The following is a 69,608-nucleotide window of genomic DNA, read 5'->3' on the forward strand; positions in this document are numbered from 1 at the left end:
CTCTTGCGTGAAGAGCTGATGTGGAAGCAAAGGTCCAGGACATATTGGCTTCGTGCGGGTGACCAAAACACAAGTTACTTCCACGAAGAGCAACCTGGAGAGCAAAGAAAAATAAAATAGTGACTTTAAAAAATGACCTTGGGCAGGTCACCACAAACCAAACACAAATGAAGAACTTTGCCACTTCCTTCTTTCAGAACCTTTTCAATGAAGATGTGGAAGTCTGCCCAAATGCGGTCCTACAGTTCATCCAGCCGAGGGTCACTGGTGAGATGAATGAATCTGTCACGATGGAGTTTTCTGACAAAGAAATTGCCGACGCTTTATTCCAGATTGGTTCGTTAAAGGCTCCGGGCCCGGATGGTTTTCATGCAAGGTTCTTTCAAAGGAACTGGCTGGTCCTATGGTCCTAAAAGATGAAGTCATCTCTGCCACCAGGCATTTTTCAGCAATGGATCCCTACCAGTGGGTATAAATGATACAATCATTGCTCTAATTCCAAAAACAAAAATGCAGAGCAACTAAAAGATTTTAGACCTATATCCTTATGCAACGTCTTGTACAAGGTAATTTCGAAATGTTTGGTTAACAGATTGAGACCACTAATGGATCTCCTTATTGCAGAGTATCAAAGTGCTTTCATCCCAGGGCGCCTTATCACTGACAATGCCCTTATTGCTTTTGAATGCTTCCATGCTATTCAAAGATCTAAAGGAGGGCCTGATGATTTCTCTGCTGTAAAACTGGACCTATCAAAGGCCTATGACCGTGTCGACTGGCAATATCTTGAAGGTGTCCTGAGAAAGTTGGGTTTTGATGAAACTTGGATCAAATGGATCATGATTTGTGTTACTTCTGTCAGGTATCAAGTTAAGGTCAATGGTGAGCTCTCTGATGTCATTGTTCCTACGAGAGGCTTAAGACAAGGGGATCCCCTTTCCCCCTATCTTTTACTTTTTGTCGCAGAGGATCTCATGGCTGTTATACAAGATGCCATCAGTAGGGGAGTTTAAAGGAGTACAAAATCTGCAGAAGATCTCCTGGCATCTCCCATCTGCTTTTTGCGGACGATAGTCTACTCTTTGTGCAAACTAACATAGAACAAGCTCAGGAGGTAAAGAAGGCTATAAAGGTGCTTGAAAAGGGTACATGCCAACTCATCAGTCCGAATAAGTGTCCCATCTTGTTCAGCAAAGACTGTCCTTTACAACAGACTGATGTGAAGCATGTCCTTCAAATACAGCAAAGTACTTTTGAAGAAAAATATTTAGGCTTTCCAACTGTTGAAGGCAGAGAAAAAGCAAACAAGTTAAAGACTACAAATGTCAGTCTGGGAAAGAAAATGAATGACTGGAATGAAAAATTTATGTCCATGGCAGCAAAAGAAGTACTGATCAAGTCTATTGTGCTGTCTACCTCAACATTCATCATGGGTCTCTTCAAATTACCTATGAGCTTCCATGATGACTATATGAAAATCATCAGGCAATTCTGGTGGGGGGAAGACAATGAAAAACGAAGGGTTCACTGGTCTTCTTGGGAAAACCTTGCTAAATCCAAAGCTTTAGGTGGTGTTGGTTTCAGAGATACTAAACTGTTCAATCAGGCCTTGTTGGCTAGGCAGGTTTGGAGGCTTCTTATTAAACCAGATAGCGTTTGAGCTAGGTTCCTTAGAGCCATTTACTATCCCAAAGGATTTTTTTTTGGATACGGTCTTCAAAAATGATGCATCCCCTGTTTGGAGAGGTATAGAACACGGCTTGGACCTGCTAAAACAAGGCATCATATGACGCATTGGAGATGCCATGCCTGTAAGAATTTGGAGAGACAACTGGCTCCCAAGGAAAATTGGTTTGAAAATTACCTCTGAAAGGAAATCGTCTAGACTTATCAAAGTTAAAAGCCTCATTGATGCAGATCGAAAGTGGAATCAGGATCTTGTGGAAAAAAGCCTTCCTTCCTCATGATGCTGCTCACATATTAGACATTAAAATTCCAGCAAATAGTTGCAAGGACATGCCAGCCTGGAATTATGAGAAATCTGAAATTTTCTCGGTAAGGAGCGCATACAAATTAGCTTATAACTTAGCTCATGCTGGTTCTACTTCTCAAGGAAATAGTGCTACGGGAGATGCCAATAGATCCCTATGGAAAGGGGTTTGGTCGGCACCTGTTCCAAATAAAGTGAAGATTTTCAGTTGGAGGCTAGCTTCAAATAACTTGGCAACTCAGGAAAATAAATGGAGGCGCACTTTGGAGACTCAAAATATTTGTAAAATATGTGGTACTGAAAAGGAAAACAGTTTCCACGCCACAGTTTCGTGCACGAAGGCCAAAGCAATCAGACACAAAATGAGAAAGTACTGGAATCTACACAGGGAAGAAGAGTTCCGTGATACTGGGAAAGATTGGCTTCTGACAGAGGAAAAAAGAACAATGCCAAATTCTCTTACTGCTTTGGAGAGCTTGGCACTTGAGGAACGACATCATTCACGGCGATGGCAAAGAAAGCATCAAGCATTCAGTGGAGTTTCTTCTAAACTATGCTCGTGAGCTTGACCAGAATAGCTCCGGGAGTGACCAATTCACTGATGTTGTCGAAACCTGGAGACCAAAAACTGTCAAAACCTGGAAGAAACCTGAGCCGGACTCTATCAAAGTAAATGTGGATGCCTCTTTCATCTCTTATGATGGGCAAGCTAGTGTGGGTGTCGTGGCTCGAAATGAAAAGGGGGAGATCCTTTTTTCTGCTGCAAGGTGTGACGCCCCAAAACCGGTACCATGAGGATCCCAGCGAATCCGCCGAAATCCGCACGATATCGATTTTAGGAGACGCACCACCAAGCGCCTCGTACACGCCGAAGCATGCACGCGATGCGGGTGGAATCAATCACGAGAGGTAACATTACAACAGGATTACAATAGAACCCACAAGAAACATATATATTACAACAACGACTCCAACGAGTCAAGATACAAATATACAATACAAAGATCCAAATCATACAGAAGATCGAATACGTCCGAGTACGGACAAGATACAAATTGGACTAAGAGTCCTGAAGATAACCAATGGCGTCCATAACCCTGCCCAGGCCAAGCCGGAAGGGTAACCTTGCTAGTGTCGTCTTCATCGAACATATCTTCATACCTGCCCGGTTATATCCCGTAGAAGCAGCAATAAGTACGGGTTCGTACTTAACAAGACTTCAAGACGTATAAGCATTCGTCAACCAGTCGTCCTTTGTACTTGAGGCACGCAGGGGACTTAGAGGACGCAAGAGGAACGTCATAGGCAATATGGTGGGGTTAAGCGGCAGCGCGCAAGCACTAAAAACCTATAGAGACACTCTACAACAGTCGTCTATCAGAGAAGGTGAGAGAGCGTAACTAACAATTCTATACTCTGCAAACATAACACAGCCAATGCGTTCCCCCCTCGCAAGGAAGTACTTACAAGGGCACTCACACAGTTGACAAGTTTTACCCAGGTTTTATTGAAGTTGTGCTAACTTACTACGCAAGTTATTAGTATTGAAACAACGGGTGTAAGTTGTCTATGGTCGAGTCATACAGCTCCAAGTCGTCCATAACCGCGGACACGGCTTATCGATAAGATTTAACCCTGCAGGGGTGCCCAAATGTGCCCACACGCACGATCAAACCACTTGCGACAGGTGGAAATCACGACTCGCACTCTCCTTCAGGACAACAATGTCCAGGAAGCCACCTAACCAAGTTGAACCCGTATCGAAGTCCGGCCGTATCTCCGAAGCGGACTTAGCTATGTGTGTCAACGTGCTAGGTGGTTTAAACACACACTGGGGCGATAAACCACTTCGCAGAGGCTCCACGACCTATACGTGCATACCAGAAACAAGGGATACAAGGCACCCAGGGGCTTCCCAAATTAAATAAGTAACAAGCTAGCATGCACGCAAACAACAAATGGTAAAACATTGCAAACTAGTTGTGGCCACTGGACAAAGCTGTAGATTCCGGCAGTGGTCGAGGGGAGATCCAGAAGCATACCCACGTGTGGTTAGAGCGCTCAGTCTCGGAACAGATAACAAGAACTCGGGGTCCTAGGTTTTAAAGAAACACAAGTGAGCCGTCACAAAACGATCAGCTGACCCACCGATGCCTCCGCTAACAACTATTAAGAAGTAACCATGATACCCTCAACAGATATATCCATAAACCATGTGTCATGATTCCCCAACAGATAACCCGATAAGATAGCAGTAACGGTAACACGATATAAAAGCACTAGCATGCACTACGACTCGCAAGGCAGACCCGATAACCAAACAATAGCTGTAGGTGGTTGGTGGAGGCAATATAGGCGGCTTGAGGTAACAAGTGGAAGGGACACGTGACAAGAACGCAACTCAAGGATAGCATGAGGGAGAAGGCAAAATAAAATAGGTGAGCGACTTCTGCAGGGGCAGAAGTATAGGGGAAAATGCTTGCCTGTTAAAGCTTGCCGAGGGACATCCGGAGGACTTGCCGTATCTCACAACACCACTTCGCGATCCTATCCGAGAAGAAGCAAATGCTGGAACACATAACGGATGCAAATCTTACTACTACGGCTAAAGAATCGGCATGATCATGATATGATATGCATGCATGACATGGCAAACATGATGCGACGATGCAACTTATTCATATTAAGAGGGATCGGAATCCCGACATAGAATTATTAGGTTCATGTTGTTTTTCTACCGACAAGTTTAAATTGTTATTAGCATGGCAAGCATGGCATAAGGTGAGCTACACAGATTAAACGGAGCGGAAACCGTATCCGGCAATTCCCAAAATACTCCGCATATTAGTTATTAGGTGCGATGCAAAACTACCTTGGCCTCACATGATGCGAGATTCAAACATGCATATGGATGACATATTTAGATTCTTTATATTTTCCTGATCAATTTTATATAAAATACTTTGCATTTTGACAAACAGCTTGAATGATATGAATTTTGCAAGATATAGACTTGTCCTGCCATTTTACAGAAAAACAAGGGAAGGTTTTCTCACCGCATGAGAAGCTATCCCAGGGCATTGACTGGCCGAGCCAGGGATTGCTGACTGAATGCTGGATGTTGATCCTTTTCTCACGGGACGGAAGTTAGCACAGGAAAACAGCGTTTGGGACACAGCTGTCAGCTGACAGAGAAATAGAATAAGCAAACATAGGCTTTTGCATGCAACTGGATTGGAAGCAAAGGTTCGCATGATTGCATACACAGGAAGAGAACTGGATGGTTACTGCAGGGATTTGATCAGCAGCAGTCGCGACACTTCTTGAGCCGGACCAAGATGAAGATCTATGCCAGGTGTCCGTCCGGCCGCGACGATCAAACGACGCAGACCCAACTGCCATTTACACATCGATCAAACAACAAAACATCAGGTTTCTGTGTGGAGTAGAAATCGAATACGAGCGGCCAGAATGGAGGAGCAAGCAAGATACCAAATACACTGTGTACGTGGTCTTGTCAAAGGAGTAGACGGTGCCTCTTTTCATCAGGAAAAGCCACGCCTTGACCTGGGCAACGTAAAGGAAAGACACAGATGACGAACTTGAGGCGACGACGGAGACGCGCCGGCGAGGGCGAGCGCAGCGATGCCCGGGACGAGCGTCTGCCGGACGGTCGCGAGGCCTGGCGGCGCACACGCGGACGAACAGCCGGAGGAGCTGGTCAGGAGCACGTTGGAGTTCGTGATGGTGCCGGGAGCCGCGCTAGTCTGTGAGGTGGAGGCGGACATGGACAAGCTGCTGCGCGCGCAGAGGAAGCAGCGACACGGCGAGGTAGATGGAGGCGATGCGGCTAAGCACGGGAACGAGGCGGAGGCGGCAGGCGCTGATGCTGCATGGTCGCGAACACCGGAAAGACGCCGTCGAGCACCAGGGTGGAGGCAGAGGAGATCGAGGAGGAGCTCGAACAGCTTGGCGGCGATTATGAGGACGGGAAGGAAAAAAGAGAGTGGCGGCGGAGAGGAAAAAGTAGGTGGGCTAGGGTTGCCGCACTAGACACCTGGGGATTTTATACGGGGGGAGAAAGAACGACGACCGTCCCATCGACCAACATGCGACGTGGACATGCTGAGATTGTTGCCGTACGAAAGGAAGAAGGAAGAGGGCGTCTCCTTGCCAGCCAAAAGCTAAAAAGGCCACGGTGCTGTTGTTGGCCTCAAAGGAAAACGGGAGTGGGCTGCTCAGAAATGCTGGCCAAGTGGCCGGAAGGAGGGTCTGGGCTTGCTTCTGAAAGAAAGAAATGCCAGATCGGCTCGATGCTAGGCTACTGCCTCTTTTGCTATTTTCTGGAATTATGCAAAATGCAAGGAAAAACAAAGAGAAGAAAAAGAATTGGAGCGTGAAGGACCAAGAGATGAAGGAAAGATCCAAGATCACATTTGAAAGCATTATTTTGAAGCAAAAACAATTTTGCAAGATTTCCGAACATAATTTTTATTTGGTTTTATATAAATAAGAATAAGGGTCGGAGGGTTTTATTAAACCTTGGAATAATTTTGCAAACAAACATAGGGTTTTAATTAAAAATAATTTTCTCAGGGATTTTATCAAAACATGCAAGGTGATTGCTGCCATGATTATGCACAAAAGAAAAAGAACAAATCAAATCTAATAGGGATATTTTTCCGGGTCGCTACACAAGGTCTTTGCCCAGTTGCAACTCGGCGGAAGAAGCTGAACTTCATGCCATCTCAGATGGTCTTTCTCTTGCAACTAGTTGGCTCGAGGGTGTGATCATCTGTGAGACTGATTGCTCCGAAGCCGCTACCGCTATCAACAATCCTAGGAGGGATCTGTCGCAGCTCTGTTACTTAATAAATGAGATAAAAGATCGCCTTACTAATGCCGACCACTTGTCTGTTGTTAGTATCAATAGAAGTTGTAACCGTTTGGCTCATAATCTAGCTACGAATGCGAGAATTTGTAATACTGTAAGTTTTTGGTTGGGTTCTATTCCCGATACTTCTGAACCTCTATTTCTGGAGGAGTGTAAACTGATATCTACGTAATACAGCTCCCCCTTTACTAAAAAAAAATTCTACTGTATATATGGTTTGCAAGAAAAAGTCGGAAGGCCGAAAACCGCATACATGTCATGTCAATTGGACATGATGGCACAGATCCACATGTCAAAACGCCCTAATTTTTAAAGGGAGTAAAATTTGGCAATTTTTTTTCCTAAATAGGGTAATTAGGATTAAAAATTGTTAAATGGGTAATCAGTGTCAAAATTGAGAAAGTACGGGGTAAAAAACAGAATTCATTCGATTGAAGTCAATGTTTTTAATGGTAAAAAATACACTTTGTACGACATCTCTGTGAAATACCTCGTCGTTGAAAGAGTGAATTCCGTTAAAACTTGACTTCAAGTAGAGCAAAATTGGTTGGAGCAAAATGTATGAGCAACGATATCTCAACATAGTTGTATAACACGATCTGGATTTACAACCCCATTTAGACAGGTGCAACAAGAACAGGCGGTAGAACCATCTGTGTCGCGAACAGAGAAAACATTAGACACGACATCTTCACACACACACCGAGTCGCCAAACCACACTACATCAGCCATCTACCACAGACTCACATTACACAATCTGCAGAGAAGCCATATATCCACGACTGGGTTTCTGTTCTACTCCTGCTTCTCTGCTCTTACAGGACCTCTGGGTATCTTGCTCAGAACCTTGGCGTCGAGGACCGCGTACTGCTTGCGGAGCTCCACGTGCGCCTTCCCGGCGAAATGATCCACCTTGTCCTGGTACTTGTGGTACAAGATCGGCACCGTGTGGAGCATCAAGGCCGCTGTTCGACAAACCCATGACAATTAGCTAACTGAACTGTCACGAGTTTACAAGAAAGAGGGTGTTAGGTGCTGAAAGAGATTACCAGTGTATATCAAGGTCAGGAAGTCACAGAGGCTCCCAATTTCAGAAAGAATCCAGAGAGCGACGATCACCTGAAACATTGGAACCGTGTGTCGGCAATCACCACTTAGTTAAACAGAACAAATCAGTGAAGTTTTGCTAAAGGGAAATAAAATTTGATTATTTAGATATTAGAAATATACGGCTAGAAATTTCATGAGGTCATGCCCCAGGGCAATCTCCCGAAGCAAGCCAAGTGCTTGGTTGATGTCAGTGCGCAGCACTTTCACGATATTGGCAGCAAGCTCTTCAGATATCTGTACTTGAGGAATATCAGGCGGGCTCCTGAAACAGAAGACTTGATGATGTTAATAAGATGGGTGAAAGTGTTAGTCACATGATAATTTTACGATGAAGTGATGAACCCCTCACTTGTTGATAAAAGCGGTGGCCTTGGACCACAAGAACACGACTGCCAGGGTACCGATCAGCACGTGAGATACCAGAGGCAGGAAATTGTATTCGACAACTTCGAACAGAAGCCATATGACAGTTGCACCCCCTATCACTGCAGCAGACATCTTCTTGTCTTTCCACAAAAGAACATCAGCGGCTGCAAAGACGAATGCATGTTACATAACACATTTACAAATACGCCACTGCAACAGGATTATGTTACAGTCCACAGGAGTACTGTGGTTTCTGATTCTTTTGTTGCTCGGGTGTTCTGAATGGTCATAGTCATATGCACCCAGAGCTAAAACCATATCACCACGTTAAAGAGGGAGAGTGCAATTTGTTCGACACTAGCCTGTACTACTTTAATGTAAAATTTCAGCATTTCTTTCAGAAGAACAATGTATGTCCAACAACCAAACAAAGTTAAACATTTGAATACAATCTTTGCAACATCAGGTATGCAGAAAAAACATTACTATATGTTTGTGGTATGTTCTTTGGTCTAGTATTTTGGGACAGGCCACAATTTTCGCCCTTCCCTTGTAAGAGCCCAGGATGGGGCAACTCTGTAGCTTTAGGGGGGGAGCTATAGGAGGTGTTAGCTGTTAAAACACATATCTTGGCATTCCCTTGTTTATTAAGGGAGACCACAGAGCTGGTTGACAGAGGGATGTAGATTAAATAGAAGTACGATCCACAGAAGCCCAGAATCCACCAGGAAAGAATGTTCATTTTCTCCGCTGCTATACTGCTGATCTTAGTGATCTGCTAAGTTTTGTTAGTACATAGCAAGACTTTTATTTTAAGTATAAACCATTCGAGGAAACCTACATGGGCACATGGTTAGACCAGTCCTCACGATAATCACTTTTTACAAGATTATTCGAAATATCCCCCACCATAGAAGACCATAATAAAAAAAAATCTAAAAATAATGCATGTCGTAATAAGTGGCTCCGTTTTCTAATTATTAGCAGCGCCAATTTCGCTCTTCTAACATGTATCTTTCCCTCTTCTATGGAGTTCATGTTCCTCTCAACTACTCTTCTCGAGAAATCAACAACCGCTCCAGTACAATACAGAATTAGTAAGGTGAATTTTCTCATATGAATCATCAGTATTCAGTACTGAAGAAAGCGAATTACGTTTCAGACACACAACTAAGTACTAGTAGGAAACTCAAAGCAAGGTTGCTAGAACAGGAGAAATCAAGAATTGGGAAGGGAAAATAATCATACTTTTACCACCACCGAGAGCCTTGTGCACGGACTTGTCCTCCCCCAGAAACCTAAACCCCCTCGCCGTCGAGGCCACCGGCGGGGACGCCGCCACCTCCGAGACGCCGTCAGCCTGTGGTGCGGCCGCGGGAGTCCTCTCCGTGGGTTCAGCCATGGTCGGAGCGGATGGCAAAGCTGTGCACCTGTATCGATCAGCAAGAGCGCGAGCCTTCCTTCCTTCCCACGTCTTCTAGCGGAAGAAAAAGACTCTTTTGGGCGTGGCTCGTGAGTCGTGACGGAGAAAGAGAGAAGCGGTTTGGGGTTAGCTGGAAAGACTCGGCGAGTCAGCAGCACACAGTTGGCAGCCAAGAAATTTTCTGAAAAGCTTGTTACGTCATCATGCACACCGAGAGGAGTAATGCTGGCACCGTCTGAAAGGCCACGGAAGATTGTCAAATAATGGATACTTTAGTAGCTGTGATACAGCCTCCTCGAGTCCTCGGTTCTAAAAATACGTGTACTTTTAGATTTGGGCCAAATCAAACTCGTCTAAATATAACAGAAATTTCATAAGCCAATTCATTAAGCATTCTATTTTTAGAAATATGCGTTCGATAAACGGGATGCCTGCGGAGGGGAGCCAAACACCTCGCGATGGAAGTGGCGAGACCCCGGTGGAGGTCACGCCATTCTGATTTTTCGATAAAGAGAATATATTAATATCAAGAAGATACCAATTACACCCAGCCTCTGCAACAACGCACCACCCTAATGGCACTACGGATGCACACAGCCAAAAACAGGAAAAGAAAACTAAGAAACAAAAGTCCCGCTACAGTATCTCGGGCCTAACAATAGCAATACATCCACCGCCAAGACAACACCTGAATTACAGACTAGTCCCCGCTCTCAAAACAAATGCCTCCACCAAGGATATTGCCAGGCACAACCAATTAAGGCCAGACCTTGGGTTTTCACCCTGAAAGGTAGGACTCTGCACTTCACCTGTGTTGTCACCCCCACTTTCATACCGCTGCTGTGAAGCCCGGAACACCAAGCAAGTCCCTCAACATCGCAAAGACTTGAACCTCCCTTAGCTAGTCCTCCCCTCCGGCCTTCATGAAATTCTCTTCTTCCGACTTTCATCATGGATCCATAGTCACTTGATGTCAATCAAAGAAAAAGAGCTTCGCGCCGCTCCCTCCAGAACCAATCGGTCGGAATAAAAACATGGGTGCGCACGATCGAATACCTCCGATCCAACAAACTCCAGGCAAAAGCACTGTTACATTCATCGGTGGAGCCTTCCGGAACTCAACACTCCGGCCAGATCACGAGTCCAGGCCTCCGGTAGGTCCTCCTCTTCACGCAAGAGAGGCCCTAGGACCGCCGCCTTTATTCAGGTCGGACCCCCACGTCGGCGACCATCCTGGGCTGGCCACTCCAACCCTCCACCGGCGACACCATCGCCGGCTTCCAAGCTCCTCCATCTCGCCGCCGGAACGAGTAGGTTAGCGATAGTTGCTTGACGATGCCTTCAACAAGAGAACGGCGCAGACGCCGCCATCGCCCGCCATGACCGGAGTCGGCTCGGTTTTCACCGGCTACTATGCCTCCTCGTCGCGCTGCCGGCACTGGAAGTGGGATGAAAAATCCAACACAGCCAGCCTGGCCGACTGCCTTCGGTGATGAAGTCAGCCACCACCACCATGCCCGGGCCGAAGACCCGGACGTCCTCAAGCCGCGAAGAAGACCCAGTGAAGCCTCCTCGTGCCATTGACGAGACGCAGCCGCGATGGATCGCGATCCGAACCTCCGGCCCAGATCCGACCATACCGCACCCAACATCCGCCGCCGGCCGACGGAGATCCACCGGCCACCGCCATCCCGCTGCGCTCTGCCGACGGAGGACCGAGCCGCCACCGCCGCCTCACCACAGGGGCTTTGCCCCGCGGCGTCCTCGGCGACGGCGGCGGAGGAGGGGGGCCTGTAGGGGAGGGGAGGAGGGCGGAGTGGAGGGGAACTCCCCGGGGACGGCGGGCGGCGCCGCCGCCTCGGGGAAGAGGTTAGGTCGGGGGAGATGTCTCCAAAGAGGCAAAGACACCAAAAGACAAGCGTGATTGTCGTCCAGAGATCCCTCATGTCCCTGGGTGGTGTTGTCCTCTCCAAGCACCATTCAAGGAGTGGGTTGTCCGCCCTTGGCATCCAAGCTGGCATGCGCCAACGTACCAATGTGCGAGCCCATATCTCTCACGCAAGAACGGAACCAAGCAAAATGTGTTGCATCGTTTCCACCTCCTAGTCACAGAACGGACACACCACCAGGTGCGGCAATACTATCCTCGTCGGGTGATTCGCGTTCCAGCATCTGTTCCACGAGGCTAACCATGTGAAAAGGGTAGTTGTCGACATTGGCGAACCTAGGAACTTCTCAAAAGTTGGATGAACCACAAATTGATGCAATTTTTTTTTGTACAAACCACAATGAAAAATCACATGATATAAGGCGATACACCGTCGGCAAGCCCAGACAGGTTTTGGTAGACCCGCATATGGTTGTGAAGGGCCCTAGACCCTCCACACTTGATCCACCGCTCCCGTTGGGATGTGGCCATGTGAAGCCCGGGCCGAAATTTCCGGGCTTGGGCCAGCCCGAGCATGCCTGTGGGCTGGGCCTGGGCCAAAGATTTATGCCCGATGGTCGGGTAGGGCCTAAGCTTGAGAAATGTGTCAAATAGGGAAGAGGCTTGACCCGAGGCCCGACATAATTTTGCTATGATGGCCTAGGCTTGTGCCAAAATGTTAGGCCCAACGGTTGGGCCGGCCGAGACCTGGTCCTGGGTAGTTTTGCGTCGGGCTTTGTTAGGCCCGGCCGAACAATGCCCAAGTATAATTGTAATAGAGCCAACAAAGAAGGCCTTATACGCCCATTTGGAAGAGAATTTTCCATCTCTCTCCCATTGTTATAGAAGGGCATCCTCACTAACATCTCAAGTTGGAGTCCCACAAAGCTCTCCCAAACGAAGAACTCGTTGAGGGCAGGTTGAGACAAGTTAGGCCCGTAACCGATGAGCCAAACCCGTTCTATCATGAAGTTTTTTTTTTACAAAAATCCACTAATCTATTCATAATCTTCAATAACACTATAAGGAAATTTAAAAGTAATAAAAAATTACAGAAAAATCTTTGAACCACCTAGCGATGACTACGATCTCTCGAACGAGCCGAAGGTGCGCCACTGGAGTCGGACAAAGCTTGCCGAAGCTTATTGTAGTAGATATATGAAAAATCGTCATGCTAAGGCCCCAAAAGACCAACGCAAGAGAGAAATAACCATTGTCGATGAAGAGAGGCGCAAATCGGAAGAAACACACACTAAATCTAGCAAGATACGCCGAAAAACAAACTTTCGCACGCTCTCCGACGAAGCTAGACACGTCAACGGAATAGAGGCTAGATTGGGAAGACCTTAATTTCATTTTCAGGAAGCCATCACCATCACACATTTCTTAGTAGGACACAAATTCTAAAAAAATCAAGAAAAATAACAAACTATGGACCGCTCCTACCGATAAAGACCGAAATCCACCGCGCCTCCATGGCTCTAAGCCGCAATGAGACGAGGTGGATCGGCGGCTGGGAAACCCTAGTCTCCCTTTGTCTCTCACGGTAACCAAGGGGTGCACGTCAGCTATACCATATTCTTTCTTGTACCACCGTGAAGTTAAGGCCACATCCTTGAACCTTGATCCTTTGCCCGTTGAACCAATGGTCCGGTAGAACAAGTTGCAATTTCTGACGAACAAACGCGAGGAAACTTACAGCCGTGTAGCCTTACAAAAAAAAAAACAATGGTAGCAAATATATATGTGAATGCAAAAATCATATAATTTTATATTCATTTTTCTTTGAAATGGAGCAACATATTAACTCATATACATAACTCATGTTCTTTTTTCAGAATTTCTAGGACACTTAATTAAATTATCTACGGAGTAAGGCGTAGGTACACCACAAGTTTGAAAACCTCCTATATCTGAAAGTTTATGAAATTTAGCGAAAAGTTCGAACCCTGTTTGGATTTGGCTCAAGGTCCTGTGTCACAGCATATTTTGACCAAAATGTTTTCTGTACCTATACTAAACCGACTTTGGAAATTTTGGTGGAATCTGAACGAAAAGGACAAAGTAAGCCAGCGCAAGCATGCAAACCAGCAAGCGCCCCTGCGCCCGTTCACAGCCAGACGCGTTGCAGGCAGCTCTGGGTCCGGATGGACATGTCCGCGACGGCGACGGTGGCGGTGCAGTTCATCTCGAGCAGGACACACCGGCGCACGACGAAGCCGCCTAGCGCGGCGACGCGGCCGCGCACCCGCGTGGACGTGGCCACCTCCACCGCTCCGGCCGAGACGTCGGCCAGGAACCCCGGGTCGTCCAGCAGCGCGCCGACGGACACGCCGACGGTGACGTTCAGCCGCACCGTGCCACGCGCGTGCGCCATGCCTGGTGGCCCGACGGCCTCGCCGACCCGCCGCGACCGGTAGTACACCCGCGTCTCGCTAGGCCGGTACCGCAGCGACGCCGCGTTCGGGTTCGTCACCGACACGTCCACCACCATGGTCAGCCGCCGCGCCGCCCACGACGCCGCGTCCAGGTCCTTGAGGGCGATGGCGTTCATCGTCATCACGGGCTCGCGGACGCGGTACACGGCCAGCGTCACGGCGGCCAGGGCCGCGGCCAAGAGCACGGCGGCGGTGGCACACGCGAGCAGCGCGCCGCGGAGGCGCCTGGTCGGGAGTTTCATGCCGGCTTTGGTGGTGTCCAAGGGGAGAAGGATGGGTAGTTGAAGGAGATGTTGGAGAGAGTAGTCAGGTGTAGCATAGTGTAGAGATTGAAAGGAGTGCGGTAACGGGTAAGTAGAGAGTGGTTTGGTCATGAATCTGTATATATATTTTCTACAGTGATGAAGGATCTGTATATTATGGGACTTCAGAGGAGAGCCCCCATTTTTTTCTTTTTTGATTGTAGGGGCCACATGGCCCCCAATTTCAATTAAGAAATTGGAGTCAGCATTACATCTAAATGTATAACACAGCAACTAAACCCTCCAGGCTCAGTCACACAAACTAAAAAGAGCAACCATCTAAACAGTTACTAAAACCTCCCGGACCATCTCTACACAACAACACCAACTTTTGAACACGACATAACAACCATAATGACAGGCAGGTCTCTATACATAAAGGATGCAAGTTTTCCGGATGAAGCGATTCAGCCGTCACATATCCTTTTTGTCATAGGCACCCACCCATGTCTTCTGCAAAACATCTGACTTGCAATTCTCCGAATCCGTTCAGACACCCGTCGCACGAGCTCTTGAACCTTTTCTTTCTGAAGAAAATTCCAATCATCCATTAGTCGACACATAGAAAAGATCACTTCAGTAGGGTTGTTAGGGAATTTCCGTTGAAAACAAGATGCATTTCTTGTCTTCCATAAATTCCACAACAAAGCTGCTATACCTACCATAACTACAGTCCTATCACGGCCAGTGAACTTCTGAAGCCAATTCTGGCACAAATCATAGAAGTTCACCGGTTTTGTTCCTATACCCAAAGCACAACTAGCCACATTCCAGTTATATTTAGCCATGGGACATTCAAAGAACAGATGGTTCATATCTTCATTTCCCCCACAGAATTCACACAGGACACTACCTTTCCATCCTTTCTTGGCCAAGTTAATCTTAGTCAAGATTCTATTCTTCACTATCAACTAGATAAATGCTTTGATTTTGAGAGGAACTTTCAACCTCCAAATCATCTTGTAAGGGAAAAGAACTCGCCTAGCCATCAAATAAGTATACAACGACTTAACAGAAAAAATTCTAGATTTAGTTAACTTCCAACTCACCCTATCAAGCTCCTGTGATAAGGTAGTACTACCACACATGTCCAGAAGTTTGTTCCACATTTCCAGAGACTCCCCATACAAGCATCTTCTAAAACAAATGCAATTAAAATCTTGTGCAAAAACTCTAGCTACCGAAACACCTTGTGAGAAAGTCAAGTTATAAAGCCTCGGGAAGAGTACAGACAACGGTTTCTCTCCCACCCACACATCTTCCTAGAATCTAGTTTTACATCCATCCCCTAACACCCTTTTACAACAGCTATAAAAAACGTCTTTTACCTCCATCAAACCTGACCAAAAATGGGAGCAACCAACATATTTTCTATCCTGCGTAATAACACCATTCTTAAAGTATTTAAACTTTAAGATTTTTTGCCAATCCCCTTCCTCATTCTCTAGTCTCCATAACCATTTACAAAGTAAGCTAATGTTTTTTACGTCAAGATTTGTGAGTCCCAAACCACCTTGATCCCTCGGCTGACACACATCAGCCCATTTCACAAGATGGTATTTGCGGACCCCTTCCCTTTCTTGCCATAAAACCCGAGCCCTAAAGAAATCAAAACGTTTAAGGACTCCTTTCGGAACTCTAAAAAACGACATCATGAAACCAGGCACATTACTAAGACAAATCTCTGTAAGAATTATTCTCCCTCCAAAAGAAAGCAGACCCCCTTGCCAGCAGGGACATTTCTTTTCTACTTTTTCCTCTGCTGGCCTCCAATCAATCTTACAAAGTTTCTTATAATGTACAGGCATCCCTAAGTATCTAAAAGGCACCTCTCCAACTTTGCAAGTGAATATATACGCATATTCCTCTTGCTTTTCTACAGCTGAACCAAAGCAGTAAACCTCACTTTTAGAAAAGTTAATCTTCAACCCAGTAAGATGTTCAAAAGTGCATAAAATAATTTTTAAATTCCTAGCATACTCAAGATTATCCTCGAATACGAAAATTGTATCATCCGCATATTGTAATAAAGTTAATCCACCATCATACATTTCAGGTATCAATCCTTTTATAAAACCTTGTTCTTGGGCCCTTGAAACTAAGGTTGCCAGAACATCCGCCGCCACATTGAAAAGTAAGGGGGAAAAGGGATCCCCCTGGCGCAACCCTTTTCTAGTAACAAAATACGGACCTACTTTATCGTTAACCATAATATTAACTTTACCATTTTCTACCACTTTTCTAGTCAATTCAACAAACTTTGTTGGAAACCCTTTCATTTCCAACACTGAAAACATAAATTCCCAATTAATCTTATCATATGCTTTTTCAAAATCTACTTTGAAGAAAATCCCATTTTTCTTCTTCTTATGAATGTAATGCATTGTTTCATGTAAAATAACCACACTATCCAGAATAAACCTCCCTCTTATGAAGGCAGATTGGATTTTAGAAATGACTTCATCGGCAACTAGGATGGCTCTATTATTCATAACCTTAGTTACAACTTTAAACAACACATTCAAAAGACAGATCGGTCGATACATCTGAATTTTATCAGCCCCCATCCCTTTAGCAATAAGAATAATAGTCCCATAATTCAACCTAGATATGTCTATCTTACCATCATAGAAAGCTTGAAACAAAGCAAAGATATCTTCAGCAATCAGACTCCAATTTTTTTGATAAAATTCAATAGGGAAACCATCAGGACCCGATGCTTTATTAGTTTTCATCGAGAAGATTGCATCTTTGATCTCTTGCAAAGTAAATCTAGCCGCGAGTTTTTCTTTCGATTCATCCGACAAGGCCGAGTCAAGGGTCCATGTCAAAGAAACATGAAGAAGTTTAACACAACCAAACAAGCTCTTGTAAAAAATTGTAGCATATTTTAATAGGTTCTCATCTCCTTCTATAACACCCTCATCTTGATTAAAACGAAAGATTTTATTTCTTCTATTTCTACCATTAGCTTTAGCCATAAAGTACTTAGTATTTCTATCTCCTTCTCTAATATCAATCTCTCTAGCTCTCTGTCTCCATTTAATTTCTTCCTCCCTAAGTAAAAAATTTAATTGGTTTTGTAAGGAAATTCTTAGTTCATAGTCAGAAGCCGATAAACCAGCTGTCTCACTATTAATATCAATAAAATTTAACATATCATATAATCTCTTCCTCTCTTTTCTGTAAATACTTTCAATATTTAAATTCCACCCTTTTAGTACCCGTCTAAGCTTCTTCTTTCTATTTTGAATAACATCCAGAACATCTCTACCCTCAGAAACACTATTCCAAGTTTTTGTAACTATATCAACAAGATCTGGTCGTTTAAGCCAACATAACTCAAAGCGAAATTGTTTAAAAATAACCGGTTCTTTAATACCCGAATCAATAACAAAGGCAACATGGTCAGAAACCCCTCTAACTAGAGGTTTGACAGTAACTAAAGGATAATGCTGTTCCCATTCAGGACTAACAAGAACTCTATCTAGTTTCTCAAAAAGAGGATCACGTTGGTTATTCGACCAAGTAAATTTTCTACCCGAGAACTCCAAATCAATTAAGCCCCAATGTTCGATGATGGCATTAAAATAATAAGACCATTTACTCAGCCTTTTTGGTTTATTCCTTTCCGACATCTTCCTAATTAAATTAAAATCACCAGCTAAACAAAAAGGGAGCGAGTTCTTACCAAGGATCTGAACCAGATCCACTAAGAAAGCACTTTTTTCACTATTTTTAGAAGCACCATAAACATTGACTAAGTTCCATTTGAACTTAGTCTCTCGGTCCATAAGAACCATATGTGACATGTATTTACTAGAACTACAAGAAAATACATCAAATTTATCAACTCTGGCTCCCATCAGGAGCCCACCCGAAGCACCCTTAGCAGGTTCCCATAACCAAATAAATTGATATCTACCACTAATATTCTTAAGCCATGCATCCATAAAATCTTCTTTCTTGGTCTCTTGCACACAAATGAAATCTAACCTATATTCCGAGATGCTTTCCTTCAGGAAATCACTCTTTTCATACTCACCTAGTCCTCTACCATTCCATATAAGACCTATCATATAATCAGAAAAGTTTCTTTCCCCTAACCTTAGGCTTCACACTAAAACTTCTAGGTGAAGTCCTTCTCTTACCGGCACATGAATATAATCTCATGTATGACTCGATAAGTCCTATACATGGACAGAAAGAGGGCAGGAGCAATTGGCACTAAATTGCAAAAGTCGAAAGGAATGCCCTACGGATCAGCACCCCGGGAATTTGGAGGAAAATCATCAGGTGTTTTAGCCATCAGAAGTTCTAATCCATACCAGTAGGAGCAAAATGTTATGGACCAAAAGACAGCTGCATTTTCAAGAACTATTCCAGTAGTACAGCAACACGCCATGCGTTATTTATGAGAGTTGCCAAGTGAACAATATTTCCATGAGGTTGCTTTGACCCAACTTATAATCAATTATTCACCAGAATGAAAAATACAAGGACATCACAGTGGTATGAGAAGCCCAATGCTTATTTGCTAGTGTACTTCTTGAACCAAACCCCTATGTTGAGAAAACTCTCGTAATCAGACCGTGGCCTGTAAGAGAGAATAGTGTAAGTAAAATGTTGGGAGACGTTATGCAAGTAATTAATCATGGTGAAATATTTGAAATTTGAACTAACTTGTCGAGTCCATGCATATCTTCTGGGAAGACAATAGTTTTGGTTTCAACTCCTCTCTCCTTCAAACTCCTTGCAAACTGAAAATGTTGCAACAACAGATAAGTGTAGATTGAACTGAACAGTTGAGTGCAATTAGGAGTACTGTTTAAAGGCTGAAAATCTAAAACTGCCTCTTGTAACCTTTTATTTATTTATGCAAAGCAAAGCTTGTTCATTCTATTAACCAGAATATGGTGAACAACAATCTTGTAACCTTTCAAAAGTACACAAATTGCACAAGGATGTACCTGTAGACCATTAGAAACAGGAACTCTGAGATCCTTTGCTCCGAGGAGAAAGAGTGTTGGTGTCTTAACCTGCAGGTGAGATTATATTGGTAAGAAATTGATTTATGATAAAACATTCCTCACAATCTCTTCCTTTGCATGCACAAACTTTACTTCTCCATCATGCATAGATTTCAGAAATGATTTTCATACCAATATGCAACTCCCAAATGTACCTTAGAAATATGTGATACTGGTGATTTCTGGTAAAACTGAGTAAGAATGTCAGCTGAAGGAGATTCAGTAAAGCAGTTTTTCGCTTCCTTTCCATAAATCTCCAGAAAGCACCATTCAGGGATATCAGTGGTACCGACCATCAATGATAAGTTACATACTGGATTTCGAGCAGCGGCTGCAACAAATGTTTCTGGAGCCTGTATTCCAAGAAATATGCAACATCATGTCATATATAAAGTAAATGTCCTTTTTAAGTTCTGGAACCTGAATAACGTCACAAGAGACCATTCTGGTCCGAGCTTCAGGAAGCAGTACTAGTTGCCTGCTGTGTCTAGCAATGAAATGACCCATACATAAAATACAAACTCAAACTGTAGGTATTGGCGGGGCTTGGGACCTGCCGCTTATCCGATTACAGGCTGCCTCAGCACCTTAGACATGTGTGTGTTGAGTGTTTTCTAAAGTCTAGCTTGTAATTGGAACTTTTTTCTGTCAATGCATCAAGATGCAAAGAGTATTGTGTTTTCTCAAGACTAACTTGTGGGGATTTCAGCAAAAAATAACAAAACATTAAGGCTGGAATTAGTGAAATCACCACAGCTCAGTGTAAAAAAAAATGAAACCAGTGGTTTTTAACCCCAGTTTGCTGAATCCTGATATTCATCAGAATATATTTTTGGTACATGGGTCTGTACTGTGCTGTTCTGAAGCATTGAATGTGAAGCATGATTTCTGTGAACTCGAATAATTTGACTTGATACCATCTTATTTCCTGTGATATTTTGCATCGCATATCTTCATTTTGCTAATGAATCTGATTATGCAACTGACAGAAAGTGAATCACAGAGTAAATTCTGATGAAAATATAAACTGTGAGCAACTAAGTGCATATAGAAATAATTAAAAGAAGACAGTCAAAAAACCTGGCCGATCAAATGTGTTGTCAAGAAACCTCCATGGGAACCTCCAACTACGGCTACTCTAGATGCATCGATTAGTCCTTTCTTTATGACGAACTCCAAAGCCGTCAACACATCATTCACATCCTGTTCGTGATTTAACAAACATAATAACACAAGACTGTTTATGATAATTTTTTACATCCACGGAGAGTTATCTTGAACACAGGAACAAATTAATAGCACCTGAGAACCAATATTGCCAGGAAGAGATTGCAATGCTTCTTCTCCAAACCCCAATGAGCCCCTAACCAACAGAATAGTGAGTGCAGATAATGTTAGCATTATACACAATTATTTGGCATGCAAAGTACAGAAACTAATGAACTAAAAAAATACATAATGACTGCTCCGCACAAGGAGTCAGCACTATGCATGCATCTTCATAGTTGGATTAGTTAGAAGCGTGTCTTATAAGCATGGCACTGCCATCTCTATGGATTAAGAAATGGAATCCTGTTCTGTCCACTCTGGCTGTTCTAGACCTGTTCTGCCCACAATTGTCGCTCTCCTTCACCTAGAACCGTTCTACCTGAAACTATCACAGTCTGATCTCCCACCGACAGATACCCCAAAGAACTTCCATGATAAAAACTCATAATTTCAAGTCTTACCTGTAATTTACAACAAGCAGGTTATAACCCTGTGCATGAAGAAACGCCAAGGATTTTGAATAGCTTGATGGATAAACTGAGTGAGGGCCACCATGTAGAACAACAATGGTTGGACTACTTGCTGAATCCTTGCAAGACACAAACATAGCCTCAAAGGGCAACTTAGCACCTGAATAGAGAAAAATGTCATAAACAAGCAAGTGGGATGAAAGGGAGGGAGAGAGGACTCATTCAGAAATGTTATATTATTATTATTAAAGCTGTACAGATGAGTTCAAGATATAGTTATAATGGGACATTTTATGGAACTGATGAACTGTCAAGTGAAATGCTGAGTGAAGTCTAAACAAGAGTGTTATCCATAAAGACTACTTCCGGGAAGATTCTGAAGGAGAAAATATTAAGGTAGCGGGCGATCTAGATAAAGAAATTTTCAGGAATTGCCTATTTGCACCCGCAGATAACCAAAAGTTGGACTATCATGAACAACACAATCTTGTCTTAGATTATGCATTCTAGCATAGCATTTATTTACTACAACGCAGGTATGCCATGCCACACTCACAAGTTATACATAGCATTATATTGTTCGCCGTAGAAAGAGAACAACCAGGCGATGAATGCATGAATACTTCAGAAACAAATAAACAGAAGATTACCAACTTCATGTATTGTTAAAAGAAATAACAAATTATATCAGTTAGCTGTAAAATTGGTGGTCTGCAAAAGGAATATGTGGTGTTAAGTTGTTAGCATACCGTCTGGAAGTTTGTCAGAAGCGTTGCTGATTGGAATTTTGAGTACACTAAACTTATGATTCGCTAACAAGGAGCTGACCTGTGAAACACATCATAGAAATGCTTACTTTCCAACATTAAATTTTCTGTCAGAATTCAGGGGGAATAGGGGCATGGGCAGTATTTTTTTGAGAGTGAAATCCGCTTTTCACCCTGTAATTGTGCATTTGTGACACATATTACCCCATTTAGTGGTACTTGACCGAAATATCCTATACTTTGAGCACAGGTTTACCCCAGTTCGGCATTTTTCTTTTTTTGTTCGATAAGACCCGCACGCTACGACAATGTGGCGCGACAAAATGTGTAAAGGGTGTCATCAACGATCATGTCTAGACTTCTCTTATACATCTGTTCCATCCCTCGTCACCGTCCTGATATTTTTGAACCTTGGTCGTCACCAATGGACACACATAAGAAAATGAGGGTCCAAACCTTCTAAAAGGGGCAATCTAGACTAATTTTCACTCAACAGGGTAATTAGTGTCACAAATGCATAACTTGGGGGTTAAAAAGAGCATTCATTATTTTTAATTAAACCTTATCAGATGGCTTTGGAAATGGAGATGGAATTTCCTGCCAGTCCCAGTGGCATGACTTGTCAGTGTGAGAAGCTTCAAATCCATAGTACATTTGAGGCGGTGTAACGAGGCTGCTTGAAACTAAAAAGATAGAGGGAAGGGTCATAAATATGAAAACTCAGCAGATGGGAAAAATGAAAGTCTCCTGTAAACTTGTAGAAATTTGGGCTTACCTGCAAGAATGTTATTATTGTCAAGTGCGAGAACATTCCATGAATAATCTGAATCCTGCGGGCTAACTCTTGATACTTCGCCACTGTGGAGGGACATAACGATTTCATGAATGAATAAACTAGTTAGCCAGAAAATTCCAACAGAGGACAGGTAGATGCATGTACCTCACAACATTGACAGAAAGTACAGCTTCTTTGCTTCCCCAAACTGAAGATAAAATCATAGTCCGTCCATCAGAAAGCCATGGAAACCTAAGTAAGCCAGAACAGTAGATCCCAGGGAAACCTCCAAGTTGAGGGCTCGCTATAATGGGTACCTAAGAAATATTTAAGGTACTATGCATGTGATATCAGATATAAGGCACTTTTCTCAAACAGAAATCCTTAAGGCTCTGTTTGGAATGGAAGTATTTTTTGTGTGTGCTCCGGTATTTAATTCAAATTTGAACTAAATACCAGAGCACATAGACAATAAAAAACCTCTATCCAAACAGGCCCTTCGAGGAAAAGAACCGACATGTAAGTTCAATTTGTTTTGACCTTTTCCCCCTTTTAATTGAACTTTACTTCAGGCACTTCAATAAATCCGTGCAAGTCTTAAATGAGGATTGTCAGTGATTAGTGATATGTTCTAACAAATACTTGAGAAGATTTATCCAAGCAACATATAACAGGTTTGGAAGCTTCAAACTATACAATAAAATAAGTAGTTTAAAGTTTGAAACTATATTAGAGAAACACGTTGAGGATATGGGAAGTCATTATTATACCACATCATCAACACTAAAGCTCCCCTCTACTTTCCCATCAGCAGGCCAGTCAATTTTATGCATTGAATTAGTGGCATTGTGTGCTCCACTATCCACAGCACTCTTCGCTGAGATGAACACGAGATACTTTCCATCAGGGCTGCACAATAAAAAGCTCTTGTGTTAGTGTGCTCTTAATGTATAGGTATCAAAAACTCTAAATAACCATTCTTGCACAAAAACATATAAAATAATTGACACAACCAAAACTGAAAACTAGTATATCAAGCATAGCGAAAGAAAATGTTTGTGATGCACAAAGATACATATCTATTGGGGCCGGGTTCTACTGCAGCAGAAAATGATGTGATACCTTTGGCATGACTAAGATTATGTATCTTTCAAATGGAAATTACACAAAACAGGGATTCATTTTTTTTTTGTTTTAGTAGTGATATTTCAGTACCGTTTATGCACGATCAACCTATTGGTGTGGCTTGGGTAGGGAAAAAGATGGTGGCAGTGTTATCATTTTGTGTAAGCATGGCACTGTCATCTTTCCATTCTATCAACAATAGAAAACCAATCTTTCTCTCATCTAAAGTTCATTATCCCACTGTATGGCCTCATCTTTCTCATAAGGCTCACTCTGAGGTTGCTAAACTGTGTTGTGTGCTGAGCTTGTTTTATAATCTGTTGCGGAAAAAATAGCTACAACAGCATGAAAATGTTGGTTAGCCAAAAGGAGAAATAGGCAAAAGCTACTTGGAAAAGCCGGATTATTATAATCCACGATACCACCGCAATGCGAAATGCAGCCTAGTATCCCTCCATTTGGCCGTTGTCATCTGATCCTCATTTAGTCATTTATGCAGTGTTTATCCATGTTATGTGCTAACACAAATGCCAGAAAATGCCGGCCAGAACAATCCCAATGTAAAAGGGAAACTGGAAAAATCTAAAGTACGTAGCTGTTGTTACTTGCAATACATCTGGTCAAGCTGTGTGGCTTAAATTAAAGAACACTATTGAACAACTGAAGTTATCGTACCTGAACCGTGGGAAAAAAGCGCTGCTCAACTCTGCTGTTAACTTGACCATAGCTGTAGCATCGCCCTTATTGGAGCTGTTACAATAATAGAAACATGCCGTTAGAAAGTATAAAAACCTACACTTTGTGAGCATGTGGTACACCATATGCTATAAGTTTTTCTCTCCCATAACTAGGATAACTGAAGAGAAAGTACAGTAATATATAGTCAATCTTATTAATTTTACGCAAAAGATTCCTTAAAAAAGCTTGGATGCAAGTGTTTGTCGTATCATGGGAAATAATATCAAAAAACAACATGAAAACCTCCAGCATAAAAAAATCTTGTATCTTGCAATGGGTACACAACAGAAAAATGAAAAAAATAATGTTTCCAAGGACATATATGCTCACTCAATTGATGGTTTGTCAGCATCTTCTTTGAAAGGATCAGGAGCAGCATACAGAGCACAAGGTCTGTTATAGCAGTACTTGATACCAAGTTTTCTTGGTCTCTCTTGGAAACAATTATCATCTGACCATGCCACAAAAACCAAATTATCTGAAGATGATGGAGCCCAAATCACCTGACCAACACTTAATGATCTAGTTATGCCCTTCACAACTCGTACTTCACCGCTGCAATGGAAACATTCCTCAGAAAAGCACAATATTTTGTCAACTTATCCGAATTTATATCTTCATGTCAGACAGAAGCGCACCTAGAGATGTTAGCAACGAACAAAGCAGGTATCCTTTTCTTACTATAGGTTTCTCCCCAGTCTTCTTCCCAATCCCCTTGCCCCTTCCAGCTTTTGCAGTCCTTTTGAGACAAACCTTCCTTCCTGTAACCTGAATCATTGAACTCTGGCTTTGGCTGAGGAGGTTCCTCAGCGATATAAGCTATAAGAGTCTCTTCCTGATTCCATGAAATCCCTTCAAACCTACATTATAGTGACGGAAATCAAAAATTACAACAGTTAAAAGGAAAAAAAAATGCTCAATGTGACCAAAAAGGAAAACAAAAGAAAAAGGGAAATTTACCATCCATCGGTGTACAGTGATCCATGAACAGATTGCGCAATATGTATCTCATTCTCCAACTGGCAGGGGCCCCAAATCTCTAATTTTGTAGGAGAGTCATCCTCAGCATTCCGTACTAGCAGAAGCTTTTCCCCAGATGGCGATGGAACGACTGCTGACACTCCACTCATTTCAATCGGGAAGGGAGACCACTGGAAACTCACTGACTTTGAGCCACTTTTGGAGATGTGAGAACTTAGAAGGAAGTTTCTCTTTTTGTTGGCCAAGAGATCTGACTGGCCAATAGAAACCATTGCCCTGGATGTGTTTTCTTTCGACCACCAAAAGACCAATAAGAAATTTGAAGTTCACAAGAACTGTACTAGAGAAAAGCAACAGTGGATACCATTTTTGGAATTGAAGATCCAGGCCTTGCCAATACTGGGTATCTTGAAGAATTCTTGCAACAACTTGGATTGGGAAGCGTACTCATCCAGCATGGAAGGATCCATCCCTGAAGGCAATGCTTCAGAGGCATGATCAGAAGCCATCACCTTTGAGTACAACGATGCCTTGCTAATGCTGTGCAGTCAAAGAGATCAAACCAGCATCATTGATGAAAGTGTCTACAGAATCCAAAGTTAAGCAAATATGAATAAGATAAGGCAAACTGAGACGCTGAGTAGGTCATTATCACTGAAAAACATACCATCTCTACTATGAAAACGCATCATGTACAATTGGTTACTAAGGCATGGCAATTGTCTTCCTATCCCTATCTCTGCCTGCAAATCGACTTTGAAGGCCCAAAATTTAGGGCGTCCGCTATAGTTGCTCTAACAGAGGCAGCAAGAAGCCAAGAACAACAAACCACAAACCAATCATGCTACTACAGAACAGGAGAAAAAATAACTAGGTTCAGATATGTGGGCACCCAAAAAAAATTCATAACAATTCCATACTGCGCTGCCACTATAATTTGAGAGAATCATGCGTATTAAGAGAAAGAAAAACATATGCATCAGACCGTAGAACTTGATTGGTCAAACAGACAGAAATCCAAGAACGCACCTCCCTCCTCCTTCCTTAAAAAAGTTCAGAGGCTGGGAGAGGTCACCTGCGCCGAGACCCGGTGGCTGGAGCGCGAGCACAGGCAGAGGAGGCCGAGAGGTATATATGCGCGGCGGCGGTAATGGAGTAGGAGCGGAGTCCCGAGCATATGGCCACCATTAGTGGTTCGATTTGGGTTTTTAGTTTAGGCTTATCATCTGCTATTTATCTCGTATACCCCTATACTGTCTGTAAATTACTACCACCCCCTCAACGTGTTACTGTACTAGTCTTTGACGAGGGTCCGATCGATGCACCCGCTCACCACCTCCTCCACCGCGCTCCTCCGCCTCATCAAGTCGCTCTCGCCGGCGGTGCCGGGGGCGCACCTGTCGGCGTCCGGCATCCACTGCCTCCTCCTCAAGGCGGGGCTCCTCCACGCCGGGGCGCACCTCCCCACCGCGCTGCTCTCCGCGTACGCCTCGCTCGGCTGCCCCGCCCACGCGCGGTCCCTGTTCGATGAAATGCCTGAGCGGGGCCTCGTCGCGCGCACCGCCATGGCGCGGGCCCACGCCGCGTCCGGGCAGGCGGGCCAGGCCCTCGCTGTGTTCCGGGGAATACTGTCGGATGGCTTCGTCCCGGACAACGTTGCCCTGGCGGTCGTGCTTGCCGCTTGCCGTGGTGGCGCAGCTTCTTGCACGGCCAAGAGGAACCCAGGCAGGATGGTCCATGCTTTCATCGTGGTCAGCGGCATCGAGCCAGATATGTTCGTGTCCACCGAGCTTATCAGGGTCTACGGGGAGCGCGGCGAGCTGGCGGTTTCCAGAAGGCTCTTCGATGACATGCCGGTGAGGAGCAATGTTGCTTGGAACGCCATGGTGCACCAGTATGCCAGGAATAAAGACGTGGAGGCCGCGTATCATCTCTTTCTCGCGATGCCAAGGAGGGATGTGGTTTCGTGGAACACAGTGATAGCCGGGTATTGCCTGGCCGGCCGGTGCAGGGAGGCGTTAGGGCTGTTCCGTCAGATGGTATCTCCGTCGTCATGTCGGGTGCGTCCGAACGGACCTACCATGAGCACCGTCCTTGGTGCCTGTGCGGGTATCGGGTGTTTGGAGACTGGGATTTGGGTCCACGCGTACGTTGACAAGAATCAGATGAATGACGACGGCGCACTGGATAGATGCTTGATAGACATGTACGCCAAATGCGGCAGTATTGACAAGGCCCTGCAGGTTTTTGAGAAGGCGCCTGGGAAGAGGGACCTGTTCTCGTGGACAACGGTGATCTGTGGACTGGCGATGCATGGTCGCGCTGCCGATGCCTTGCAGATGTTCAACATGATGCAAGACGGTGGCATATGCCCTGATGATGTTACTCTTGTCGGGGTCTTAAATGCCTGTGCACATGGAGGGTTGGTGGACCAAGGCCTTGGGTACTTCTACTCCATGCAGGAGAAATATGGAATCACACCCAAGGTTGAACACTACGGTTGTATGGTCGATCTTCTTGGCCGCGTCGGGCGGTTGCCAGAAGCATACACGATGATAAAAACAATGCCGATGAAGCCTAACATGGTTATATGGGGAGCTTTCTTGAGTGCCTGCAAAGTTCATAGCTGTGTGGAACTTGGCGAGATCGCGGCAGCAGAGGTCACTAGGTTGGATCCAGAGGACCCTTGGGCAAGGGTCATGATGTCCAGCATGTATGCAAAAGCCCAGGATTGGAGTGGTCTTGCCAGGGAGAGGAGGGAGATGAACAGCCTGCTGATGAAGAAGACTCCAGGCTGCAGCTCGGTCGAGCTCGGCGGTGAGGTGCATGAGTTTGTTGCTGGTGGCAGCCAGCATCCTCTGCATGCTGAGATTTGTACTGTCCTGGAGTTTGTGGAGGCACAGTCACCCACAGATACAGGCTGAGGCACGCAAAGTTCTTCTTTTGAGGTTTCTGTTTTGCTGTTTTTTCTTGGCATGTGGGGCTGTCTGAGGGTGGATTTGTTGAGCCTCCGTAAGTGGTGCTGACTTCCTCCTTTAATCATGCGGAGGGCCTGAGGAAAAGATTGGATCGTGGGAGTTAAGCTGCCAGCGCCTAGCAATTGTCGAAGCTGTTGTTGCCATGTGCACAATATTACGGAATCCAATTGGTATGCTAAGATGACTGAGCTGAATATCCTAGACTCCTTTACCATGCTCTTGCACCAGCGGTGTTGCAGCTGCCAAACCATTGTAATGTAACTGCTGAGCGCATCATAGTTGTGGAAATGTAGATAACACCACAACTGCATTGTTGCAGAAATAATAAGCTTTCAAAATATTGTTTGGTTAGATCACTGACAATAGTGTTTGCCTGTGGCATTGCTTTGTGCCGTTAAAATAACTGTAATAACATGTGTGACATCCAACGATTACATAGAGTAGACAGAATGAGTTCATTACATTAGCACAATCTTCACTCTGAAAGGGGAGCTCCACGAGACTCCTGATCTGAAGGAAGATACAGGGAAGCTGAAAGTTCTATCTTATACTAATGGCAGAGTTGATGAACATGTGATTTGGTGCATAGTCTAATTAATTTCACAGCTATGAGCATATGATGGTAAGTTTGTTATTGACTGATTTATCTTCTCAGGTTGGTCGGTTTGAAGAATATCTTTGCGCGACAGCTACCTAATATGCCTAAAGAGTATATTGTCTGACTATGGATATGTAATTCCCAATCTAGTGTGCTTGTGGTTGATAATCTAGATACTGCCAATGTGGCTTACTTTTGAAAGTTGCTTAACTATCTTGATTATTTAGTAGTAGTAGTAGTACAGTAACTAACTCTATTTTGTTTGGCAGAACTCACAAATGAATGATGGTTATCAGGAATAATAATGTTGTAGGAAGCATTACTTACTGCCCTTATGCAAGGTAATGTTGCCATTTCAGAGTTAACCTTTAATCGGACTAACCGGATCGTGAGTTCATAGTATTTTTCATTTGCAGGGTTTCACAAAGGAGATAGCTTTTGACAAAGAAAGATGGCAGGGGTAACCTGTTGTGCAGCATATCTTTGTGAATTATGTTGTCTCATCAACTTATTATGTTCCTTGAGAGCATGGTATTGATATATCTAATTGTCACATTACAACTGCTAATTTTAACAGTTGGCTGCTTCTAGGTACATCAATGACTATGGTGGAGGAATATTGATGCAGTGCAGAATTGGTTTAAAGTTGACGTATGTTGATCTGACAACGATGATTTGGCATCAAAGACAGGTGTAGTTACAGGCCAATAGCTGCCCTGATCATCAATCACAAACAATTAGCTTCTAACAATCCTTCATTGATGCAACTGAATACATCTTCTTCCTTTTTTTTTTGCAATTGAAGCAATGTGGATGGCAGCGTCGTGCGCCGCTGTATGTTCGTGATCTGACAACGATGGTTTGGCATCAAAGACAGGTTGAGTGGTTGTGTTCCGCCCCCTGTCAGGTTGGCTCGCGCTAGGCAACATTTTCATGGAGACCTTTATGCTTGGGGCCTGGATCATTTGGAAGGAGGGTTTATAGAACTACACCTGAGCTACATAATCATATCAATAGTCTGATAGACTCCATGTAATTTCACTTTTTGGCCTCTACCCTTGTTGTAAATATGTGAACATATTCACCCCATTAATATATTCATAGCAGTAGGGGCCTTCTCTACTGTTCAAGGTAAAAAAAAAACAGTGGGGTTCATGATGGCCGTCTTGTGGGACAATGCTTGACGCCGGTGCATGGTATGTGTTGAAGACCAACTTGTCCAGAACATGGTTGAGAGATGACTGCCGATGTTGGCAGCGCCGTGAACAACCTCGAGAGTCCAGAGAACAACAATGCTCCAGTGGTCTTGACTTCTCATTTTCTTCCTCTTTTTTAATTAAATTTGTGATTGTTTGATGAAGTAGAGTCATTCTCTCAGTGATGATTAGATGATGGATGGTGCAAATCAATACTTGAATGTGTGGTGAACTGATACTTTGTCAAGTTTGCTTGAGTCAAGTAAATGCAGGTTTGTTAGCAACAGGAAGACACTGGTGTGGCAAGCCACGAACTCGAGTGTGGCGGGTTTAGCAGCAGTTCCCGCTACCATCGCTGGCGAAGCACATCCGCGTCCTCCTGGTGCGATGGTCAGCGAAAGGCAATGAGGCATCCCTCCCCGAGCCATGAGCTAGGCGCGGACAAGAACATCGTCTTCACTGACCACTTCTTCGCCAAGTACGAGCTGCTTTAGGAAAAATCTCCTTTTATTGATCTGGATGTACAAGCTAGCTTTATGAGGTATCTTCCTAGACCCCCTCCCCATGTTCGAGCAATAGCACGTATATTCGATTATACTGTGCATGCTGTGATTTTTCGTTTTGAATGGAAACTACAGAGAGCAGATAGGTAGAGCAACCGCTACACACCTTTGCATTTCCTTGGAAAAAGGTTAGCATATCTCTTTTTGTGATTAATGCTTTTCAGAATTCTGCTTTTTATCATATACTCCAAATGATTTATGATATATGACAGATGACTTTGTAGCTTATCTAGATCAACATTGATTAAGATACTGTCCGGTTGCATGCTTAGGATCTTTCCATTCCTTTTTATATTATTATTTCAGTCTTTGCTACAATTAACTTAGAAGAAAAAAGGAGGAAAATGCATGAGAAAACCTGATTGGTGTACTGGGCGATTTATATTTCCGATTTCCGTATACTGCGCCTGATCTATTCTGCATTTTCTCATCCTAAGCAACAAGAGCTAGATGTTATATCAAGACATTTTACTTTTAACACACTAGCACTACCAAGTCATACAATTGCAATTGTTTGCAACTGGCACGGCAGCTCTACAAGGACGTTGCAGCCATCAACATCAGAAAATACAATGAAAAAACCAGTACTATAATTATTAAAAAAGCACATGAGGAGCCTTCTGAATTCTAAAGAACTCTATTCTTCAGTTCCTTGATTCATTCTTCAGCAGATGGGCAGGGGCTCACCATTCCACTCCTTGAGGCACTCAAGCAGCGCGTCGATGTGCTTACCCTTGTTCATGGCAACAAACACCTTGTCCACCTCCTCACCAGGAGACCTCGTCTTCTCTCCGGTCAAGTACTCGGTTCCCAGCTCCTTGCGCACGAAGCGATAGAGCGGGTATGACCGGCATTCGGTGATGCGGTTATGCTGCGCTGCGGTGCCATTCTCCACGGCGCACCGGGCTGACTCGACCTCCCTTGGAAGCACCGCACGGAGCTCCTGCTCGAATGCGGCGAGCTTGGCGAACACTGACGTCTGCACATCCCGCTCGGCCTCACCGTTGGCCAAGGCATGCTCCACGAGAACTGCACGCATCTTCTGCATCAGTGGGTAGTTTGCGCTGCAAGGGTCATCTGCGTAGGCGAACACGGCCTCACGGTCGATCGTCAGGAGCAGGTCCTTCTCGCAGAAGCGTGCGTTGTGGAGATGGCCATTGCCATTGGTGCTCAGGGTCTTCCTTGCCACCATCTTCACACAGTTCTTGACGGCACCCCTGACGTTCTCCTCGAGGTGGCGGAGGTCGATAGCCTGGCACAGCGCGACCAAGAATGTCGAGGACATGAGCTTCAAAATGTCGATGGCCTCAGCGGTCTTCCTGGAAGAGATGAGACCGAGAGAGTTGACATCTTGGTTGTGCTGCTCCGCACTCTGCACATGGTTAGTCACGGGGTTGCCCAAGAATTGGAGCTCGGAGCAGTAGGAGGCCATGGCAATCTCAGCACCCTTCAAGCCATAGTCCAAGCTCGGGTTGCGCCCACCGGAGAGATTGGAAGGCAAACCATTGTTGTAGAAGTCGTTCACTAGCTCGGAGAACTGGGCAAACATGAGCTTGCCGATCGCAGCAATGGCAAGCCTGGTGTTGTCCATGGACACACCGATGGGTGTGCCCTGGAAGTTGCCACCGTGGATGGCCTTGCCTCGGGAGACATCGATGAGTGGGTTGTCGTTGACGGAGTTGATCTCACGCTCTATGGACTTGGTGGCGGCACGGATAACCTCAATCTGAGGGCCAAGCCATTGCGGCGATGTACGGAGGGCATACCTATCTTGCTTTGGCTTCATCAGTGGGTCGAGCTCGCCGAGCTTCTTGGCGAGCATCATGTAGGAGCTGCCTTCAAGGATGTGCTCCATGATAGCCGCGGCCTCGATCTGACCAGGGTGGTGCTTCAGCTTGTGCGTGAGGTGGTCGGTGTACTCTGGCTTGCCGTTCATGACCTCACAGAACACAGCTGACAGAACCTCGGCGAGGACGCCAAGAATGTTAGCCTCGAAGAGCACCATGGATGCCAACCCGGAGCCAACCGCGGTGCCGTTGACCATGGCAAGGCCTTCCTTGGGCTGCAGCTCGAAGAAACCGTGTTGGATGCCGGCGATTTTGAAAGCCTCTGCTGCGTTAACCTTGGTGCCATCTGGAGCGGTCGCCATGGAATTTGGGCGACCGGTCACAAGGCCCGCGATGTAGGACAGCGGGACAAGGTCACCGGATGCCGTGATGGTGCCCCGGAGCGGTAGGCACGGTGTGACGTTGGCGTTGAGAAGCGTGGCGATGGTCTCGAGGATCTCAAAGCGGATGCCAGAGTAGCCCTGGAGTAGGGTGTTGACGCGGACGAGCATGGCGGCCCTGGTGGTCGCGGCGGGCAGGACGTGGCCATCGCTGCCGGTGCCGAAGGCTCCCGCGTTCAGAAACCTGATGAGTTCTCTCTGGAGAGCGCCGCCCTCCTTGGTCCTCCTGTGGGAGGTCGCGCCAAAGCCGGTGGTGACACCGTAGCTGTCGGTGCCGTTGGCCATGCTGTTCATGACCCAGTCGCTGCTCTCCTTGACGCGTCCACGGGCGGATTCGTCGAGCTCCACCCTGGTGTCGGCGCCGGCAGCCACCGCGGCGACCATGGCGATAGTCAGGCTGGCGCCCTCCATGGTCACCACCGGGCGGCGGTACTCCTCCACCATCTGCTTCACAGCATCCAAATGGCTCCCCGACAGATCGTCGGCAGCTTTTCCCCAGTTGAGAGGGTCAGCCCGCGCCGGCTGCGCCATGCACAGGCCATCGCCGTTGGCGGCAAAATGATCGTTCTCGCACTCCATGGAGATATGCAAAGAAGTGGTAAAGCAAGTAAGCTAGACACTGCTATGTGTGTATGTGTATCTGGATTGTTTGTGAAAGTGTGGATGGATTGATCGGACTTGTGCTGAAGAGGAGCTCGAATTGCAGAGGAAGGTGCTGCTCTTCTTGGAGCGGAATGGAGGCAGAGCAGGGATTAAGTAGGCAGTGCGGCTGAGGCTGAGCAAGTGAGCAGGGTAGGTGCGCCTGGGTGTGGGTTGGTGTGGACCTGGAAGGCGAGGTTGACCACAGGATTGGTGGGTGCAGAGCTCCATTGGCCATGAGACATGACCACGACTGCGTACGGACCGGGTGGTGGCTACGTAGAGGAGCGCGTTGGCGTCTTGGTGGCAGGGGGTTGGTGCTCGAGGAGGAAGCTGCTGACTTGGTGGTCTTCTATTTCCAGGTCGAATGCCAGACGATCTCGTCTTAAGCAGGCACATGCACTGCTGTGCGTTTCTCATCCACAGTAATCTAACTTGCTACTGGCAACGTTGCTATGAACATGAAAATTATTTTGTGAGGTTAATTTTCCTGTAGGTGCTCACATGGTCAAGATTCTAGTTCTATGTCAGTTTTTTTAAAGGGGGATATGTCAGTACTAATCATGCATCATATTGTTAACAACATATGTTAACAATCATTGTACTACTAGTTCTAATCACACATCAGATGGTTAGTTGTTCAGCACACTAGTGTGTGCTGCAGCCTGCGGGCTACACCACCTGTTGCTGAAGGCGGCGTTACCTAGCTAACTGGCTGATACCACAAACGCTCAACTACGGGGCGGCTGCTTAGTTACACAATTTGTACAAAACTACTACTCCATATTCTAAAATCCAAAAGGTGCCAGGTTTGTCTAGCCAAAGCAAACTATGGACAACCAGGGTCGTAATCTGCTAGCTAGTGCTCCGTGTTCTTTTGGGGAGTGTGAAGAACCCAACATATTCTATTTTTAGGTTTGAGATTAAGCTAGCACACATTGGACATGGCCATGTGGGAATTGAGCTGAGCTTGATCGTGACCTTGAGTATTTCCTATTGCAGTACCACGTTTTCCTGCTGCCTCTTTTCCTGTGTATGAATTTCCTTGCTGCCAAAACCCTCGCGGTCGGTCGGTCCATCGGTCAGGGGTCCTCTCATGTTATGCCTATTCCGGATTGAACGTTAAAGACATTCTGACGCATAATTACATAATTACAGCTCGCTCCATTATGGCCTTGTTGTACCACCTCTAGTTCAAAATAATTCCCCAAAAATGGATGTAACATTTTTGGACTAGATACATTAATTTTTGGGCAATTATTTTGACCCGGAGGGGATAACAATTTTATCCCATTAATATATTCATAGCAGTATGGGCCTTCCCTACTGTTCAAGGTTCAAAAAGAAAAACCGTTCATGATGGCCGTCTCGTGGGACAACTCTCATCGCTCGACGCCGGCGCACAGTATTGCGTGGAAGACCAACTTGCCCAGAACATGGTTGAGAGATTACTGCTGCCAAGGCTTGAACAACCTCGAGAGTCCAGAGAACGACAATACTCCAGTGTTCTTGATTTCTCATTTTCTTCCTCTTTTTTAATTGAATTTGTGATTGTTTCATGATGTAGAATCATTCTCTCAGTGATGATTAGATGATGTATGGTGCAAATCAATGCTTGCATGTGTGGTGAACTGATACTTTGTCAAGTTTGCTTGAGTCAAGTAAACACAGGTTTGTTAGCAACAGGAAGACACTGGTGTGGCAAGCCACGGACTCGAGTGTGGCGGGTTTAGCAGCAGTTCCCGCTACCGTCGCTGACGAAGCACATCTGCGTGCTCCTGGTGCGATCGTCAGCGAAAGGCAATGAGGCATCCTTCCCCGAGCCATGTGCTAGGCGCGGACAAGAACACCGTCTTCACTGACCACTTCTTCGCCAAGTACGAGCTGCGTTAGGAAAAATCTCCTTTTATTGATCTGGATGTACAAGCTAGCTTTATGAGGTATCTTCCTAGACCCCCTCCCCATGTTCGAGCAATAGCACGTATTTTCGATGATACTGTGCATGCTGTGATTTTTCGTTTTGAATGGAAACTACAAAGAGCAGATAGGTAGAGCAACCTCTACACACCTTTGCATTTCCTTGGAAAAAGGTTAGCATATCTCTTTTTGTGATGAATGCTTTTGAGAATTCTGCTTTTTATCATATACTCCATATGATTTATGATATATGACAGATGACTTTGTAGCTTATCTAGATCAACATTGATTAAGATACTGTCCGGTTGCATGCTTAGAATCTTTCCATTCCTTTTCAGTATTATTTCAGTCTTTGCTACAATTAACTTAGAAGAAAAGAGGAGGAAAATGCATGAGAAAACCTCAATATTTTTTCCCGTATGCTCATATTCTCCCATCAGTGGCTGACTAGGGAAACCAAATTAATGGTCATCATCGCTTGCACCATGCAGATAAAGACCTGATTGGTGTACTGCGCGATTTATATTTCCGATTTCAGTATACTGCACCTGACCTATTCTGCATTTTCTCATCCTAAGCAACAAGAGCTAGATATTATATCAAGACATTTTACTTTTAACACACTAGCACTACCAAATCATACAATTGCAATTGTTTGCAACTGGCACGGCAGCTCTACAAGGACGTTGCAGCCATCAACATCAGAAAATACAATGAAAAAACCAGTACTATAATTATTAAAAAAGCACATGAGGAGCCTTCTGAATTCTAAAGAACTCTATTCTTCAGTTCCTTGATTCATTCTTCAGCAGATGGGCAGGGGCTCACCATTCCACTCCTTGAGGCACTCAAGCAGCGCGTCGATGTGCTTACCCTTGTTCATGGCAACAAACACCTTGTCCACCTCCTCACCAGGAGACCTCGTCTTCTCTCCGGTCAAGTACTCGGTTCCCAGCTCCTTGCGCACGAAGCGATAGAGCGGGTATGACCGGCATTCGGTGATGCGGTTATGCTGCGCTGCGGTGCCATTCTCCACGGCGCACCGGGCTGACTCGACCTCCCTTGGAAGCACCGCACGGAGCTCCTGCTCGAATGCGGCGAGCTTGGCGAACACTGACGTCTGCACATCCCGCTCGGCCTCACCGTTGGCCAAGGCATGCTCCACGAGAACTGCACGCATCTTCTGCATCAGTGGGTAGTTTGCGCTGCAAGGGTCATCTGCGTAGGCGAACACGGCCTCACGGTCGATCGTCAGGAGCAGGTCCTTCTCGCAGAAGCGTGCGTTGTGGAGATGGCCATTGCCATTGGTGCTCAGGGTCTTCCTTGCCACCATCTTCACACAGTTCTTGACGGCACCCCTGACGTTCTCCTCGAGGTGGCGGAGGTCGATAGCCTGGCACAGCGCGACCAAGAATGTCGAGGACATGAGCTTCAAAATGTCGATGGCCTCAGCGGTCTTCCTGGAAGAGATGAGACCGAGAGAGTTGACATCTTGGTTGTGCTGCTCCGCACTCTGCACATGGTTAGTCACGGGGTTGCCCAAGAATTGGAGCTCGGAGCAGTAGGAGGCCATGGCAATCTCAGCACCCTTCAAGCCATAGTCCAAGCTCGGGTTGCGCCCACCGGAGAGATTGGAAGGCAAACCATTGTTGTAGAAGTCGTTCACTAGCTCGGAGAACTGGGCAAACATGAGCTTGCCGATCGCAGCAATGGCAAGCCTGGTGTTGTCCATGGACACACCGATGGGCGTGCCCTGGAAGTTGCCACCGTGGATGGCCTTGCCTCGGGAGACATCGATGAGTGGGTTGTCATTGACGGAGTTGATCTCACGCTCAATGGACTTGGTGGCGGCACGGATAACCTCAATCTGAGGGCCAAGCCATTGCGGCGATGTACGGAGGGCATACCTATCTTGCTTTGGCTTCATCAGTGGGTCGAGCTCGCCGAGCTTCTTGGCGAGCATCATGTAGGAGCTGCCTTCAAGGATGTGCTCCATGATAGCCGCGGCCTCGATCTGACCAGGGTGGTGCTTCAGCTTGTGCGTGAGGTGGTCGGTGTACTCTGGCTTGCCGTTCATGACCTCACAGAACACAGCTGACAGAACCTCGGCGAGGACGCCAAGAATGTTAGCCTCGAAGAGCACCATGGATGCCAACCCGGAGCCAACCGCGGTGCCGTTGACCATGGCAAGGCCTTCCTTGGGCTGCAGCTCGAAGAAACCGTGTTGGATGCCGGCGATTTTGAAAGCCTCTGCTGCGTTAACCTTGGTGCCATCTGGAGCGGTCGCCACGGAATTTGGGCGACCGGTCACAAGGCCCGCGATGTAGGACAGCGGGACAAGGTCACCGGATGCCGTGATGGTGCCCCGGAGCGGTAGGCACGGTGTGACGTTGGCGTTGAGAAGCGTGGCGATGGTCTCGAGGATCTCAAAGCGGATGCCAGAGTAGCCCTGGAGTAGGGTGTTGACGCGGACGAGCATGGCGGCCCTGGTGGTCGCGGCGGGCAGGACGTGGCCATCGCTGCCGGTGCCGAAGGCTCCCGCGTTCAGAAACCTGATGAGTTCTCTCTGGAGAGCGCCGCCCTCCTTGGTCCTCCTGTGGGAGGTCGCGCCAAAGCCGGTGGTGACACCGTAGCTGTCGGTGCCGTTGGCCATGCTGTTCATGACCCAGTCGCTGCTCTCCTTGACGCGTCCACGGGCGGATTCGTCGAGCTCCACCCTGGTGTCGGCGCTGGCAGCCACCGCGGCGACCATGGCGATAGTCAGGCTGGCGCCCTCCATGGTCACCACCGGGCGGCGGTACTCCTCCACCATCTGCTTCACAGCATCCAAATGGCTCCCCGACAGATCGTCGGCAGCTTTTCCCCAGTTGAGAGGGTCAGCCCGCGCCGGCTGCGCCATGCACAGGCCATCGCCGTTGGCGGCAAAATGATCGTTCTCGCACTCCATGGAGATATGCAAAGAAGTGGTAAAGCAAGTAAGCTAGACACTGCTATGTGTGTATGTGTATCTGGATTGTTTGTGAAAGTGTGGATGGATTGATCGGACTTGTGCTGAAGAGGAGCTCGAATTGCAGAGGAAGGTGCTGCTCTTCTTTGAGCGGAATGTGGGCAGGGCAGGGATTAAATAGGCAGTGCGTCTGAGGCTGAGCAAGTGAGCAGGGTAGGTGCGCCTAGGTGTGGGTTGGTTTGGACCTGGAAGGCGAGGTTGACTACAGGATTGGTGGGTGCAGAGCTCCACTGGCCATGAGCCATGACCATGACTGCGTACGGACCGGGTGGTGGCTACGTAGAGGAGCGCGTTGGCGTCTTGGTGGCAGGGGGGTTGGTGCTCGGGGAGGAAGCTTCTGACTTGGTGGCCTTCTATTTCCAGGTCCAATGCCAGGCGCTCGTTGTCTTAAGCAGGCAGATGCACTTGTGTGCGTGTTTCATCCACAGTAATCTAACTTTCTAGTTTCTATTGCCAACGTTGGTATGAATATTATAATTATTTTGTGAGGTTCATTTCCTGTAGGTGCTCACATGATCAAGATTCTAGTACTACTATGTCAGTTTTTTTTAAGAAAGGGGATATGTCAGTATTAATCATGCATCATATTCTTAACAGCTTATATATGTTAACAATCGTTCTACTAGTACTAATCACACATCAGATCGATGCTTAGTTGTTCACCAATCACCACACTAGTGTCTGCTGCGTGGTACATTAACTATTGCTCAAAGCGGCGTTACCTAACTGATTGATACCACAAACGCTCAACTTTGAGTTTTGAGCGTGCAAACCATGCATGCTCCTTTTGCTGTCAATATTGAAGAATTTAAAGCAAGTGGGGCGGCTGCTTGATTACACCATGTGTACAAAGCTATGGACAAACCGGGTTGATCATCTTCTAGCTAGCTAGTGCTCCATATTCTTGTGGGGAGTGTGAAGAACCCCACATATTCTATTTTTAGGTTTGAGATTAAGCTAGCACACATGGGACATGGCCATGTGGCTGTCGAGCTGAGCTCGACCGTGACCTTAAGCATTTCCTATTGCAGTACCACGTTTTTCCTGCTGCCTATTTTTCTGTGTATGAATTTCCTTGTTGCCAAAACCCTCTCATGATATGCGTTTCCCGGTCGGCCGGTCGGTCGGTCAGTCAAGGGTCCGCTCTCGTGTTATGCATATTCTTCCGGCCGGCCTAGCCACTCCTCTGGTGTGAAGTGCACACTTAGACTTGACGGACTTGACTATTGTTGAGCAGATATTCTGGGAAGAATCATTTCTTTGGTGAGAGTGATGTTTTGGCTCTTGGGTGCATAGGATTCCTTTATTTTGAAATGAACCGCTGATACATTTTGAAATGTTAAAAAATTCAAAACGAAAAATTCACGTGTACATCTTCACATGCTATGTGTGCACAAAGTTTTTCCATGAAAAATAAACTTGTCATTTGGGCTGTTTACAAAAATGGTGCTAAAAATAAGGTTTTTTGTGAGACATGTTTTTGTCTTTTTACACCAACCATGAAAAATATTATTTTTTATGAAACTGTACGAACGCACATATTATCGAGATGTACATGTTAATTTTTTTTATAATTAGAAATAAACTTTTTGAGTGAAGGGAGCATATACACATCCTGAAACCAAATTGAATTGCGCAAGTTTTACATGGCAAAACTAACTGTAAAGAGTTTCAGATGTGGCTGCACCCAAGTAGGAATAACCAAGGGCAAAATCGCGCCTTCGGCAAGTGGCATTTGGTTGTATCAAAGGTCCACCGATGTTAACCCGTACCGATGATGGACAGAAAAAATCCGTTACCGGTATGTCGTCGGTTGGTCTCCGCGTCGCTTATCGCTGACACGTAAAATAAAAATACGTCATTGGTTGTTGCTTTGGGGTCTGACCCGGGGTTGAAAAAAGCTCTACTCTGAACTGATTAGATAGAGGCAAGGTAGTATAGTTTATTAAAAACAGTAAATAGTATTTTTCATTTGCAGGGTTTCACAAAGGAGATAACTTTTGACAAAGAAAGATGGCAGGGGTAACCTGCTGAGCAGCATATCATTGTAAATTATGTGTCTTATCAACTTATTATGTTCCTTGAGAGTATGATATTGATATATCGAATTGTCAATTACAACTGCTGATTTAAACAGCTGGCTGGTTCTAGGTACATCAAGGACTATGGTGGAGGAATATTGATGTATTGCAGAATTGATCTGAAGTTGCCGTATGTTGATCTGGCAACTATGATTTGGCATCAAAGACAGGTGTAGTTACAGGACAATAGCTGCCCTGATCATCAATTGCAAACAATTAGCTTCTAGCAATCCTTCATTGATGCAACTGAACCCGTCTTCTTCTTCTTCTTGTTTTGCAATTGAAGCATTGTGGATGGCAGTGCCATGCGCCGCTGTATGTTTGTGATCATCCTGGTTGAGTGGTGGTTCTCTGTCCCGTGTCGGGTGGGCTTGCGCTCTCCAGCGCGTCGAGGTAGGTGCCTGGACAGTGGGGTTCATTAGGATGCATTGGCAGAGTCAGTCAAGGCAATAGATTGGACATTATAGCCCATGCTAGGCAACATTGGGTGCAACCCTTATTCATGGAGATCTTTATGCTTAGGGGTGGAAACGGGTCGGATAGTGCCCTTCCCATACGGATGTGAATACGGATGTTGTGAATTCGGAGCGGATGTTACTCGAATACGAATACGGATCGGATGTTTTCTCAATTCGGAGCGGATACGAATATAAGGAAATAATAGATTCATGTCTTATAATGAGCCAACTATAGAATGGTAGAGAGATAAATAACATAATGCATAGTAGTTTCAAGTTGAATCACATAAAAGAACATTAGACCGATTTGTTAGCTTTTCTAGGTTAGGTAATTGGCATATTAGGGTCGAAGTACTAAAATTGGCTAACATAATCTTATTCGGATACGGAAATATCCATTTCCATATCCACATTTGCTTCAAAATTCAATACCAAATTTGTATTTGTTTTTTGTAAAACGGATCCGGATATTTACCATATCCATTTTCACAGACGTCTGGATTCGAATATTACCACTTTCATTTTTAATTTCTCGAATGCGAATGTCGGATAATATGGACTATCCACTACCAGTTTCCACCCCTATTTATGCTAGGAGCCTGGAGCATTTGGAAGGAGAGGAATAATCTTTTTTTTAATGAAGCAACCCCAGATATAGACTCTTGGAAGAGGAGATTCACTACTGATTTTAGACTGCTGGTTCATAGAACTAAGCCTGAGCTACATAATTATATCAATAGTCTGCTAGACTCCATGTTATTTCACTTTTGGCCTCTGGCCTTGTTGTAAATATGTAACATTTCCCCCCAGTAATATATTCATAGCAGTAGGGGTCTTCAACTGTTCAAGGTTCAGAAAAAGAACAATGGGAGTTCATGGGATAACGGTCGACGCCGGCGCACGGTATGTGTGGAAGACCAACTTGCCCAGAACATGGTTGAGAGATTATTGCCGATGTTGGCAGCGGCATGAACAACCTTGAGAGTCCAGAGAATGACCATGCTCCAGTGTTCTTCATTTCTCATTTTTTTTTTCCTCTTTTTAAATTGAATTTGTGATTGTTCGATGAACTAGAGTGATTCTAGTGATTATTAGATGATGGATGGTGCAAATCAATGCTTGAATGTGTGTTGAACTCATACTGTGTCAAGTTTGCTTGAGTGGACTAAATGCAGGTTTGTTAGCAACGGGAAGCCACCGGTGTGGCAAGCCACGAATTCGAGTGTGGCGGGTTCAGCGGCCGTTCCTTCTGCCATCGCCAGTGAAGCATATCTGTGCACTCCTGGTGCGATGGTCAGTGAGGGCAACAAAGCATCTATCCCCGAGCCGGCGCTAGGCGCGGACAAGAGCATTGTCTTCTCTGAGCACTTCTTCGCCAAGTTCAAGCTGGGTTAGGAAAAATCTTCTTTTATTGATATGGATGTACAAGCTAGCTTTATGAGGTATCTTCGCTGATACTGTGCATGCTGTGATTTTTTGTTTTGAATGGAAACTACAGGGAGCAGATAGGTAGAGCAACCGCTACTCACCTTAGCATTTCCTTGGAAAAAGGTTAGCATATCTCTTTTTGTGAGGAATGCTTTTGAGAATTCTCCTTTTTATGATATATATGATGGATCCAATGTTTAATTGGCACGACCAAACGAGTCTATGCAAATGACTTTGTAGCTTATCTAGATTAACTTTGATTAGAAAGATACTGTCGGTTTGCATGCTTAGGATCTTTCCATTCCTTTTTACATTATTATTTCAGTCTTTGCTACAATTAATTTAGAAGAAAAGAGGAGGGAAACGCATGAGAAAACCTCAATATTTTCCTGTATGTTCATATTCTTCCATCAGTAGCTGACTAGGGATACCAAAATTAATGGTCATCATCACTTCCACCATGCAGATAAAGACCTGATTGGTCTACTGGGCGATTTATATTTCTGATTTCAGTATACTGCGCCTGATCTATTCTGCATTTTCTCATCCTAAGCAACAAGAGCTAGATGTTATATCAAGACATTTTATTTTTAACACACTAGCACTACCAAGTCATACAATTGCAATTGTTTGCAACTGGCACGGCAGCTTTACAAGGACATTGCAGCCATCGACATCAGAAAATACAATGAAAAAAGCAGTACTATACTTATTAACAAAGCACATGAGGATCCTTCTAAATTCTAAAGCACTCTATTCTTCAGTTCCTTGATTCATTCTTCAGCAGATGGGCAGGGGCTCACCATTCCACTCCTTGAGGCACTCAAGCAGCGCGTCGATGTGCTTACCCTTGTTCATGGCAACAAACACCTTGTCCACCTCCTCACCAGGAGACCTCGTCTTCTCTCCGGTCAAGTACTCGGTTCCCAACTCCTTGCGCACGAAGCGATAGAGCGGGTATGAACGGCATTCGGTGATGCGGTTATGCTGCGCTGCGGTGCCATTCTCCACGGCACACCGGGCTGACTCGACCTCCCTTGGAAGCACCGCACGGAGCTCCTGCTCGAATGCGGCGAGCTTGGCGAACACTGATGTCTGCACATCCCGCTCAGCCTCACCGTTGGCCAAAGCATGCTCCACGAGAACTGCACGCATCTTCTGCATCAGTGGGTAGTTTGCGCTGCAAGGGTCATCTGCGTAGGCGAACACGGCCTCACGGTCGATCATCAGGAGCAGGTCCTTCTCGCAGAAGCGTGCGTTGTGGAGATGGCCATTGTCATTGGTGCTCAGGGTCTTCCTTGCCACCATCTTCACACAGTTCTTGACGGCACCCCTGACATTCTCCTCGAGGTGGCGGAGGTCGATAGCCTGGCACAGTGCCACCAAGAATGTCGAGGACATGAGCTTCAAAATGTCGATGGCCTCAGCGGTCTTCCTGGAAGAGATGAGACCGAGAGAGTTGACATCTTGGTTGTGCTGCTCCGCACTCTGCACATGGTTAGTCACGGGGTTGCCCAAGAATTGGAGCTCGGAGCAGTAGGAGGCCATGGCAATCTCAGCACCCTTCAAGCCATAGTCCAAGCTCGGGTTGCGCCCACCGGAGAGATTGGAAGGCAAACCATTGTTGTAGAAGTCGTTCACTAGCTCGGAGAACTGGGCAAACATGAGCTTGCCGATCGCAGCAATGGCAAGCCTGGTGTTGTCCATGGACACACCGATGGGCGTGCCCTGGAAGTTGCCACCGTGGATGGCCTTGCCTCGGGAGACATCGATGAGTGGGTTGTCGTTGACGGAGTTGATCTCACGCTCAATGGACTTGGTGGCGGCACGGATAACCTCAATCTGAGGGCCAAGCCATTGCGGCGATGTACGGAGGGCATACCTATCTTGCTTTGGCTTCATCAGTGGGTCGAGCTCGCCGAGCTTCTTGGCGAGCATCATATAGGAGCTGCCTTCAAGGATGTGCTCCATGATAGCCGCGGCCTCGATCTGACCAGGGTGGTGCTTCAGCTTGTGCGTGAGGTGGTCGGTGTACTCTGGCTTGCCGTTCATGACCTCACAGAACACAGCTGACAGAACCTCAGCGAGGACGCCAAGAATGTTAGCCTCGAAGAGCACCATGGACGCCAGCCCGGATCCAACCGCGGTACCATTGACCATGGCAAGGCCTTCCTTGGGCTGCAGCTCAAAGAAACCATGATGGATGCCGGCTATTTTGAAAGCCTCTGCTGCGTTAACCTTGCTACCATCTGGAGCGGTCGCCACAGAATTTGGGCGACCAGTAACAAGACCCGCGATGTATGACAGCGGGACAAGGTCACCGGATGCCGTGATGGTGCCCCGGAGCGGTAGGCACGGTGTGACGTTGGCGTTGAGAAGCGAGGCGATGGTCTCAAGGATCTCAAAGCGGATGCCAGAGTAGCCCTGGAGCAGGGTGTTGACGCGGACGAGCATGGCTGCCCTGGTGGTCGCAGCAGGCAGGACGTGGCCATCGCTGCCGGTGCCGAAGGCCCCCGCATTAAGAAACCTGATGAGCTCTCTTTGGAGAGCTCCGCCCTCCTTGGTCCTCCGGTGAGAGGTGGCGCCGAAGCCGGTGGTGACACCGTAGCTGTCGGTGCCATTGGCCATGCTGTTCATGACCCAGTCGCTGCTCTCCTTGACGCGTCCCCGGGCAGACTCGTCGAGCTCCACCCTGGTCTCGGCGCCGGCTGCCACTGCGGCGACCATGGCGATTGTCAGGCTGGCGCCCTCCATGGTTACCACCGGGCGGCGGTACTCCTCCACCATCCGCTTCACGGCATCCAAATGGCTCCCCGAGAGCTCCTCAGCAGCTTTTCCCCAGTTCAGTGGGTCGGCCCGCGCCGGCTGCGCCACGCACAGGCCGTCGCCGTTGGCGGCAGCATGATCGTTCTGGCACTCCATGGAAATATGCAAAGAAGTGGTAAATCAAGTAATCTAGACACTGCTACGTGTGTATGTGTATCTGGATATCTTGCGAAAGTGTGGATGGATTGATTGTTGTCTCGAGGACGAACTTGCTGAAGAGGAGCTCGAATTGAAGAGGAAGGTGCGGCTCTTCTTGGAGCAGAATGGAGGAAGAGCAGGTATTAAATAGGCAGCGCAGCTGAGGCTAGGCAGGGTAGGTGTGGGTGTGGGTTGGTGTGGACCTGGAAGGCGAAGTTGACCACAGGATTGGTTGGTGCTCTTGGGAGCGCTGCTGACTTGGTCGTCTTCTATTCGGAGGCGCTCGTCGTCTTAAGCAGGCATATGCACTGCCCTGCGTTTCTCATCCACAGTAATCTGCTAACTTGCTATTAGCAACGTTGGTATCAACATGAAAATAATTTTGTGAGGTTCATTTTCCCCTATGTATGTGCTCACATGGTCAAGATTCAGTAATCAGTATGTCAGTTCTTTTAAACGGGATATGCTAGTATTATTCATGGATCATGTTGTTAACAGCTAATATATATGTTAACAGTCATTGTACTACTAGTTATAAATCACACATCAGATGGTTAGCTGTACACCACACTAGTGTCTGCTGCGTGCCACTCCACCTGTTGTTGCTGAAGGTGGTGTTACCTAACTCACTGATACCACAAACACTCAACTTCGAGTTCTGAACGTGCAAACCATGCTCCTTTTGTTGTTGTCGATATTGAAGAATTTGAAGCAAGCAGGGTGGCTGCTTAATTACACCATGTGTACAAAACTACTACTCTATATTCTTAAATAATACAAAAGGTGCCAGGTTTGTCTAGCCAAAGCAAAGTATGGACGACCGGGGTCGTCATCCGCTAGATAGTGCTCCATGTTCTTTTGGGGAGTGAAGAACCCCACATATTCTATTTTTAGGTTTGAGATTAAGCTAGGACACATGGGACATGGCCGTGTGGGAGTCGAGCTGAGCTCGATCGTGACCTTGAGTATTTCCTATTGTAGTATTGCAGTAGTACCACGTTTTTTTGCTGTCGCTTTTCCTGTGTATGAATTTCCTTGCTGCCAAAACCCTCTCATGTGATGCGTTCCCCAGGTCGGTCGGTCAGTCAGTCAGTCAGTCAGGGGTCCTCTCATGTTATACATATTCCGGTCTGAATGTTTAACACATTCTGATGCAAACTTCCGGCCGGCCTAGCCATTCATCCTCCGTCAATCAAGTTTCCTTCTCAAGTGCACACTTGACTTGACGGACGTACTTGACTATTGTTGAGCAGATATCCTGGGAAGAATCATTTCTTTCATGTTTTACATTGTACTCGAGAGATTACATGGTAATAACTGTAATAAAGATTTTCAGATGTGGCTGCGCCCAAGTACCAATAACCAAGGGCAAAATTGTGCGTGTTTGGCCACGAGGCCAACGCACATGCCAGACTTTTCCACGGCAAGTGGCATTTGGTTGTATCTCCAGCCTTAGACTAGACAGTTTCACCAGGAGGAGGAACGGAAGCGGAAGAAGCTGCTCTTGCGTCTGCTCGGTCATCCGCGTGCACACTGTGACCACGCCTGCGACTTTGCGAGACTGACTGAAGGTGAAGGTGAAGTTTACGTGGAATGCGTGCGTTCATACGTGGGCAGGGGGACTTCCCCCTGCCTCCCGTGTCGCTCCGCTGGGGGCGACACCGGGGGCGAAACCCTAGTGCCGCCTCACCCCTCCCCCTTCCTCCCCTAGCCTCGCCGCCACCAGAGGGGCTGCCGGGCAAGCCCGTGCGGCACCGAGGAAGGTGGCGGCGGGGATCTCGCCGCTCTGCCTCGCGCGGAGGGCTTCGAAACGCCGGGGCGGCGGCCCCGGGCTGGGTGGACGGCGTCGATTCGGCGGCGGGTGGCGTCCGTGGTGCGTGCCCTCCCCCTCCCTCGGCCGTGCGGGCGGCGAGGAGGTGGTGGCCGGAGGTCAGGGGGCCGGGCTGAGCCGCCGGCCCTGGTCCCAGATCTGAAGCTCGAAGCCTCTTTTGGCCCGATTTGCTCCTCCCCTGCCTGATCTGGTGCTGGGCGATCTCCGTCGGTCCAGGTGCAAGGTGGGCTGGTTCGGTGCGGGCACGTACCGGGGGAAACCCTTGGCCAGCGGTGGTGGCCACGATGGTGACGACGCTGCGGGCGCCGTGCTCCTTCTTGAAGGCCTCGTCGAGGTATCGCCCTTCACTACCCCTCCCTGTTTTGGGTGAAAGCCCTGGTTCCCCTTTCGGATGACGGCGGCGTTGCGATGTCGTTCACCTTCTTGGAGGCGCCATCTTGGGGACTAAAGGGATGGTGGTTGAGCAATTCGCCGGAGGGGGCCGTGGCGACCCCGGTCGTTTCGGCTTTGGTGTGTCTTCGTCCAGCAACTGTGGCCTGGTATGGTGATTGAAGCTTTGGTGGTGGTGATCGGTTGGTGGAGCTCCTGCAGCGTCTCTAGTGGGTTCTTCCTGGTAGCATGCTTCCGGTGCTCCCCGGCGTTCTAGGGTGAACTCCTTCGCCTCCGGACGGGTCGGCGCTCTTCGATCCAGAGCGAGGGACATGGGGTCCCTTCCGGAGGTGAAGACGGCGGAGTACGGGCTCTGATGTGTCGGCTGAAGCGGACGATGGCGCGTTGCTAGCTGCTTCCTCCTTTGATGTCTGCCCCATAGTTTTTTAGTCTGTAGTGCTTGTGTTGCCGGTTGCCTCTAAGTTGTGTGTAAGCTCGTTTGTATTTGCTGTTGTCGGCGTTATTAATTTAACGCGGGGCTTAGGCCTACTGTTTAAAATACGTGGGCAGGTTCTCCCTTCGAGGTTCAGCCTATGGAAAATAGATTATTGGTGACCTTTATGTTGGTTGCGGTGGCGGAGCTGGTATACAATTGAACCCAACGAATTTCTTCAAACCTTCACTAATTTAGTCTTTTACTTGGTTCATTAGTGGAGATCACAACATAACTAGTAGAGCTCAATCGAACCTTAGCGCCCAACCGCCGCCGGCCTCAACGCCCCCTCCCTGCCGCCGGCCCTTGCCGCGGTGGAGGCGGGGCCCGTCCCCAAAGGGTGCCGGGGGGGTCCTCTGGTCGCTGTGGGCGGCGGAGATCGGAAGCCGGGGCGGCGGCCCCGGGCTGGTGGTGGTGGTGGCGCTCGCCGGTGCGGCTGCTTGGGCGGCGCAGCGCAGCGCAAGGGCGGCTGGGAGCAGCGGACTGCGGCGGCGCGGGTCTGGCGCGGCTGCAGTTGGCGACAGACGGGGCGGCCCATCCGGGCCCGATCTGGGCCGAGATGGGCGGCGCGGCGCGGCACGTGTGTGTGGCGTTGGGGTGCTGTGCCCGGCCACGGTGGTGGCCTCACGTTGGATGATGCTTACCGTGCCGGGCCGATCTCCAGAGCCGTACTGCTTGGCCGCCTGCTTCGCCTTCTATGGCCTGCTGCGAGGACGGCCTTGGCCGATTCGTTCGGGCGACCATGGGCAGCGGCGCCGGTTCTTCTCTAAGGTCGTCATGGGCTTGGCGGCGTCGGCTTAGCGAGGTGATGATTTTCTGAACCTCCTTCGTCGTCGTCGGGCGGCGGATGGCGGCGTGGGGGTCGTTTCTTCCGCGTCGATGAATAAAGGTGGCGGTTCTAGGATTCTTCTCGCACCAAGTTTGAAGATCTGTCGGATGTTGTTCTCACCAGTCTGGGTGTATTGACGTGTTCCAGAAGGCCTTGTCAGCGAAATTCATTGTGCGAGTAATGCCTGGAGATTGCTGGATTGGGTGGTTTCGGTCGTGCGCACCCATGTTTTTATCTGGCCGATTGGTTTCAGAGGGAGCGCTTCGAAGCTCGGCTGGCTGTTAATATCATGGAGTTCGTTTTCTTTCCATGGTGCTAGCAGAGAAGGTCATCAAGCCGAGATCGGTGGAACAGCTATGATGATCGGATCTTGGTGGTGAGGTGGAGTTGGCTTGGTGCTTCGTGTCTTGAAACAACGATTGATTGGTATGTGAGGGCGGCTGCACAGGAGAAGTTCAGAGTCTAATCTTTCAGGGTGAAAATCAAAGATCTGGCCTTAATTGGTTGTGCCTGGCAATGTTCTTGTTGAAGGCATTGTTTTGAGAGAGATGACCTTCTTCAGGGTGAATGAAAGAACATTTCCCGCCCTTTTGGGTTTTGTGTGTTTGATGTCAACACTAGGTATATATTTATGTGTGTTGATGTAGACAGGTACAAGATTTCAAGATATATACTTGGCCGGTGGTATGGTATGTCTGTCCTGAAGCTTTTGAAGGTTTTTCATTTCTGGCGGAAGTTCCGGCCCCAGCTGGCGGAAGTTCCGGCCCTAGCTGGCGGAACTTCCGCCCTGTTGCTTCTAGCAGTGGCTTCTCAGCGCCGTTATCTTTAAAGGTTTTGTTCGCTGGCCGGAAGTTCCGGTGAAGAAGTGCGGAAGTTCCGGTCAGCGGAACTTCCGCCCAATTTCCGGGCTAGTTCCGGAAACGTCGCAATTGTGGCTCAGTATGTCCAGTATGGTTTTCTCGCAATTCCGGAACTTGGCCGGAACTTTCGGTCACCGGAAGTTCCGCCCTAGTTCCGCCCCAATCTCAGTCTACCAGCTCGTCTGTCTCGGAATCATCCTGCCGGAAGTTCCGGTCCTCTTGGCCGGTACTTCTGGTGCCAGCCGGAACTTCCGGCCCTCCTGGCCGGAACTTTCGGTGTTACTGAAAATCGTCCTAACGGTCAGATCTGAGAGCTCCAATCATATAAATAGCTCTCTTCTCCATTGGGACAAGTTGCTCAATCATTGCACAAAAATCTGCCAAGCTTCATCACCATTAGAGCCACCTCAAGAACTCAAGATTTGCAAGATCTCCTTCCTCCCCCAACCAAAGCTCTTGATCTTTGGGGATTCGAAGGAGAAGACACTGATCTACATCCTCACCGAAGTGATTTACATTTCCCTCTTATTTGTTTGAGGGCCCCCTTGCTAGTGTTCCTCTTTGGATCCCTAGTTGATTTGTGTTGATGTATTGTTGTTGATTGTTGTGTTGTTACAGATTTGGGAGCCTCCAATTCGGTTGTGGATGTGTGCCCCAAGAACTTTGTAAAGGCCCGGTTTCCGCCTCGAGAAAATCCCTTAGTGGAAGTGGGCTAGGCCTTCGTGGCGTTGCTCACAGGAGATCTGAGTGAAGCCTTCGTGGTTGTTGGTTTGGCTTTCGTAGCAACCACACTCCTCCAAACGTAGACGTACCTTCTTGCAAAGGAAGGGAACTACGGGAATCATCTCCGTGTCATCGCGTGCTCCACTCTCGGTTACCTCTGTCCTATTCTATCTCCTATATATTGCGTAGCTATGTCTTGCTTAGTTGGTAACCTTGTCATATAGGTAAATTCACTTAGTTGCATATCTAGAGAATTTACCTTTGTGTCAAGCCTAAATTGAAAAAGAACTAAAAATTGGTTAGCACCTATTCACCCCCCCCCCCCATCTAGGTGCGGCATACGATCCTTTCAGTTGGTATCAGAGCCTCGGCTCTTATTTCGGGTTTAACCGCCTAAGAGTATGTCGGACGTTGAGCCTGTGGAAGGGGCCGCTAAGATGATCTCCATGGATGATTTCAATTCGTTGAGGTCCTCCATGGAAGCTCAAATGGAAAGCATGAGAAAAATGATTTTCGAGCTTTTGACTCCGGTCCCTCCCATGGCTCCCGCCGTAGAGGTAAAGGACACGGGTGTGTTAGAAGAGGGAGGTGCTTCGGCATTACCCTCCTCTACCAAACCCGTGGATGGTGATAACTCAACCTCTATCAAATCTCCCATTGCATCTCCTAGGGGAACTAGTGGAGGTGAGAGCTACAATCGAGTGGCTCCGCATTTCCTATCTCCCGATATCCCGGTTCCCCATCCTCATTTAAACATTCGAAGCGACCCACCTAAGTTTAATGTTAAAGATTACGATACATGGCAATTTGAGTTTCGTTCTCATGTTCGCAGTGCCTCCAATGAACTTTGGAGAATCATCGTGGAAGGCTTCAAGCCATACAACCCCGACAAGTTGACTAGAAGAGAAGCGGTTGATAGTCAACTCAATGACACCGCCTTGCACATGATTCAAACTAGTGTGGGGACAAAGGAATTTTCTCGGGTTCGGAATTTCACCACCGCCAAGGAAGCTTGGGATGGTTTGGCCGCTAGTTGCATTGGAAGTGATAGCATGAGAAGGAACAAGTACAATTATCTTCGGAATCAAGCCGAAGGATTCATGAGGCTACCGGATGAAGATCATGAGACCATGTATGGAAGACTTCTCACCGTTGCCGATGCTTTCCGGAATGTGGGTGCCACTCACATCAATGACTCTTGGATCAAGGATAAGTACATCGATTGCATGATGCCGTTTGAACCCATTGATGTCAAGACTCTTGTTGGGAGAGAATGCTTTGCCTCTCTCACCTCTCAACAAGCGGTGCACGAGATGCAAGCCCTCAAGGTGCTCGAGCAAAACTCCCATGATTCTCGCAATCGTGCCATTGGTATGTCAAAAGGGAACAATCTTGCCTTAACGGTCAATTCCGTAGTAGAAGTGAACCCTCAAGAACAATATAGGGCATCTTGGAGTATGTCCTATCCGGAAGACTTGGAACTCCACTACAATGATCACATGGCCTTCCATGCAAAGTCTTTTTGGGTTGATCCTTCCAAGGCCAAGGAAGACAACATCAAGAGAAACAACAAAAGTGGATTCACTAGCTTTGGTCCAAGAACAAGATCATGCTACAACTGTGATGACAAGCGCCATTTCATCGCCGAATGCCCCTATGAGAATAGGGAGACTCATAATGGAAGGCTCATTCCCAAGGACAAGAGCAAAGACTCAAAGGGCAAATATTCAAAAGCCCCCAACAAGGAATTCTACAACAACAAGAGCAAGAAGGGCAAGAGGCCCTCAAGAGTTGTGCTAGTGACTAGGGAAGAATATTCTTCCGATGAAGTTGAAAGTTCTAGTGATGATGAAGAAGAAGAAAGCTCAAAGGAAGTGGCCGCCATTGTCACTACCAACATTCCCTCTTCATCTCTCTTTGAATCCCCCAATGAGAATCCTCATATCAAGAATGCACATTGCTTCATGGCAAGGTCCACCTTGGACACATCTATTGTGCTATCAACTCAAGAAGAATATACCTCCGGAGATGATGATGTTGATGATGAAGAAGATGCAACCTCTAATGGATTGGTCGCTCTTGCCTCCCTCTCCACTAACTCTTCATCACCAAGTGAATCCCCCAATGAGGTCATTCATGTGGAGGAAGAAAGTTGCCTCATGGCTAAATCCTCCGAGGTATCATCTCCTAGCCCCTCTATGCCTAACATATCAAGTGATCTAGGGGTTGATCATGCTAGTCTAAAAGTGAAACAAGAAATGCTAGAGTTTGATGAATTCATTCTTAACTTACAAGGTAACACTAAAAAGCATGTTTCAAATCTCATGGTTCGTATAGCTCAACTAAATGATACTCTTGAGAAAAAATGTCAAATAGAGAGAGAAGACTGTCTTGAAATACATGCTCTTAAAAATGCTCTTGAGGAAAGTCAAGAAACCATAGCTTCTCTTGAAGAGAGGCTAGAAACTATTGAAGAACCTCAAGATAAAATTAACAAGCTCACTAAATCTAGAGATCTTGCTAGGGCTAAGACTAAATTGCTTAAAAAGGAAAAGGCCCAATTTGGTGTTGATCATGAGAAACTTGTGAAGGATCTAGATGAACTAGACAAGGCCTACAAAGCCTTGAAGAGTGAATACTCTCTTCTCTCCAAGTCTAATGAGCAACTTCAAATTAGGCTTGCTTCATATGACATACCTAGTACCTCTACCCCTTCATATGATCATGCAAATATTATTGAGGAAAATGCTAGGTTGAAAGATGAACTTGCTAAGGCCTCCTCTCCCCAAAGTGAACTTTCTTTGGATGATCTTTTGAGTAAGCAAAGATCAAACAATGGGAAGGAGGGCCTTGGTTATAATGCCAAGGCAAAGAACGCAAACAAGCAAAAGGCCAAGCCCGCACAAGTGAAGAAGAAAGCTATCACTAATGGTGAAGTCCCTAAGGGCAACACCATTAATGATGATAATGCGGGAAATGCTAACCCTCACTATGTTCTATTTAAAGATTATTATGGTGATGTTTATGCTAAATATGTTGGCCCATATGATGGTTATGTTGCTTGGTCTATTTGGGTCCCGAAGACCCTTGTTGCTAACAAAAGAGGACCCATTGAGAAATGGGTACCTAAATCCAAGAATTAATCTCATGTAGGACTATGCCGCCGGAGGTTCAAAATGGGTACTTGATAGTGGATGTACAAGTCATATGACCGGCGGCAAGAACCTCGTCAAGGAGTTGAGGCCCAATATAAATAATATCACCGTCTCCTTTGGCGATAATTCTACATCCGAGGTATTGGGTTTTGGCAAGGTTGTGGTTGCACACAACATTACTCTTGTGGATGTCATGCTTGTCAAAACCCTTGGTTACAATTTGCTTTCCGTTTCCGCCCTTGGCAAGATGGGTTTCGCCGTCTTTATTGATATTGATATTGTGGTCCTCTTGTGGAGCAAGACTCTAAAAGTCGCTTTCGTTGGGTATCGCGAACACAACTTGTATGTGGTGGACTTTTCGGGGAACACCACGACAAGTGCGATGTGCCTATTCGGAAAGGCGGATGTGGGTTGGTTGTGGCATCGCCGCTTGGCCCATGTCAACATGAGAACTTTGCAAAGTCTTCACAAGGGGAACCATATTGTGGGACTAATGGAAAATGTGTCTTTTGCCAAAGATCGTGTATGTAGGGCTTGTGTTGAAGGCAAAATGCATGACTCTCCGCATCCAAGCAAGACTATCATCTCTTCCAAGAGGATCTTGGAGCTCCTTCATGTGGATCTCTTTGGTCCCGTTACTCATGCAAGTCTTGGTGCGAAGAAACATTGCTTGGTGATTGTTGATGACTACTCAAGATACACTTGGGTCTACTTTCTCAAGACGAAAGATGAGACTCAACAAATATTCATTGACTTTGCTACCGAGGTGCAACGCCAACACAACCTCCTCATTATGGCAATAAGAAGTGACAACGGCTCCGAGTTCAAGAACTATACACTCAATGATTTTCTTAGTGATGAGGGGATTCGTCATCAATATTCTGCTGCTTACACCCCTCAACAAAATGGTGTTGCGGAGAGGAAGAACCGGACTCTTATGGATATGGCAAGATCTATGATGGCGGAGTATAAATCCCGCTAGAATTTTTGGGCCGAAGCCATCTCCACCGCTTGCCACTCTTCTAACCGGCTCTATCTCTGCAAGGGCTTGAACAAGACTCCATATGAAATACTCACCGGGAACAAGCCTAATATCTCATACTTCAAGGTGTTCGGGCGTAAGTGTTTCTACAAAATCAAAGGAGTTCGTTTATCTAAATTTGCTCCTAAAGCTTTGGAGGGTATATTTGTTGGTTACGGTGCCGAATCTCACACTTATAGAGTCTTTGATGTATCCTCCGGGATTATCATCGAATCTTGTAGTGTGAGGTTCGAAGAAAATGATGGCTCCCAAGTGGGGCAAGTTGATGTATGTGCAGGTGATGAAATACCTCAAGATGCCATAGTAAGAATGGGTGTGGGATTTTCCGCCCCATTGAGGGACACGGTGTGGCGTCTCGGGAAGGACTATGCTCTACCACGGTGGAGCCCTCATCTTCTCAACATCAACAAACCCCATCTAGTGAAGCAAATGATGCACCAACCCAAGAACAAGAACAAGACCCTCCCTCTTGTGTGCAAGATCAAGGACAAGATCAACCAAGAATTCATGATGGCTCCGACGAGTATCCATTTGATATTTGCTCCTCACCAAATGATGTCCAAGATCAAGCACATGATGTTGAGCACTCTCAAGAAATTGAGGATGCTCATGTTGAAGGTCAAGACGGGGACCCAAATGATCAAGGTCATCAAGTGAAACCTCCAAGGCCTAGAAGAACCAAGGAGGAGATCGAGGCCCGTCGTCTAGCAAGAAGAGAAAGGAACCTTGAAATTCGTGAACACACTCATGACAAGGTCCTTGGTGATTTAAGGGCAAGTGTTACCACAAGAAGGCAATTGGCTAATTTTAGCAATCATCATGCTTATATCTCCTTAGTGGAACCCAAGAAAGTATTTGAAGCCCTTGAAGATTCGGATTGGTTGGAAGCTATGCACGATGAACTCAACAACTTCAAGCCCAATAAAGTATGGACCTTAGTAGAGAAGCCAAAGGGGTGCCGCAATGTTATAGGCACTAAATGGATTTTCAAGAACAAGCAAGATGAGTTTGGAAATGTTGTGAGGAACAAGGCAAGATTGGTGTCTCAAGGGTTCTCTCAAGTTGAGGGAATTGACTTTGGAGAAACCTATGCTCCCGTGGCTCGCCTTGAATCCATCCGTATCCTTCTTGCCTATACATCGCATCATAACTTTAAGTTACAACAAATGGATGTGAAAAGTGCTTTTCTTAATGGTCCTTTGCATGAAGAGGTTTATGTTAAGCAACCCCCGGGGTTCGAGGATCTCAACTTTCCTAACCATGTCTACAAGCTTGATAAAGCACTTTATGGTCTCAAACAAGCTCCTAGATCTTGGTACGAGCACCTTAAAGAATTGTTGGTAGACCGTGGATTTGATGTTGGGCTAATCGATCCCACTCTTTTTACTAAGAGGGTCAATGGGGAGCTTTTCGTTTGCCAATTATATGTTGATGATATTATCTTTGGCTCTACTAACAAAGCTTTCAATGATGAATTTTCAAAGCTTATGACCGATAGGTTTGAGATGTCTATGATGGGAGAGATGAAGTTCTTCCTTGGTTTTGAGATCAAGCAATTGAGAGAAGGAACCTTCATCAATCAAGCAAAATATCTCCAAGACATGCTCAAGAGGTTCAAGATGACCGAGATGAAGGGTGTGGCCACTCCTATGGTTACCAAATGTCATCTTGCACTAGATCCCAATGGTAAAGAGGTGGATCAAAAGGTATATCGCTCCATGATTGGATCCTTGCTTTACCTTTGTGCATCTAGACCGGACATAGTGTTGAGTGTTGGTGTGTGTGCAAGGTATCAAGCTTCTCCTAAGGAGAGCCACATGATGGCTCTCAAAAGAATCTTTCGATATTTGGTTGATACCCCAAGATATGGTATTTGGTACCCCAAAGGCACAAGTTTTATTCTCAATGGATACACCGATGCGGATTGGGCGGGAGACAAGGATGATAGGAAATCAACTTCCGGGGCTTGCCAATTCCTTGGTAGATCCTTGGTGTGTTGGTCTTCTAAGAAGCAAAATTGTATATCTCTCTCCACCGCCGAAGCCGAATATGTTGCCGCCGCAAGTGGATGCACTCAATTGTTATGGATGAGGCAAACTTTAAAGGAATACGGTGTCATTTGTGACAAAGTGCCTCTATTATGTGACAATGAAAGTGCCATCAAGATTGCCTATAATCCGGTGCGTGTTCAAAATGCACTTAGTTGCGTGTGCCAGACCTGTCGCCGGTATATCACCGTTGGTATACATCACCGGAAACGTGTCGACCACCACCTTGCTGGTAATGGAAATATCTATGGCATGCCACTTATCACGCCACTAGTAGTGTATATATTGGTGGTGCACCGCCTGGGTAACATGCCATTAATGTTTTTCCTTTTTTTTAAATCTGCTACCCTTATTGAATTTAACAATAATATTATGTATCGGTACCAAAATATAACCACATAGACATAGTGATACGTCACGAACAATAACTAGCAAAAAATGGCAACACTTCAACAATAAAAGAATACCAACAATAACACTATCAAGTTCAGCTCTTATTATATGCATCATAGATAGTATCAACCTTATTATATGCATCATAGATAGTATCAACCGTCTCCGTACATCCTTCCGTCATTGTAGGTCACATGGATCCTTGGATGATTTGTTTCCTGAAGATACATCAAGAGCCTCCCGCCAGCTCGAAACCCCTTCTCTTCATCAAACCCTCTCCAAGTATCGTAACCGAAATAGGTTTCATCCACTTTGTTGGTGACAAAAACATTGTAGTGTTAATTGGGCCAACCATTTTACCTAGCATTCACAACTAGCCACCGCCGAGGTCTCCTCATCGATACCAATGTTGAGTTTCTCCAAAACCGCACGCATTGTCTAGCAAGGGATGATCTAATCCACATGTTAGGATAATTAGAAGACATTGTGTACAATGAAATCAGCCACATGTTGAAGAACTGTAATTAGACATTGCCAACTATGAATAAAACAACCACATGCATGTTGAATCAGAACATACCATCTTATGTAGAAGAAAAATGGAAGATCTAAGTAAAAGCATATGATGAACCCATTTCCAAAATTGTTTATTACTGGCGTCCAACTTTCTAAATAAATTCATGACATAGTCATGTTTCGTTGTCTCCTAAAGCCCAATAAAATCCAAAGAACAATCACTCAATATATTAGAGATACAGGTGGAAAAATGTCCTTTTTTTCCACACTTCTACTATTCCAAAAAGAACCTACTATCTCTGTCACAATTCATAGGTCTTGCGCGTATTTCTAGTTTGTCAATTTGATTAACATAAGATCAATTGCACAACATAAAAATTATGTCATTAGAAAGTAGAACATCTAAGCTTTCTAATGATATATGTTTCGTAATATTTATCTTGTATTATCATGTTCAAATTAACTAAAAATACGTGCAAGGTTTATGAACCAAGACCGAGGCAGTATCACTTTTAACGCCTAGATTTACTTCTCTTTGTGCCAGATCTTTCAGGAAACTGGGAAGATTTGTCGGTCTCTCTCCCCACAAATTTCTGACTCCTGGTTATATGCCTAAATATAACTACATGACTTTTCCTCTTATCTTTTTTATTCCTTCTATTTTCCACTGCAACAAAAGAATTCCCTTCGTCATCCCCATCGCTAGCACATTTCATAGTCAAAGGAGTAGTTTCTTCAACAATATTTTCAATTAAAAAATGAGTAGATTTTTAGAAACCAATTTCTTTTCCAGTTTATCTCTAGCAGATTCTAAGTCTCCCAAAAGGTTTATAGCAGTAAAATTAGCATCAGAAATGTTCACATCCATACTGGCCCAAAGAATCAGATCATTATCAGATAAGGCAGACAATGAATTGGAATGAGAAGGGTTATTATTATATTACCTTCAATATATCTCTTTTCGAGAGTGTTGCGGCTTCATCCGCCATATTAAGAGCATCTCGTATCATTCAGAGAGAGATCAAACCTTTGCATCATTGGCATCATCTTTCTTGATTGTTATTTGGTTCTCTTCCATGTGATATCTTAGAGCTTGTGGTTATTCCCATGACAAGCTCTATTTCATCCAAATAGATTTTGCACGAAAAACTTGTTGCGTTTTCAAGGTTGGAGGTTTTACCAATAGGTCAAACCTTTCACCATTTGTTGCTAGCCCCCTTGTTGGACTATGATGGTCTCTTCATGATCTTGTAGAGCTTGTTACTCTCTTTGATACGAGCCCAAGATCATCAATGAGTCTGGAATCAAAAGTTCTTGAGGTTTTTGTACCGGGGTGTTTGGGTATTCCCTTGGGCAGTTCTACCGCCCAAAGAGGGTGGCACTACCACCCAGACGTATTTTGGACATAACGGTCAGATTTTCTGGGGACCTATTTAACAGGTCTTCTTCCCCAAAGGTTCCCCATCCGTTGGAGCTCGTTTTTGCCCCCATTGTTGACCTTCTCTGAGATTGCTATCTCCCTCTCCCTCCAATGAATCTCACATCTATTTGAGAGAAAATATAGACGAGATCGAGATCTACATCTTCACCAATCAAATCCCTCTCTTTATGAGGGGGACCATCTAGATCTAGATCTTCGAGAAACTTGGAGTTCTTTGTGGATTTCCTTTGTTCTTCGTCTCTTATTCCCCGTAACCTTTTTTGTAGATTTTCTGGAATTTGGGAGTGAAGGATTTGCCATTGCATTTGGTGCATCAGTTTGAGCTTTTCACGAAGATTTGTGGAAGTGAAAGTGGGGATCTTGTTACTCTTGAGTTCTTGGAACACTAGATAGCTTTGAGGTCTTTGTGGCGATATCTTGGGAGCCTCCAATTAAGTTGTGGATGTGTGCCCCAAGCTATGTGTAAGCCCTGGTTTCTGCCTCGAAGGAAATCCCTTAGTAGAACCATGACCTAGGCCTTTATGTCGAGGGTCACCACAAAATAAGGTGAGGCCTTTGTGGCATTCGTTGTGTGGTGTGCCACCGCATCTTGGGGTGAGGCCTCTGTGGCTTTGGTGTGTATCGTGCAACCACACCTCAAGGTGAGGCCTCTTGTGGCACTCAGGAAGCAGTAAGTGTGGTGACCCAGCATACCACTGCATGGTGTAGTATGCAAGTCGTTGACATAACACCAATGAAATACCATTCCACTAGTATTACATCCCTCTGAATGGTACAACAGAAACATATGCGGGTCCAAGGCATGTCTATAGAATTACAACACAGACTCTTTACAAAAGATCAGCACGGCCTCCTACTTTACAATGAGTTAAAACTGCAAATAAACTCCAGAAGAATAATTCGTAGACTAGACTTATCCTAGCTCTATCTATAGAGATACTTGGCTTAATTACTACATAACTATAGATCAACTCTAGCTAGTTAGGTTCTAGGATTAGGGAATTGATTCCCTTATACTCCTAGTCTAGGTTTCCCTCATGTAGTGGTTGACTCCTCTGGCAGGGTCTTGTCCCTTGTAGTAGTTGACTCCTCCGTCTTCGAGTTTCACTGTAGATCTTCCTTCAATGCCTTCAGATATAAGCAGGGGGTTCAAAGAAGGGTGAGTACGAGTGTACTCAGCAAGTTTATTATAGGGAAAGAGGTGTTTAATGCACTAGCTACAGTAATAGACCAGAAAGTCATAGGCAGTGCATGTTTTCGTAAACATTTCTTCAAAATGTTTCTTTTATTTCAAAAAACTATGTCCGTCAGCCTTCATCGGGTGTCTAGAACTTCATGGAGTTCATTTCCCGCGTTCGCAGTTGCAAACCCGGAACAGGGAGTGACAAGCCACAATTTGATACACTCTGCAGAGGTGTGTTGCTTTACCCATAACAAAACTTATCCTTGTTGCCAACCGAGTCTAGTTCTCGTCCACACTTCCTTGGTGTGAGGCCAGGTGTAAGATCCTAGCAAATCACTGGGCTTTCCCATACCCACCCATTTGTTGTAGCCATGCTGAGTTTAGGTACCGACTTCACCTTGGCCGCTTACCCATCGGCGCATGACCCTCAGACACACCCTACAACCCCTCATAGATACACCAAACCGTGGGAACAATACAGCGCTACCCCTTGCCAGTCATAGCCGGCCTCCGATAAGGTGTACCCGTTGATATGCGAGAGTGAAAAGAACAGCTGACTACTCCGTCCCACTCCAGATCTTATGGTTAACACAAGTATTACGGATTGACGGTGCAAGAATCACTGGACGACATTTGTTGTTAATCATATGTGAATACATTCCCAGTTGCAATGGAACCTCCACCAAACTCATACCATGGTTCTACTGCCCACCACATAATCATATTCATAAGTGGAAAAATAATATTTTGCTTTTAAATGCAGGAGTGATACGAATACTATTTTGCATATAATTTGGTAAAAATAATCAAGGTGACATGAGTGATGACCCACAAGTATAGGGGATCGCAACAGTCTTCGAGGGAAGTAAAACCCAAATTTATTGATTCGACACAAGGGGAGGTAAAGAATACTTATAAGCCTTAACAACTGAGTTGTCAATTCAGCTGCACCTGGAAAAGCACTAGCAACAGGGGTGATGTGAAAGTAGCAGTAATATGAGAGCAGTAGTAACAGTAACACAGCAGCAGTAATAGCAATATGAGAGCAATGGCACCAGAAAATAGTAGATACTACTTCCAATGACATGTAGAACAAGTATATTATGATGAAAGATGGACCGGGGTTCCCAGCGATCTACACTAGTGGTAACTCTCCAATAACAAGTGACAAGTGTTGGGTGAACAAATTACAGTTGGGCAATTGATAGGAATCAAAGCATTAAGATAGAACATCAGGCTTATTAATTATGTAGGCATGTTTTCCGTATATAGTCGTACGTGCTCGCAATGAGAAACTTGCACAACATCTTTTGTCCTACCAGCCGGTGGTAGCCGGGCCTCAAGGGAAACTACTGGATATTAAGGTACTCCTTTTAATAGAGTACCGAAGCAAAGCATTAACACTCCGTGAAAACATGTGATCCTCACATCACTACCATCCCCTCCGGTTGTCCCGATTCTTGTCACTTCGGGGCCTTTGGTTCCGGACAGTGACATGTGCATACAACTTGTAGATACAATCTAAGCAACAAGTATAGAGCTCAAATCTAAGATCATGCCACTCGGGCCCTAGTGACAAGCATTAAGAATAACAAGATTGCAGCAACAATAACTTCACAAACTTTATAGATAGACTAATCATAATGTATCATCCATCGGATCCCAACAAACACAACACCGATTACATCAGATGGATCTCAATCATGTAAGGCAGCTCATGAGACCATTGTATTGAAGTACATGGGGGAGAGTATACCGACATAGCTACTGCTAGAACCCGTAGTCCATGGGGGAACTACTCACGGAGCATGGCGGAGGCGGTGGCGTTGATGGAGATGGCTTCCGGGGGCACTTCCCCGTTCCGGCAGGTGCGGAGCAGTTGTCCCCCGAATTGGAGTTTCGCGATGGCGGCGGCGCCCCAGTAACTTTTCTGGAGTTTCGTCAATTGGTACTGTGTTTTTAGGTCGAAAGGGATTTTATAGGCGAAGAGGCGGCGCAGGGGGGCACCTGGGGGCTCCACACCCTAGGCCGGCGCGGCCAGGGTCTGGCCCGCGCCGCCATGTGGTGTGGTGGCCCCCTGGCCCATCTCCGACTCTTCTTCGGTGTTCTGGATGCTTCCGGGAAAAATAGGAGGTTTGGCGTTGATTTTGTCCAATTCCGAGAATATTGCCCGAACAGCCTTTCTGGAACCAAAAACAGCAGAAAACAGGAACTGGCACTGTGGCATCTCGTTAATAGGTTAGTTCCGGAAAATGCATGAAATCATCATAAAGTGCAAGCAAAACATGTAAGTATTGTCATAAAACAAGCATGGAACAACAGAAATTATGGATACGTCGGGGACGTATCAGCATCCCCAAGCTCATATGCTTTGTAATAGTATGATCAAGGTTATGTAAGTAGCATGTCACTACAGAAATGAATGAAGTGACTCAAGGCAATGATCTATAGTTGCTAACAAGTAGATAACATATAGCAAAACTTTTCATGAAGAGTACTTTCAAGACAAGCATCAAAAGATTGCACAAGAGTTAACTCATAAAGCAATAAGTTCATAGTAAAGGCATCGAAGCAACACAAAGGAGGATATAAGTTTCAGCGGTTGCTTTCAACTTTCAACATGTATATCTCATGGATATTGTCAACATAGAGTAATATGATGAATGCAAATATGCAAGTGTGTAAGAATCAATGCACAGTTAACACAAGTGTTTGCTTCTAAGATGGAAGGAAGTAGGTAAACTGACTCAACATAAAAGTAAAAGAATGGCCCTTCTACGAGGGAAGCATTGATTGCTATATTTGTGCTAGAGCTTTGGTTTTGAAAACATAAAGAGAGCATAAAAGTAAAATTTTGAGAGGTGTTTGTTGTTGTCAACAAATGGTAGTGGGCACTCTAACCCCCTTGCCAGACAAACCTTCAAAGAGCGGCTCCCATATTATTTTATTTTTGGGTGGCACTCCTTCCAACCTTTCTTTCACAAACCATGGCTAACCGAATCCTCGGGTGCCTGCCAACAATCTCATACCATGAAGGAGTGCCTTTTTATTTTAGTTTTATTATGATGACACTCCTCCCCACCTTTGCTTTCTCAAGCCATGGCTAACCGAATCCTTCGGGTGCCGTCCAACAATCACATACCATGGAGGAGTGTCTATTTTGGTTAATTAATTTGGGACTGGGAATCCCATTGCCAGCTCTTTTTGCAAAATTATTGGATAAGCGGATGAAGCCACTAGTCCATTGGTGAAAGTTTCCCAACAAGATTGAAAGATAAACACCACATACTTCCTCATGAGCTTTAAAACATTAACACAAATTGAGAAGCATTTTGAATTGTTTAAAGGTAGCACTCAAGCAATTTACTTTGGAATGGCAGAAAATACCACATAGTAGGTAGGTATGGTGGACACAAATGGCATAGTTTTTGGCTCAAGGATTTTGGATGCACGAGAAGTATTCCCTCTCAGTACAAAGGCTTAGGCTAGCAAGGTTGTTTGAAGCAAGCACAAGTATGAACCGGTACAGCAAAACTTACATAAGAACATATTGCAAGCATTATAATACTCTACACTGTCTTCCTTGTTGCTCAAACACTTTACCAGAAAATATCTAGACCTTAAGACAGATCAATTATGCAAACCAATTTCAACAAGCTCTACGGTAGTTCTCCATTAATAGGTTTAAACTACATGAAAAAAATTTAATCATGATCTACTTGAGAGCTCAAAACAATTGCCAAGTGTCAAATTATCCAAAACATATGAGGCATTTTCTGTTTCCAACCAAATAAAGATAAGTATTGTAGCTTCCAACTTTTATCATTGAACATTAAAAGTAAAACGAAGAACAAGTGTTCATATGAAAAAGCAGAGCGTGGATCTCTCCCAAACAAGGATTGCTAGGATCCGAATTTATTCAAACACAAACAAAAATAAAAACACACAAACGCTCCAAGTAAAGCACATAAGATGTGACTGAATAAAAATATAGTTTCAGGGGAGGAAACCTGATAAGTTGATGAAGAAGGGGATGCCTTGGGCATCCCCAAGCTTAGATGCTTGAATCTTCTTAAAATATGCAGGGATGAACCACGGGGGCATCCCCAAGCTTAGACTTTTCACTCTTCTTGATCATATATCATCCTCCTCTCTTGATCCTTGAAAACTTCCTTCACAACAAACTTCTCATAAACTTCATTAGAGGGGTTAGTACTCAAAAAAAATTGAATCCACCTTGGTCCTGTAGTGGCACATTGCAAGAACTCAATAAAACATCAGCTACAGCTCTCTACGTCTAGAAAACCTCGCTTAAAGTCCACAAGAGACAATGCAAAAAACAGAGACAGAATCTGCCAAAACAGAACAGCCAGTAAAGACGAATTTTAATAAAATACTTCCGTTGCTCAAATCAGAAAACTCAAAACTAATGAAAGTTGCGCACATATCTGAGGAACACGCACGTAAAATGGCATAATTTTCTGAGTTTTCTACAGAGAATTAGACCCATATTCGTGACAGATAGAAATCTGTTTCTGCGCAGAAATCCAAATCTAGCATCAACCTTCGATTAGAGGCTTCACTTGGCACAACAAAACACAAAACTAAGATAAGGAGCGGTTGCTACAGTAGTAAACAACTTCCAAGACACAAATATAAAACAAAGTACTGTAGCAAAATAACACATGGGTTATCTCCCAAGAAGTTGCTTTCTTTATAGCCATTAAGATGGGCTCAGCAGTTTTAATGATGCACTAGCAAGAAATAGTATTTGAAGCAAAAGAGAGCATCAAGAGGCAAATTCAAAACACATTTAAGCCTAACATGCTTCCTATGCAAAGGAATCTTGTAAATAAACAAGTTCATGAAAAGCAAAGTAACAAGCATAGGAAGATAGAACAAGTGTAACTTCAAAATTTTAAGCACATAGAGAGGTGTTTTAGTACCATGCAAATTTCTACAACCATATTTTCCTCTCTCATAATAATTTTCAGTAGCTCCATGAATAAACTCAACAATATAACTATCACATGCAGCATACTTTTCATGATCCACAAACTCATAATTTTTATCAATCTCAAGAATAGTGGAATTAAAACTTTCAAACTTACTTTTATTAATAATATAACAAGGTAGTTGATCAATCTCAAGAGATATGGGACTCATAGAATAAGTCAAGAACTCTCCAATCCCATTTTCATTAGTAGTACAATTAATTTTATCAAGTAACATAGGACCATCATCTAGAGCTTTATCATAAATATTTGCTACGCAAAATTCTTTAGTACCATGCATTTCGACATCAGGCACGAACAAAGCATTATCATAAGATTTATCAAAGTAGCATGGATTATCATATATAACAGTAGCATAATTATTCTCACAAGTTTTACTCATAGGTACTATTTCAAGAGAATCCACAGGAACATAACATTCAACCTCTTTCGGTAAGCATGGAGGACAATCAAATAGTGTAAGAGATGAAGAGTTACTCTCATTAGAAGGTTGGCATGGGAAGCTAATCCATTCTTCCCCCTTCTGTTCGTCGCTCTCCTCTTCTTTTTCATCCAATGAGCTTTCAGGTTCATCAATTTCCTCCTCTTTTTCATCCAATGAGCTTTCAGGTTCATCAGTTTCTTCTTCCACCGGTTCCTGCAAATTGTGAGTGCATTCTTGTGCATTAATGTGTCTCTCTTTATAATCAAGGATATAAGGATTCCTACTGTAGCATTCTATGCAAGAATTAAGGATAGTATAGACATAATCTTTAAGGTCCTTACAAATAGCACAAGTTTCATAATTCTCAACCATGAAGGATTCTATCTCGGAGGCTCCCATAAATAAGACAAATTGTTCTACCTCTTCGAACCCATAATGAATATAGCAATTCCGATTATAGCTCTTAATAAAATATTCCTCACTAAAGCCACATTGAAATTTAAGATGTTTATCCTGTTGAGAGCAACAGTTTATATCATGGCGTCTAAGCAAGATTCTAGCAATTGTATTTAATTTTTCTATCATAGCACTCATTATTCTACCAGTTCTTGATTCTCTATAACAATTATAACATTCCATAAGCTCCAAGTAGGTTGTAGGTTCTCCCATATTAGCAGTTTTTAATTTTTCGGTTTTTCAAATTTTTATGGATTTTTGGGTATATGAGACAAATAAAACAAGACAAAAATAAACTAAGCAAAAGTAAACTACGCAAAATAATACTAGACAGAAATAAACTAAGCACAAATAAACTAGACAAAAGTAAACTAAGCAAAACAAAATAAAATAAAACAGAGAGAGAGGTAGAGTGTACTCCCCAGGTGAACTTATGAGTAGAGCTATGCCTCCCCGGCAACGGCGCCTTGAAAAATAGTCTTGATGACCCACAAGTATAGGGGATCGCAACAGTCTTCGAGGGAAGTAAAACCCAAATTTATTGATTCGACACAAGGGGAGGTAAAGAATACTTATAAGCCTTAACAACTGAGTTGTCAATTCAGCTGCACCTGGAAAAGCACTAGCAACAGGGGTGATGTGAAAGTAGCAGTAATATGAGAGCAGTAGTAACAGTAACACAGCAGCAGTAATAGCAATATGAGAGCAATGGCACCAGAAAATAGTAGATACTACTTCCAATGACATGTAGAACAAGTATATTATGATGAAAGATGGACCGGGGTTCCCAGCGATCTACACTAGTGGTAACTCTCCAATAACAAGTGACAAGTGTTGGGTGAACAAATTACAGTTGGGCAATTGATAGGAATCAAAGCATTAAGATAGAACATTAGGCTTATTAATTATGTAGGCATGTTTTCCGTATATAGTCGTACGTGCTCGCAATGAGAAACTTGCACAACATCTTTTGTCCTACCAGCCGGTGGTAGCCGGGCCTCAAGGGAAACTACTGGATATTAAGGTACTCCTTTTAATAGAGTACCGGAGCAAAGCATTAACACTCCGTGAAAACATGTGATCCTCACATCACTACCATCCCCTCCGGTTGTCCCGATTCTTGTCACTTCGGGGCCTTTGGTTCCGGACAGTGACATGTGCATACAACTTGTAGATACAATCTAAGCAACAAGTATAGAGCTCAAATCTAAGATCATGCCACTCGGGCCCTAGTGACAAGCATTAAGAATAACAAGATTGCAGCAACAATAACTTCACAAACTTTATAGATAGACTAATCATAATGTATCATCCATCGGATCCCAACAAACACAACACCGATTACATCAGATGGATCTCAATCATGTAAGGCAGCTCATGAGACCATTGTATTGAAGTACATGGGGGAGAGTATACCGACATAGCTACTGCTAGAACCCGTAGTCCATGGGGGAACTACTCACGGAGCATGGCGGAGGCGGTGGCATTGATGGAGATGGCTTCCGGGGGCACTTCCCCGTTCCGGCAGGGTGCCGGAACAGAGTTCTGTCCCCCGAATTGGAGTTTCGCGATGGCGGCGGCGCCCCAGTAACTTTTCTGGAGTTTCGTCAATTGGTACTGTGTTTTTAGGTCGAAAGGGATTTTATAGGCGAAGAGGCGGCGCAGGGGGGCACCTGGGGGCTCCACACCCTAGGCCGGCGCGGCCAGGGTCTGGCCCGCGCCGCCTTGTGGTGTGGTGGCCCCCTGGCCCATCTCCGACTCTTCTTCGGTGTTCTGGATGCTTCCGGGAAAAATAGGAGGTTTGGCGTTGATTTCGTCCAATTCCGAGAATATTGCCCGAACAGCCTTTCTGGAACCAAAAACAGCAGAAAACAGGAACTGGCACTGTGGCATCTCGTTAATAGGTTAGTTCCGGAAAATGCATGAAATCATCATAAAGTGCAAGCAAAACATGTAAGTATTGTCATAAAACAAGCATGGAACAACAGAAATTATGGATACGTCGGGGACGTATCAATGAGCAAGTGATGAACTTGCCTGGTTGACTGCAAGATTATGCAGGCAACATCTTCGATGCGTGATAACTCCAAATTTTAAAATAGCATCATTGTCTGGTAAGGACAATGTTTAAAGGATTGCCAAATGTGTTATCATTCATAAGTATGAGATGCAATCGCTCTAAACGTAACCTAACCCCGATGATTTAGGTTTAGTATGTTGTAATGATTTCTTAAGAGTGTGTTGCTCTTTTAGAGTGGTTTCTCAAACAAGGTTCTTATTAAGCTTCTGGGTAACTGACATAGGCATCCCCAATGGGCCTGCCAAAGATAGTACCCGGGGTTTGATGAAGGCCCACTACCCGAAATATAAGAAGACTCGGAAGCCCAAAGATATTATTAAGGAAAGTTAGAGTTGTAATAGGAAGGGTTGTTTGTAATCTTACGGGATGAGTTAAGAACCTTCCCGGACTCTATAACGTATACAATATGAGTCCCTCGGCTCTGCCTCATATATAAGGGGGGGTCGAGGGACGAGAGGATCATCGAATCATTGTTGAGTAAACCCTAGTTTGTATTTCGTCGAGTACTTTTCGGCTGAAACCTTCGAGATCTACTTGCCCTCTACATCCAACAAAACCCTAGTCTACTACTCGTAGGCATTGACAAGTTATACCCTTGTCAATTGGCGCCGACCGTGGGGTTTAGAGGCGACAAGGAGCTGATCTCGATGGCACGCTCAGAATCATCGACTTCATCGGTAGCAAGCAACATCATGGATAGAGGTAAACAGATCGAAACTGGTCTCATTTATTTTGTACCTCACCCGCCCTCCCGTTTGGATGCATATACATATCCGGAGGAGCCCATGGAGATGACGTTCGGGAGGTTCCACTTTCGCGTCGGGAAGGAAGGAAGTTATCGTCTCGAAATTCCGACCTTCCCGAGGTTTCCTGTGGAGCATACCGAATCTTCAAGCTCGGCATCATCGATCGAGTCAGGCGATGAAGAAATCTCTTCGCCACGCTTCGTCAGCACCAAGGCAAGCGAAAAACTCGCCAAGATCTTTAGCGACATGTCTTTCGAGTCGTCTGCGGACTCCTATATAAGCAGCGATTCCGAAAGCGTCGACAGCTTCGACTTCATCGACAAATCTACCACCATTGGAAAG

The 69,608-nt window shown here is 45.4% G+C and overlaps 7 protein-coding genes and 1 long non-coding RNA gene across 12 annotated transcripts; 1 reads left to right on the top strand and 7 right to left on the bottom strand.

Moving 5' to 3' along the window:
* Positions 1-2,881: 2,881 nt before the first annotated feature.
* On the bottom strand, positions 2,882-6,450 carry LOC127344930 (uncharacterized). Of its 2 annotated transcripts, XR_011747073.1 has the most exons (5): positions 5,483-6,450; positions 5,255-5,385; positions 5,047-5,175; positions 4,474-4,558; positions 2,882-3,151 (listed from the first exon to the last, which is right to left on the bottom strand). It is a non-coding gene; the product is annotated as an uncharacterized lncRNA (long non-coding RNA). The 2 variants fall into 2 exon arrangements; XR_007878308.2 differs by having other exon boundaries at positions 2,882-4,558; positions 5,483-6,445.
* Positions 6,451-7,431: 981 nt separating this feature from the next.
* On the bottom strand, positions 7,432-9,885 carry LOC127344931 (reticulon-like protein B2). Its single transcript, XM_051371312.2, has 5 exons — positions 9,610-9,885; positions 8,345-8,525; positions 8,116-8,257; positions 7,935-8,004; positions 7,432-7,850 (listed from the first exon to the last, which is right to left on the bottom strand). The coding sequence occupies exons 1-5, from the start codon at positions 9,761-9,763 to the stop codon at positions 7,681-7,683; spliced, it is 717 nt and encodes a 238-aa protein (XP_051227272.1). The 5' UTR covers positions 9,764-9,885; the 3' UTR covers positions 7,432-7,680.
* Positions 9,886-13,512: 3,627 nt separating this feature from the next.
* LOC127340148 (uncharacterized) lies at positions 13,513-14,523 on the bottom strand. The gene has a single exon (XM_051365925.2). It carries the CDS (start codon positions 14,521-14,523, stop codon positions 13,822-13,824), a length of 702 nt encoding a protein of 233 aa, XP_051221885.2. The 3' UTR covers positions 13,513-13,821.
* A 4,314-nt stretch (positions 14,524-18,837) lies between these two features.
* On the bottom strand, positions 18,838-26,811 carry LOC127344932 (acylamino-acid-releasing enzyme 1). 2 transcript variants are annotated; one of them, XM_051371313.2, is made up of 18 exons: positions 26,682-26,811; positions 25,971-26,146; positions 25,586-25,895; positions 25,264-25,485; positions 24,956-25,180; positions 24,563-24,637; positions 23,533-23,671; positions 22,928-23,079; positions 22,763-22,845; positions 22,549-22,670; positions 21,970-22,048; positions 21,212-21,380; positions 20,784-20,844; positions 20,562-20,684; positions 19,637-19,834; positions 19,422-19,490; positions 19,135-19,211; positions 18,838-19,048 (listed from the first exon to the last, which is right to left on the bottom strand). In XM_051371313.2, exons 1-18 carry the CDS (start codon positions 26,792-26,794, stop codon positions 18,982-18,984), a joined length of 2,460 nt encoding a protein of 819 aa, XP_051227273.1. In that variant the 5' UTR covers positions 26,795-26,811; the 3' UTR covers positions 18,838-18,981. The 2 variants fall into 2 exon arrangements, with proteins under 2 accessions (XP_051227273.1, XP_051227274.1); XM_051371314.2 differs by having other exon boundaries at positions 26,636-26,775.
* Positions 26,812-26,828: 17 nt separating this feature from the next.
* Positions 26,829-30,307, top strand: LOC127344935 (pentatricopeptide repeat-containing protein At5g08510). Of its 3 annotated transcripts, XR_007878309.2 has the most exons (5): positions 26,829-28,754; positions 29,452-29,523; positions 29,599-29,642; positions 29,774-29,873; positions 29,988-30,307. XR_007878309.2 is itself a non-coding variant. In XM_051371317.1 (1 exon), exon 1 carries the CDS (start codon positions 26,926-26,928, stop codon positions 28,528-28,530), a length of 1,605 nt encoding a protein of 534 aa, XP_051227277.1. In that variant the 5' UTR covers positions 26,829-26,925; the 3' UTR covers positions 28,531-28,940. The 3 variants fall into 3 exon arrangements, 1 of the variants encoding a protein (XP_051227277.1); XR_007878310.2 differs by lacking the exons at positions 29,452-29,523; positions 29,599-29,642; positions 29,774-29,873; positions 29,988-30,307 and adding an exon at positions 29,240-29,384; XM_051371317.1 differs by lacking the exons at positions 29,452-29,523; positions 29,599-29,642; positions 29,774-29,873; positions 29,988-30,307 and having other exon boundaries at positions 26,829-28,940.
* A 1,087-nt stretch (positions 30,308-31,394) lies between these two features.
* On the bottom strand, positions 31,395-33,906 carry LOC127344934 (phenylalanine ammonia-lyase-like). The gene has a single exon (XM_051371316.2). It carries the CDS (start codon positions 33,745-33,747, stop codon positions 31,606-31,608), a length of 2,142 nt encoding a protein of 713 aa, XP_051227276.1. The 5' UTR covers positions 33,748-33,906; the 3' UTR covers positions 31,395-31,605.
* A 2,392-nt stretch (positions 33,907-36,298) lies between these two features.
* LOC127344936 (phenylalanine ammonia-lyase-like) lies at positions 36,299-38,833 on the bottom strand. Its single transcript, XM_051371318.2, has one exon. It carries the CDS (start codon positions 38,669-38,671, stop codon positions 36,530-36,532), a length of 2,142 nt encoding a protein of 713 aa, XP_051227278.2. The 5' UTR covers positions 38,672-38,833; the 3' UTR covers positions 36,299-36,529.
* A 4,326-nt stretch (positions 38,834-43,159) lies between these two features.
* Positions 43,160-45,782, bottom strand: LOC127344933 (phenylalanine ammonia-lyase-like). The gene has a single exon (XM_051371315.2). It carries the CDS (start codon positions 45,618-45,620, stop codon positions 43,479-43,481), a length of 2,142 nt encoding a protein of 713 aa, XP_051227275.1. The 5' UTR covers positions 45,621-45,782; the 3' UTR covers positions 43,160-43,478.
* Between the last annotated feature and the right edge of the window lie 23,826 nt (positions 45,783-69,608).

Source organism: Lolium perenne, chromosome 6, assembly GCF_019359855.2.
Source record: "Lolium perenne isolate Kyuss_39 chromosome 6, Kyuss_2.0, whole genome shotgun sequence".
NCBI lineage: Eukaryota > Viridiplantae > Streptophyta > Magnoliopsida > Poales > Poaceae > Lolium > Lolium perenne.

What these genes read in the sequence shown, in the direction of transcription:
- LOC127340148 (XM_051365925.2), bottom strand. Translation starts at nt 14,523, where the DNA reads ATGACCAAACCACTCTCTACTTACCCGTTACCGCACTCCTTTCAATCT.
- LOC127344935 (XM_051371317.1), top strand. Translation starts at nt 26,926, where the DNA reads ATGCACCCGCTCACCACCTCCTCCACCGCGCTCCTCCGCCTCATCAAG.
- LOC127344934 (XM_051371316.2), bottom strand. Translation starts at nt 33,747, where the DNA reads ATGGAGTGCGAGAACGATCATTTTGCCGCCAACGGCGATGGCCTGTGC.
- LOC127344931 (XM_051371312.2), bottom strand. Translation starts at nt 9,763, where the DNA reads ATGGCTGAACCCACGGAGAGGACTCCCGCGGCCGCACCACAGGCTGAC. An exon ending in GCCACCGCTTTTATCAACAA is followed by an intron (nt 8,258 to 8,344) that starts GTGAGGGGTTCA and finishes CTTCTGTTTCAG; the next exon opens with GAGCCCGCCTGATATTCCTC. An exon ending in ACCTCATGAAATTTCTAGCC is followed by an intron (nt 8,005 to 8,115) that starts GTATATTTCTAA and finishes CCAATGTTTCAG; the next exon opens with GTGATCGTCGCTCTCTGGAT.
- LOC127344936 (XM_051371318.2), bottom strand. Translation starts at nt 38,671, where the DNA reads ATGGAGTGCGAGAACGATCATTTTGCCGCCAACGGCGATGGCCTGTGC.
- LOC127344933 (XM_051371315.2), bottom strand. Translation starts at nt 45,620, where the DNA reads ATGGAGTGCCAGAACGATCATGCTGCCGCCAACGGCGACGGCCTGTGC.
- LOC127344932 (XM_051371313.2), bottom strand. Translation starts at nt 26,794, where the DNA reads ATGGTGGCCATATGCTCGGGACTCCGCTCCTACTCCATTACCGCCGCC. An exon ending in GATCTTCAATTCCAAAAATG is followed by an intron (nt 25,896 to 25,970) that starts GTATCCACTGTT and finishes GGTGGTCGAAAG; the next exon opens with AAAACACATCCAGGGCAATG. An exon ending in CTGCTTGTTGTAAATTACAG is followed by an intron (nt 20,845 to 21,211) that starts GTAAGACTTGAA and finishes TCTGTTGGTTAG; the next exon opens with GGGCTCATTGGGGTTTGGAG.